The sequence below is a fragment of the Colletes gigas genome, unplaced genomic scaffold (genome assembly GCF_013123115.1).
Source record: "Colletes gigas isolate AHSC1104 unplaced genomic scaffold, ASM1312311v1 Colletes_gigas_Sc00007, whole genome shotgun sequence".
In the NCBI taxonomy this organism is placed as follows: Eukaryota; Metazoa; Arthropoda; class Insecta; order Hymenoptera; family Colletidae; genus Colletes; species Colletes gigas.
Genome location: NW_025106636.1, coordinates 5,119,104 through 5,184,717, shown reverse-complemented (window position 1 = coordinate 5,184,717; position 65,614 = coordinate 5,119,104). Strand labels below are relative to the sequence as shown.

Below are 65,614 nucleotides of genomic sequence, written 5' to 3'. Positions count from 1 at the left end.
ATGCAAGAATTCGTTGGGCATACTGACCGCTTTCGGAAAATATCTTTGGAGATTGAAAACATTATTCCGTCTTTGGAAACCGAACAAAAAATGTTTAATATATTTTGTATAAAGTTTTCAAGTGAATTTTCGCTCCCATTTAACGCAAATAAATCTAAAATAAAGTTCGTGAAATTTAGGACATAACCTTAGTGTCCAACACACGCGGAATATAAATTTAAAAATGGCCGCGCATCTAGGAAACATGAAAACAACTTCAGAATTGATTATTCGCCCCTGTGTGTATCGAGATTATTTTAGGTTTATTTGTACCGAACGCGATTGAAAATTTAGCCTAAAACGTTATACGAACCACGTTAAATAAAAGACTGAATAATGTTATTTATCTTTAAAGTTGGTTGTTTGTATATCGATAGAAAGATTTCTTCTGCGGAGGAGGCATGTCGATGCGTTGTATTCGTGGCGATAGAGAAATTAGGGACAAAAGAATTCTCGATTGTTAGTCGTGAAAAAAGAAAGGAAAAAAAAAAATTATTTGTTTTCGGAGGTAGCATAATTATAAGAGTTTATGGAGACCGTCTGGTCGATCGCACTCTTCGTCTGATCCGAGTGTGATAAGTACTTGGAAAACTCTGGTACAGACCATGTGATTTTTAAAGATAGTAAATAAGGACTGGAAAACATTCTGTAATCGTCTTTGAATCACTTGTTAACTTCGAGCTGTGTTAATTAGCGTAAACGCGAAATTACAACGACACATTTCTCTGGCCGGTGGGACAGGGGAGGCGGAGTATTGTGTTTTCTCTGTGGCCACTTCCGGTGCATTGATGTAACGATAACAATGGTACCGGTTAAAGCGTACTTTCTTTTCGCGCGATATGAGGAAACGAGTGAAGAAGCGAGACCAACATGGCGCGCCGAGTGGTTTGGATCGCGCAGGGATCTGCGGTCCTCGCGATCGCAGGAGTGCTAGAACTTTTATAAAAGAAACAAAAAAAAACAACGAAAAAAAAAGCGATGGTCGAGGGCGGAGAAACAAGTAGCACTGTTCAAGCACCAGAATTTACGCGTGGTATACACACTGTATTCGCGAACGGACAAAGATATGCAGTAACTGGCTCGGCCAAACGATAAACCCTAATCAAAAAAGTACAAAAAATCGTAAGAGGGGAAAAAAAAACCTGTTTGTTTACGAACGTGTTACATGGGTCGCTTAACATTTAGTCTTCGTTTTTACTAATTCTAATGTAGCTTCTAGTCCTTTTTAGCACCGTCGTTTTTTCTAATCACACGTGGCATGTGATTTAATTGCGTGATTACCGAAGGGCTCGATAATGTTCATATAGGGAAATATTCAAGTCAATTCCAAAATGTTTTAACAGTACTGGCGCCGTGTCGGGAGATTGAGAATCGATGATGTCGCTATTGTTGTACTTTCTTTTTTTTTTCCTTGTATTTTTCTTTTTCTCGTTTTATGTATAATTTTTCGTATGCACGACTCGCGGGGGGCCCGTGCGTTGCCTTTGTGATCGGCGATAGATCAACGTTCTCGGACACGGCGCGCGCAGAATTAAATTGTAAATGTGACGGACACGCTATGGTGGTGTATATTCTTTCCCCGTTAAATAAGTGTTTCTCGCTCGTGTTGCCAGAATTAACTCGGCAGGTGATAAAACAAAAAAAATTATAAAGATTTAAGAATTTAATTGAATCAGATAGAAGTCTATATTAATATAGAATATATAAAATAGATTATATTAAATAATATATCGATGTACAATAATTCTAAATGACGATTTATTATTATTATAATTACTATGATTATTATTATTATTATATTATATTATATTATTATCAGCAACATTATTAAACCTACAAATAAGAAGTATCGAGGTGGATGAATGAAATTTAAGTTACTTCACGCCCTTCGAAACACCGATCCTGATGGTCACAAGTGAAAATAGATTAAATCGACAGTACGTGTTTGAGATCTGTAATCGAACCATCCAGTTGATTCTTCGACGTAGACGTACATATAAGACTCGAACGATGTAACTTCGTTTAATAGTGAAATTCTTTGTTTCGTGGCTGAAGCCTATGAACACCTGCCAGATTGAGGGATCAATTCCAATGGTACCACCATGAATAATCCGTGTAACGGAATTTTGTATTTTAACGTTTCGTTCCTCTTTTTACAGAGTATACAACATTGTACCAAATCTTATATTGTATAAAGTATCATTATGGGTATCGTTTGTTTACACGTCCGTTGGTTAAACACAGCTTTTTCAATTATGTATGTTGCCTGGATCGGCCGAATCGTTTTCTGGGGGGAAAAAATTGCTCCCAAGCAGCATGACCCTTGGTTAACTGTAACGTCGAAAAAGAAAAGACAATCCACGACACACGCTCCGCGTCATCTAATCGATGTATATTACGTAAGGCAATCAAAGACTTACGTAAAGCAAGTATTAAGTCCAACGAAACGTTCTCAATCCGTCTTTTGTAATTTACGTTATTTCGCTACGACGAACTCTTATACTTTACTTGGAATTTAAGTTTTTCAAACGGAAATTTCGTTCTTGTATCGCGTAGCAGTCAGAAGAATGCAATTGCAAACAGTTAACGAGGCATTGAATGGTCGCAAATTGTAGTAGCTGGAACGCTTAACGACGAGAGATGCGTTAATACTATAAATCACGTTTCCGGATTGTTTTGACAGTATCTACTTAAATTGAATTATTTAAAAATGTCATCCGAATTATGTTTTATCGTCGATCGTCTCAGTTAAAGTTTCATTTCGATATTTAGTATCATTGCCAATATAATTAAAGAAACTAATTAGAAAGATGATTCTCAAGCTTTTCTTGTGCGGCTTCGTTAGAATGAAGTCCCAACGATTAATCGTATAAATACTAATTGCAAATTTTATAACAAATTGTATATAAATTACAAATAGTGAAAACAATGCCACCTTTATTTTAACATTTGGTGCTTTATCATACACATAATTGGCAACATATTGTATTACTATTATGTCTTGTAACAGAGTAAGCTTTTCGAGTATTATGCTCTTAATTACCCTTATCGAGTGTACTGAGAACGTATTTAAGAGAACACTTTACGCCATTTAAAATTTATAGTTGTCCGAGGAAATTTGCAATTTCAATTTCCTTGGAAAAAGCTGCTGTGATTCCTTTGTGTTATATTACCATATAAATATATATGTAAATAGAGTTTATCTTATGGAATTACTGGAATACAGGAGCACTTAATAAACTGCATAACAATAAATCTTAACACATAGAAACTTGTTACTTTTCAATTGTCCATTTAACATCAATTTACATTTGTATTCTAATATCTGCTAAATTATTTTATTAGTATAAACTATAATTGTAAGTACATCCTTCCAAACTCCTTGTGGTGTGAACAAGCCTCTAAGAACCTGTTAGCTACAAGCTTCCTTGATTCCTTGTAACATAGTGATTTTTATGTCAGCTTTGCGTTATGCAATCTTAAATGACTCAGAGAATGAGCTCGATCAAATGTATACATATTTTACAGAATTTTAATAAATTTCTAATATCAAGAGATGCTTTCATTGCATGCACACAAATTTTAGTGTCTATGATTTATAGCTTAATAAAATACCGTTGTTTGTGCCACACCATTGGCGATACCGGTATATCGTTATAGTAAGTATTATATTTATATTATTACGTTGTGCAAATCCATTATAGTGTGATTAATTTAGCAATAGAGATTATTAATGTTCTATGCCCTGCTTGAGCTTATTGAAAGTTTATTAATCAATTAATTTCCAGAAATCTACATCTTGATGATTCTTCATCGTGATCGATGGATTGGTAATTTTTACGATCCGTTCATCGATCGATCGGGAAAGTAATGAAGTAATCAAATCCTGGCCAAGTTCGTAACGAAGCAGTCGGTCTTTCTATGCTCGCCAATCAGGCACCCACTTCTCGAATGCTGTTTCCTAATTCAGAGTGGCTCTGGAGACTCTCGTAATTACTGTCGTTTTAATGATGGCCCATCGTTCACACCGGCGACCCAATTTCTGAGTGGTTTTCGGTTCGCTCCTCGGCCGTCCTTCTCTCTTCTTCCCAACTAATGGGACAATTCACTCTGTTTTTCACACGCCGGGAAATCCCGTTCGATTGGTATGCACGCCGAGTTTTCCGTGGGCGTTTTGTCGCTCGAGTATGCCCGAGACTGTTTAATTACCACGATAGTTAACACCTTGCCCTCGGCCCACTTTTCCCCCTCGTTGACAGTAAACTTGACTGTTGCGTATACGTCATACTTAATCTTGGCCCGACGATCGAAGACATTTCACGCGACGAGACTTCATTCACCAGCTTAGGGATGCTAGGTAGCAACAGTTGATTCGAAATTTTGCTAGAGAAAATTCTATCTGTCCCTCAAGTTGTCACACACCACTTTATTCATCTCGATTAAGATAACTGTTTTAGTTTAATTCTGTGGAAAGAGATATACGTTACTATTTTTTAGGTTTTTATGGTGGGTGTCTTTCAGGTTGTCACTCTCAGGTAACACTTTATTCGTCTCGATGAAAATAACTGTTTTGGATTAATTCTGTGGAAAGAGAAATACATTACTGTTTTTTAAGTTTTCAGGTTTTCATCGTGAATGTCTTTCAAGTTGTCACTCTCAGGTATCACTTTATTTATCCCCATGAAAATAACTGTTTTGGATTAATTCTGTGAAAAGAGACATGCATTACTATTTTTTAGGTTTTCATAGTGGATGTCTTTCAGGTTGTCACTCTCAGGTAGAACTTTATTTATCTCCATGAAAATAACTGTTTTGGATTAATTCTGTGGAAAGAGACATACATTACTATTTTTTAGATTTTCACCGTGGTTGTCCATCAGGTTGTCATTTTATTGTTTTTATTATTATTTCATAAAATTATTCCGTTATCCCTACGCCGTGGAAGTTGACTTTCGTTCAACTTTTGTCCAGGATCCGCGTTTCTTTTCATTGACAGGGGACCAAGAGGCGAACAAGTTTTTTTTTTGTAGTGCAAAGAGATTGGAGCTTCAAGTAGAAGGCCTAACAGCTCAGCGTCTATTCATCCGGCATTTTGAGTGAAAAGGGTTAAGGGTTTGGACTCTGCGTTCATTCTGAAAGTTGAACGAAATGTTCAATAGGCTCTTCTGGAACGCTTGAATCCTCCTTTTGAAGCGATGGCTGCCGGAAGATAAATCTTCGCTCGAAGTGTTCGACGCTGTTGTTAAAGCAATTTAAAATTAGCAATAGGATACGATCGAAATGAATTAAACAGAGACGAATAAAAAACGTTATAGAAATGCTAGATTTTCAGATATATCGGTTTTCAGATAAAACTTGCTTCCATCGAGAACACGTTATACTCGGTTGTAGATGTCTAAAAATTGAAGGAATTTTTTTATTAGTCCCCTGAATACCTTTATCAATTTCTCACAAATAAAAATAGCAAATTAGGAGGGTTGTAAATTGTATCGCCAAGCTTCATTTTTATCCTCGACGAGTCGATTGAAACGTCTAACTGATAGTCGAAGGAAATCGATGCTCAGGCTGCGATAAATTCGATCGACCCTGTTGAAACTCCGTAAGCTATTCGAATTGATAAATGACTCGTGATACGACTGTGTTCGCAGACATTCATTCTCCGTAGCACTTTCGACGAGTTTAACGAGGCTCCGTTCGATCTACCGAGCGGGAAATTGCAGTGGATTCGACGAATTAGGTATCAGATATCATTCATTTACCAAGATTTTGTCAAGCAACAAAAGAAAATTCCTCGCTTATTCGATCAAACGGTTCCGACGTGGTCTTTCTGTTCTTTAAAATTCAAAGCCACGAAACTTAATCGATAGTACTTTTTAGATAGTTCTTTTTAGATACTAGGAAAAAGATATTATCATTGTAATAGGTGAGTTACAAATATGATACAATGTTTTTATAGATAATAATAACAATTGCGATACAACTATTGATTTTATCTAATAGTTTTTATTTAATGTTTTAGGTGACAGTGAATAAAACAATTAAGGGTGTGTGGAGGAAGCTTCGTCTGTTTGTCTTTAACGAAGATCCTCGCGAAACTTGAAACGAGTTGGTCAAAGAACCGACTGAAGGTATTGTTGACCTTGCGTCACAACTTTATTTGGATGTTGACGAAGGGGATGTTCTCTATTTATTAAGTTCGCATAATCAAGAGCTTCCGTTTGACGATCCTACTGAAATTAGAAACGAGTCCACGTCTTTGAAGAAACATAAAAAATTGCAGGAAGAGCTGGAACTAATCGAAGACGGTTCAGCAATTTTAGAAAATACTCAAAGGTCAAAAATGGCGTAAGAAAATTGCTCGTCGCCTACTATGAAATTTTACATAATCAATAATTGTATACATGATATAAGGCAGGTCTGCATTATAGTATGTAGGGAGCATAAATATTTATAACCATCTATATATAAATGATACCGAAGAATAGTATACTAACAGTAACAGCACATAAATATTATTAAAATTTAAATAGACAGAATTCGTCTTGGCAGAAACTATAATAGCTGTAGCCATAACTTAAATGTCATCTAAGAAAATAAAGGTGGCCTTGGTTTATTGAAAGTTTCGAACTAGAATCACAGACGAGGTATACGAGTAAACCAAGAAATATTTCTGGCCACAGAGTATATTTTCGGTAAAGAATTTTTTTTTCGAAAATGCGTAGGATTTCGAGGATATGTGTATTCACCAAAAATGATTGTAATTGACCCCTGCAGCTAAAAATAATTTTTATTATAATGATATGAAATTTTTTAATTTGGCGAAAAATTTCAGCACCTATTCGAATTTTTTTTTCGAAAATGCGTTGGATTTCGAGGGTACATCTATTCACCAAAAATGATTGTAATTGACCCCTGCAACCGAAAATAATTTTTTCAAAGAGATTTGAAACTTTTCAATTTCGCCGAAAAATTTCAGGGAAACATATCAACGTATGGTCAGACATTCGGTAATGGATTTTTTTCTCGAAAGTGCGTAGGAATTCGAGGGTATGCCTATTGACCAAAAATGATTGTAATCGAGCCCTGCAACCGAAAATAATTTTTCCAGAAAGATTTGAAATTTTTTTTTTCGCCTAAAAATTTGAGCACCCCCTGTCAATTTTTCTTAACAATTTTGTTTTGATTTTGGCAGTGTTGCTGTCAGATTGGGCCACGAAAGTCCATAACGAGACGTATTTTATGTAGTTTATATATTATTTTTGTAACGAAACCAATTATGTTGTCCGAGCCGTATCAAGTACGAAAAAATACAAGATGCGTTGTCTTTTTGTCACGGGGTGTAATTCTCTGCGATCCTCAGGCCGTCTTCAGTAGCGTGAAGCGAATGGGAATCCAGCTCGTCGGTTAATGTTGCGGAAGGCGAAGCGAAACTGGCGAAATAAATGGCTCCAGTCGAGAATCAACCTGCATTGTGCCGCGCCGTCGATGAAATTGCAAGAAAGCGAGCGTACCGCCACTCCTCCCCACCTTCCCCCTCTCCACCACCCGCGAATCCAGGATCTATCTGAAAAGGAACACAACGGAAAGGCGAATAGAGGTCGAATTGGCATCAATGACGCTGCATCTCTGGAGGACGTCTCTATCAAGATCTTTAAGGCCGCGTTCCTTGCGCCGGAAACGAGCTCTGATAATTGGACGAATAAAACGGTTCGTGGGCCAGAGTTTCCGTTTTTTCTTAACGAAGGAAACTGATTTCTTTCGAGGGAGAATCCAGCTCTGGAACATCTCTTTTCTTCTTTCGCGAGAAACAGAGGAATCCCCGGGGAAACGAATTAAATTTCTTGCCAATTTTTGATTCACGATCGTTGCCACATATCTGTAGACTCTAACATAAATTACGAAAGTTTGTCCACGGGATTCGACCAAAGCAAACGTGCCTTTTAAAACAATTTTTTCAGCTCTGTCACGCGGGAAAATAAACGCGGGTATAAAATTTCAAAACGCATATCGGATGACTCATTACGCTTCGTGAAAGATTGGAATGGTATCGCGTTTGTACCAGCCGTGTGAATATAACGTTTTTTTGGGGGACAGAAATTGTGTAGAAAATTCCACGATCCGCGGCTTAGGATCCCGATAAGAAGCGTCGTGTATCGAAGTATTTCGAAAATTTATGGAAAGTCGCTCGGCAAACTTATTTCCCGCGTCGCGGCTTGTGTACACAGAGGCCGCGTAATATTCACTTTTATGAGAGGAAAGTCTCGTGAATTTCTTCTCTTCGTGGAAACTCAACGTCGTATGTGTAATAAAAGGACGCATCTTGAATGCATCGTAAATCGAACTACCTCGCCGTGACAAGATGTCTCTAAAGTCTGACGAAGTCAGATCTTAAGTTTAGATTCACCGAAGTATACGTAAAACGTAACTCGATACAACTAGAATATTGGTGCAATTCGCGTACAGCGAGTGATGAAAAATCTGAACGTTTCCAATGGGAAATAGAACTCATAAAAAAATACCAGACGCCTTCGTTGTTCCCTAAATTAACCATGTACACCTAAAATCATATATTATTAGCTTTGCTATTTCAAGCCGTACCACTGCGCGAAAGCTCATTAAAAAGTTATCGTTACACCTCGGGACTTCCTGCGAGGCGTGACTAGACGATTATCTAACACAAAAACGTTTATAACTCTTTAAAAAGCCACGGAACAAATATTATTTATGCCTTTATTTTGCAGAAACATTTTGGACAACGTAAAGGAACCTTGAAAAGTATTACATCACTATGAAAGTTACGACTTTAAGAGATTCTTGATGACACCGCTAGATGGTTATTTGCTGAGATCTGTTCCCACAAGTGCATTAAGCAAATGACTCGGTCGTTGCATGGAAGGTGTTACGGCCTAGTTAGGCAACGACTGCGAAGATTCTGACATTTCGGAAACTGTTTTATTGCCTGCTACATTATAAATTTGGGTTTTAGGACAGCCATACGTCTCGAGCATGGGCCATTCAAATAATTAACTACGCTCCTTCGAAGAGGAACAGAATATTAAGAAGATCATGCATCGAATTGTAAGGGGAATCCTGTAAGAAGGCTTTAAGATGGTTCGTGATGGTTATTCGATGGTCAACAATTGGTAGCTTACGGTAATCGATGGTCAACAGTGATTAATTTATGGTCATTGATGGCCAACAATGAGCTAACTCTTATTTCCATGAGAAACTTCTTCCAAACTCTTCTTAAAATAGCAATAGAGTAGAATTCCTGCATACTCTTTCTAGGGTCTGGAAGAAGCTAAACCTTCAAAGGAAATAATACATCACGGATTCCTACGGACGATAACCTTTCAAGAAAGCACTATCCCAGAAGTCCCACAAGGATCTCTACCCACGCAATTATTATAAAATCGTGAAAGTCGGTATCCTAGAGGCATCACAGTCCGAAAATCTAGCGGGAACGAGTAGCGTCTTCTGAGCCCATGGTGGGCGTCCGTGGGTGGCGTTCGCGCAGGGTTCGCAAGGTGCAGACGCCCCCGGTGCTGCCGCCAGGGCGGCCGAGGGTGGCGGAAAGCGGGAAACCAACCACCGTCCACAGTTCACTGCGGCCTCGCAAGCCGTTCGTAACGATAGGTTGTTGGCTCGCGTCGCGTAAACCGGTCCCAGCCGCGATGTAAACAAAAACGCCAGGGATCACTCGACTCTGCAGCTGTCCTCGGTTTCGGCTGACCAGTCTCCGAACCGTTTGTCACCTAATCGATCGAAACTAGTCAGCGTGGCGCCAGAATCATTCTCGACACGTGGGCGACAGGACAGTCTTGGATCACAGAGCTACCTGCGACCGTCATCGAGGAAGGATCAGATCGAGGCGACAAAGGCACAAGAGCGTTATACGATACGCGAGACACTCTGGTTGTTGCTTCAACGCTAGGAAGAGGATCAAAAGAGTGGGGGACTTGGAGCACCGGTGGCCACTTTGTAGGTGCGATGGACTTTAATTACAGCTTCGTTGCAGTGCAATGACACGGTCCCTAAATTCCGAGTAATTGGGTACTCCGCGAAGTAGGGCTCAGAAGAGGATACCGAGGCAAGACAATGCTGGCACGTCGAGGATGGTGATGCACTTTAGGAGGAGATCCAGGGTCTATGTACCACCTTGTAACTTGAACAAACTGTAGACGCTATTGGGTATCCTGATCGAATCTACCAGGTGGTGGTCAGATGTACCTTTTGAGAACTGTAGACGATGTTGGTCGACTGGTGAGCTTCAATTGTTGTTTGAGTCTTAATAAAGATAGCCCAACAAGACGCTGTAAATATTAATCATCCTCATCAATGAAGATACACTAAGGGGACTAATAATAACAGAAGCTGTAAAGTGAACCTTCATCACATCCTGTGCATCATCGAGTATCAGTAATCTTTATCAAGAGCTCTGCCAAGTGAGAAACTGTCAACCCTTACATCAAAAGAGTCCATCAAGTATCATAAACTCTCTCAACGACCATAATCCCTGAAAAAGCTCCACATTACCCACAATTGAGAATTTTTTATATGAACTATTTCTAACAAGTACGCTAAGCGAGATTCGCTGTCTTCTCTCGACGACAAAAGGAGCTTCCGGGGAGAAATTTCACAGTGGATGTCCCGAACGAATGAAACAGAGGTCTGTCAGTTAAGCGAGTAGTGTGGAAACTGTTTGATCGGAGAATATTGACAGTGGACCACGTGGTCAATTGTGTTAACAAATGTTTCCAAATGAGATGTTATTTCTGGCCGAGAGATTCGCCGACGTTTGCCAACGGTGAGCCAAGAGGAAGTTCGAAGGGTGTAGATGCGACACTTTAGGACGATGTGGACAATTATCGAGGTCGGTGTGGGAAGTTAATTGTAAACTGTGCACGGTCATGAGAATTTCGTTGCGAATATGACAATGCAACCGGTGTATATTGGGAACCAACGCACCTGTGGAACCTTGAGGTAAATTGTTCACCTTTATTGCACTTGAAATATCACTCTGGTTACGTTCAATATTGCATAGTCTTGGGTATAGATAGCTAGTTGGGTAGTTGCACGATTCTCGTAGACATTTCTCCACCGAAACTTAGTTCTTTTTCCTGAATACGCGAGTGTTCACTAGTTAGCACCAAGAGCACCTGTCAATTCGTTTATTAACCAATTATAAATTAAATTAATTGTTATCAGCGGCATTTTCTGCAGAAAAATTTTCTCTCGAGATTTTTGTTTTGGGGAAATAATTGTTATACCAGAACTTTTCTTTATTTTTATTAAGTCTTAAGTCGGAAAAGATTGATCAGAAAGCTCTGTTCTCTCAATCGTACCGTACTCGATAGAAGTTTTTAATCGTAAAGAAGTCTGCGTGACACGGTCCGTCGGACGGATATAACAATGGCGAAGAAACGTAGTTGCGGAGGCGAAGGAACCGTGGAGATACGAAGTTTAAAACGCAGGTGCGCGAAGATGCAAAAGAAAATAAAACGAGCATGATTTGAATGCTGACGAGCATCAGAGAAACTGAGTATATACGAACCAGAGAGATACGTTTGACACAAATATCTCGGCTGGGTACTGTTTTCTGAAGAAAGAAAACAGTATCGAGTACGTCAGTAATATAGCTAGACCGTATGTCAGACACAATGGTGTCTTCAACGATAATAGAATGAATTTCCATCTTGCAATGATTCCGTGTAAAGTAGAATATTTTATATTGAAATTTCTTAAAAAGAAACAAAAAAGGAATTTTTAACAAACACTTTGTATTTTTGAATTTTGTATTTCTTTGGAAAAAAAAAAATAAGAATATAGAAAAGGTATTATGAATTAAAAGTCTAACCAACATCTGGAACGAGGCTGTATCAATATTTAGTATGATAAACCCTTATACTCGTAATTTCATACCCTTTTTCGCCTCCGTGCTAGCTTTTCTTTTTTTGCAGGTACAGATCGTTATTTATTTTCGTTCTGCGAGCATTGGTAGCATTTATTCGCGTCCCTTCGTGTATTTAAAGCAACTCGAAGCCGTCCAAGCTCGTAGCCACCTTCCTGCATCTATCCACGAAGCGAGACAACGCGCATTCTGCTCCAGAAAATCCCCGCGACTCTCATTGCTACACGATTCTCCTAATTGCCGCGGCAGGTGCGGCATTCCTGCTCCAATATCCTCGGAAAATGCGCGCGGCCGCAATCTTAATAAAAATTTACCCACCGCGCAACATTTTTACCTTTAACGACCACGCGTCCCGTATTTAACGCTTTGCATCGGTTTTAATTGTCGACGAGCTCGAACACCGAGCCCAGGAATTTGTGTGCAATGATTTCGAATTTAATCCGCTGAAAAATTCACGGAGTAAATATTTGTGAACACCTGATTCAGCTTTATTGGTTCTAAAAATTTTCACTCGCTGTTCATTGATTGCAAGTGTTAATTGGTGCCACTCCCCGGGTCGCCACAGTATTTAATGACTTGGAAAAGCCCCTCGTAGACATTCGAATCGAAGTAATTTTAATTCGCATTTAATTCAAAATAATTTTTGTCGTCGAATGTCTCTGAAAGTAAGCGATATTTAACGCGTGACATTTGCATAAATGACGCGAAATCTCGTCCAAACGAGACAATGGTTTCACGCCGCGTTGCTCGTCCCTGGCGGGAATAAAAATGTTGGAAAACATGAAATACCACGCCGATGGCTGGGTTCATTCAGGGCTGATAGACTGCGATGATTTAATATTCCGTTGTAATTGGGTTCATTAACGGGATTCAAGACCAAAATAGAATTTGTGAATAAATTTTCAGCTCCGGTTATCTTGCTGGATCAGCATAATAACGTCACAAATGGCCTATACGTTTCGAAGCTTTCGTTCGATAATTGAGTCGTGTTCCGTGAATTTTGCAATTAAAAAATATATTCGTGACGTTTAATTCGACCGAAATCGATTTTTCAATATTCAAAATTGGTTACCGTAATTTTCCTCCCGAAGCATTTAGTTGGAAAAATATTCGAAATAAGTTATAAAGTTCACTTAATTATACGTATAAAATAATTATTAACGTTAATATTTATAACAGTGAAATATCAATGATATTGATATTTAAATGATTATCGATAAAGGTGTCTTCAAAATTGAGACCCGAATTTTTTTTTTCATCATTGTTTTCACAGGCAATATTCAATATTTATACGAACAATAAGAAAATTCAATTGTTCGGTTTGTTTGTGTAATTGCAATAACAAAAAAAAAATATAGTTACCGGATTTCTCTCACGCTGGATAAACAATTATTTTTGCAACAGATGCGCGGAGGTGTTTGTTTAACACTGCGATCCTATCAGAATCCGGGAACCGTCGGTCAACGATGCTTATTTATATTTTGTCGAAATATTGCGCCAGGTAATCAGCTTGTAACCCCATTTCGCAATTTAATTTTCTCTGCGATCGAGGATACAGTTATCTCCGCGATTGAAAATTCCCAGAATTCCATTTCACGTCCATACAACAGAGAACAATTAAGACCAAAATGTTGCCCAGTACACCAAAACTGTAGTTTCATTATTCAAGTGACAATTGCAATAACTATAATAAATTTCAAAATTGATACAGTGGAAATAGTTTACAAGCTCTCATAAAAATATGTCTAATAGAAAGAATTGATAATCTCAGAAATAAATGTCTAGTAGAAATAAACTCTAAAAAATACATGAAAGTGATATTCTCCAATTTTGATGAAAAGCACAATCGTAGAGTAGCCAAAGATATTCGAAACGTATTATTTTCATCAGCAATTATTCATGTTTGTTCATAATAATTAAAGCAACGATCAACGTATAATAAATACGATAAACATTAATTGATTGTTGTTAATCCTCTGTCTCTGTAAATTTCAGGCAGTCACGATGTTCAAACTCCAACCGAGGCTACGCTTCTCAATCCAGCAGCGTCCACTGGATCAAAATCGAATTGGACACCGTGCCGTCTGGAACCTAGCCAAAGAAAGTTCCCCCGAATAGCAATTTAGTTTCCGAAGTCGTAGCGGATCAACGTCCATCGACACGTTCCAGGATCCTACGCGAGTCGGTGAATCGTGCTCGTATTTTCCCGCGGAAATGTTCGCGCCATATCGTCGGCCAACGAAGCTCCCATCGATGGCTGAGTCACGTCTCCCTCGAGATCCTAGGAGCCTAGAGAGGCTGCAGGTCTAATCGTAGCGAGCTAAGTAAACGTCCACTTCCGTTCTTCGATGGCCTGGCAGGACTGTTTGATCAACCGCCTCGTCGACGATGATGAAGAAGAAGGGGAAGAGGGGGACGAGGAGCATCGTGGACCACGGTAACGGAATAAAACAATAGACATCCAGAGACACCTACGAGAGATGCAGTCGAACGGAACAATGGACGAAGATCTGGGCAACGCAACGGAGCTACCCAACTTATCCAACGTCCTCATAGACACTGGCCAGATGAATGGCTCAGACGTCTACGGCCACGAGACCAGCCACCAGCTGGAACACGTTCTTCTGTTGACGGTGAAGGCCACTGTGATGGGCTTCATCATCCTAAGCGCCCTGTTCGGTAACCTCCTGGTGATAGTGTCGGTGATGAGGCATCGCAAACTCCGCGTCATCACCAACTATTTCGTGGTCTCGCTAGCCCTGGCCGACATGCTGGTCGCCATCTTCGCCATGACTTTCAACGCATCCGTCGAGCTCTCCGGCCGATGGCTGTTCGGTTACTTCATGTGCGACGTCTGGAACTCGTTGGACGTGTTCTTCAGCACCGTTTCCATCCTTCATCTGTGCTGCATCAGCGTGGACCGTTACTACGCGATCGTCCAGCCGTTAGACTATCCACTGATAATGACCAACTTTCGGCTGAGCACCATGCTTAGCGTGGTGTGGTGCTCGCCGACGGTGATGAGCTTTCTGCCCATATTCGCCGGATGGTACACCACCGAGAAGCATCTCGAGTTTCGCAGAAACTACCCGGACGTTTGTGTGTTCCAAGTGAACAAACTGTACGCCGTGGTCAGCTCCAGTGTCAGTTTCTGGGTGCCCGGGATCATCATGATCGCGATGTACTACAAGATCTATCAGGAGGCTGATCGTCAGGAGCGCATGCTGTATCGGTGAGACACCGTTCGCTTTTTTAATTGTAGTTTTAGAATTCTTTGAGATTCGGTGATCTTTTGAGTGTCCTCGAAACGCGGACGCAGAAGATTTTGTCAGGTAGACTGTCGATCCTTCGAAACGAGGGTACATTTGGGAATTTTTAATGAAAAAACTAGCTAACCTATGGCTCTAAAATTAATTTCACATATGTGATTACTATCGCAGAGTGTCTACAAATTTTTACATTCTGATAGAATTAATAATTTGTGTAGAAAAAAATTGGTAAAGTCACGCTTAATCCTGAATTTTGAATTTTATGTTTTATTTATCATGAAAACTAGAGATTGCAGTTGAAGGTAAATCAATTGGCACCTGAAGGTCACCGAGGGCTTATCTCTGGTACAGCCACAGTACCATATACAGTACCATAACCTCTGAAGGGGTTATTCCCAAAGGAGACGAAAATACGAGAGACAGTATGGGGTCTCCCCACTTTTGCCTAACCGTTGGGTCGAGGACACATTCTCTTTGCTTATCTTCGCCCTAACTCTCCTCTTATCGAGCAAACCTGCGAGCACATACTCTCTGTCTCAGAGAGACAAACTAATATAACGCTAACGTGGGATCGTATTTGATGTGGTTCACAGTTGGACAAGTGGACTCGAGAATTCAATTGTGTTTGATTCGAGTATAACAAAGAGATTTTAGGGGGAAATTTTAATAAATGTCCGGCAAGTATAAGGGCTTCCTACAAAAATAAATACAGGGATTGTTATTTTTCCAATAGCATTGCACAACACTTTCACGATAAAATGGAAGCATCATTATAAAATGCTACTATTCACCTACAAGATAAACTCGGTTCGGTTCGCGGTATTATTACAGTTATCATAAATCAAATTGCATAGGGTTCGTAATTGATGTAACAATGATGCCCCCTAACTGTATCATGTTTCAACGTAAATCTATTACATTCGCAGATACGTATATACCAGTCAATTTACACTGAAATACGTACGGAATTCTCTAGAGAAATATCTCAGGTTTACATTTGACTGGAGTCTCGTTTCTACTTGTCAACAGCGTAGGAACATTCTCTTTTTGCATTAATTACGCAGGGATAAAGACGGAATCATCGAACCAGTAATTTTATTTATTTCCATAGAGTGATGATTCTTAAAATGAACACCAGACGTACTCGTGATTCGTAAGTTGAACATTTCTTGGAAAGATAAAGGCGATTTCGAGGCTCAACGACGCGTGTATATATATCAGCAGGTGTCGAGTTTCGTCTCCACTGTACCAAAGTTGAACACGCTCATTTTAAGAATCATTATTGTAGAAGTTGAGACAATAGTCTAGCAGCTTTCCGAATCGAGCATCGACGAAAACTCCGTCCCGATAAACGGAGTTCTGTGCCTCGAAGTCGTTACCAACTGCACGCTAGAGTTTTACCGAAGCAAAGCATTCGATCGTGCCGTGTAATTAGCTCCGTTACGTTTCACGAATAATCCACCGGTTGCCGTATCCACGGTTCGCTATCCCATCAATTATTTAAGCGACCAATTATGCGGAAGGCTCGACGGCGCATCGAGATTTCAAGAGCAATTCGAACCGTCTCTCGACGAGTCGGTATCGTGCTTCCGCTGGAGATCGAGCACAATGTCGCGACCATCTTTCCATCCCGGATCGTTTCGCGGCATCGACGACGGATAGAGAAATAAAATTCGTTCGGAGTTTCTTCCATTCGATGGGAAAGTATCTAACGCGAAGTGCACGATCGTTTCTAGACGCTTCCGGATGCTCCGAGCATCGGAAATATCGGGACGCAGATTCCTTTTTCTGGCCGACCGGGAACCGGCCGGAAATTGGATGTGTCAACGATGCACGGAAATTGTCGGCGCCGAAGACAGCTCCGCGAATACCCGTTGCTCACCATCGCGGAAGATTAATGCCTTTTGGTACGCGGCTGGGCGTTTATGCGCCTTCCGAGGGTTGTTCGATTCCGCGGAGTCGGAAAGGAGGGTGGGTGGAGCGTGGGAGATGAGCTAGTGGGAATAATGATGTCCCTTGAGTTTCACGCGGACGATGAATTATTTCCTTTCTGTCTCCAAAGAGTCGATATTGTTTATTTTTTCATAAAACTCGCACGCTTTTAGGAAATCTGATGGATTTACTTGAGATACCAGTTTCTAGAGATCATAGACTATACATAGAGAAGACTTATTCGGTAGATAAGTACAACAGTCGATAGCTGTTTCGCATAAAAGCGGGGTAGGTAGCGATTCTTATCTCCAACTTGTTCAGATTGTCCAACCTCCCGAAATTTGCTATTTTATGAACAGTGTTTCTTCCTTTATACGTAGGGGTAGTTTGGGATTATGAATAGTCTTCTCTGCTAATAGCACCACCAATGAAGAAGCGATGAAACGTAATTGCTCCGCTGGTATCTTTGCTGATGGGGTAGTGATAGGGAGGATAACTATTTTTTGGTCCATTATATGTATTATCGTTGTTCGCGCCGTGATTGCAGTATAATAACACTTTAGGTGGCCGAAGATATCTGGCAAGAATGTTTTCGGTGATTTACGTGTTGCTGTTGAACGTAATCGTTGGAGGAACGAAAACGCCATCATCTCCCAAGGAGATACCAGATGGCTAAGCTTGGGGTGGTAAATGGAAAGGCAAGGATGTCTTCCGTTAAGAGGGAGGGGTGGCTCGTGATTATGAATCGATCTTGGTATCCGGCGAACTGAAAGCAAATGCGTTTCTTATACCCTGTGACCGGGTTAGATGTACTCCCACAAACGTAGCATTCGTGATATTGAACCGTCGAGAACTATTGTTCTCTTCAAAACAAACTCGAAAAAATATTTTTTACTGGTACTACAATTTATCTTAATATTATATCATTTTATTAATAGTAATTTTTCACGTTTATATTTCAATTTTAATTTATTCCATTGCCTTGATATTTGTTCGAATTTAGTATTCCCTTGTATTTTCTGTATCTCTTAATATCGCGATGAAAAATAATATTACTGGACATTTGAATTCCACTCTGTATTATTCCAAGAAAACGTACTTATTGTCTTTCTTTCTATCTCCGAGATATCGTTGGTATTTCTTGTATGCTTTTCTTTACGTAGAAGTGGACGTAGAATATCTTAGTCAATGTACGAGGTCAGGTTTTAATAACAATAATTTCAGCTGTACCTCGTTTCATTTTTATCTGTATATTGCTATTGCACGGCCTGAAACAATACCTATTAAATATGCCCGCTTTCAAGTGACAAAATCGCCAATTCACTTCAAAGCGATCATCGCCATTTTTGTTTATTTGCACTTGACGATTCCTGTAAATATTCTTACGCGGACTAGCTTTCCCCAGTCGACTGCACATATTTGGCCCCATCGAGAATTTACTTCGCAATCATTATAGCATCCAACAATGCTCTATTAGCTCGATAAACGGCGGAACAAATGCGAGGCTCCCGGACGGAAAATCTTTCAATTTCTCGTTATTGAAGCTCTCAGAACGCTTTCATAAATCACTGGAGGCAGCTATAAAGTCCAATACCCGCGACGTCGACAAACTGGCAATTAACTGGCAATTTATCGAGCCAGCCCTCCTCCAACATTCTTCTTCCCGGCTTCCAGCTGCGCGACTAGATCTTCGATGCATGTATTTACTCGACGGTTCGTTTGCGAGCGCCCCCGCCGCGACAAATATTGGATTATGCCTTTTATTTTAATTCTTTTTCTATAAATAAGCTAGGGTAAACACGCGTAACATCGAATTTCCATTCAACAATATTTTTACGAAAGTAATCGTTCGTTTTATAACGAATCGAGTTATAGTTTAGGGTCGTGAAAAGTCTCAGCTTGCAGAGATCGTCGCTAGGTGGCCGTAAATGACTCGAAAACATCGCTAAATAAGATTCTACGGATTTATAGCTAAACAGTTCAAGTAAGATTTTTATATTTAAGTGGAAGTTAAGATCGAGGGTGTATAACGTTTGTACTGGACCAATATAAAATGGCGGGATAACGCGGAATTACCGAACGAAACGCGTTCGTAAAAATTTCTGTAGAAGACAACTTGGGTGGTTGTTTCTTGGAACTAGCGCTGGAACTTGGTATAATGGCGTGTTTCTGTGTTATCTTCCGTTTTAACAGTCTGCGAGCACTCTGACTCGACGAAGGGGTGGGGTGGTGTGTGTGTGTGGGAACATAACGCGGAAAGTAGCAAATTAGAGCGTCTTAAATTGAACTAATTGCGAGCGATTAAAGTGTCTGTCGAAGTTATATGCTCAGTGATAACAGTGGTTGGCTGGGAACTTAGGGAAATTTTGTTTCGCGCACTTTCCCAGCTAATTTCCCAACGTTCTCGTAACTACGGAGTACCCCTTGTCGCTTCGTTGCGTTGCTGCAACGTCGCGAAGTTACTCGTTGGCTAGTCAAAACTTCTGCAGCTGTTTAGTCTTACGGATGCAGAAGTCCCCGGTTAGGAGAAATTTCATTTAACCGGGCAAGGTGGCGTTTCTGTTCCACGAATTAATGGTTCGTTCGAACTAATAAAAATTCGTAGTTTTAGGTCTTGCTTGACAAATTTTTGTGTCCAATGGAAGGGCAGGGGGGGAGGGGGACAACTCTGTAGCTTTGTCTTTCGAGTTCGCGATTGGTTGCCAGTTTAGATTCTACAGAATGGCCGCTAGGGAGATTTCGAAGCCGATTTCTCGGATTACGGTAGCGACTGTCCAGCTTTTGTGGTTCCCAGAGGGTGGTACATCCGATTCTTCTATTTTTCCCACCCCGCGAAAGGGATGGGAATCCATACGGAAGCTGCTCGTTTCCCCGGATAAAGGGGGAACGAAAACATTCGGAATAAATTTCAGAGTTTCATTGCGACAAAAATGGACGAAAGATGCGACATCTTTTCGTCTCATTTGTGTTTCCAAGCTTGAACTTCGTGTCCCAGAAAACTGATCTGTATCTGTTTCAAGATAAATATTCCAGGTTAAAATATACATCATCATTTACGAAGATGCAACTTTGAAATATCCTTAAAGCCTCTGTGTAAATAACAATCTTTTCCACCGCTCGCGAAGCTGAATCTCTCGAAAGAACTCGAGACACGAGGACTGCATTGACGATATCAAGTTCCCACAAAAAACGAAGAGACCGACACTTTATTTTCGCCGTTTGCAAAGTTTTCGAGGACGTCTCGAAGGCAGCGGAAAGAAACTATCGAAAGAAAGAGACGCCAGCGTCGCGAGCAGTCGTTCCATCAGTCTTGTCAGCGAAATACAAAACAACGAGAAGTTTTTAAATACTCCGACATACTTGTATCAATTTAAAAAAATACTCGTAAATAACAATTCTGTTCCCTCGTCGTTCTCGAAGCCTGGGAAAAGAAGTAGTTCCATAAAAATTAGAGGCGGTCTTTGAATTCTTTCAGAGAAGCCACGCGTGAAATTCCAAGGGCGCGAAACGGTACCATTGTCGTCCCCTTTCCTCGATTTCCTCCCCCTTTCTAATTTACAGCCGCTTGTCTCCATTTATTTTCGCACTCGTCTTCTCGTTGGGTAATTTTTCTCCATTTCTCGGCTCCCTCGGCGTAGAAATGAGACGTCTGGCAAAAGTACATTAAATCCCAAAAGGCTGCAGACAGACCCACAAGGTTCGTGGTTTCAGTTAATAGCGTGTCGGGCCATAATTCCGTCAGGCTCGCGTCCTTTCTCACTCCGTTTCGAGTGCTTTATTCCGAAAAAGGTACACGAAAGAATCGTATCGGCTCCGTCGTGCCCGGAATAACGTCGCTAATAATAAACGATGGGTCGCGATGCTGTTCAAAGGCACCGTTGCTCAAACTCGAGATTAGATTTTCGTGTAAATATTATAGAATCGGAGGCTGATCATTTACAACCAAAAACAGATAAAAATTCACGGAGGCTGATCCCCGTGAGAGACAGAAAAGCTCTCCTCAAGCTGGGAATCTATTTTCTGGAGGCTGACTTCTGCGTGGTTCGAGGTCCGCAACAAATTTCGAGTTAAAATTCCTCGGATTAGAAGCTTCAAAAGTTCGGCTCGACAGAAATTTCAGACGTAAGCTTGCACGCTCAAAAGCTTTACTCGTCAGAAGTGCAGGGATTATGCACGGTAATTCGAAACCCCCATTGTCGCAGCTCGAAACGCTCCGGGTTAGCGAAACTTGGAGCTTTCTTGAGAAATCGGTGCCCCCGCGATTTGAATGCAAAGTCGAAAGTGTAAATCACGCAGCGAGAGAGGTTCACCGTAACCTGTTGCGTCTTTGAAACGATGCCATAATGGCGTTTGTACTCGTCGATTCTCGAATTACTTCGCGGACGAGCGGTTCGAAAAATCGCGGGGTTATTATCGTACGAAGCAAATTTCCTTTCTCGCCGTTGAGCGATTTATTTGTCCGTGGAATATTAAAATTCCTACTCCGGCGGGGCACGGATCGGCTTACGTTACCGAAGGAGCCGGAACCGACCCCATTTTTCTTTCCCCATCGACAACGAGGTCGCGGATGAGTCTCCTGATATTAGACTCCCGTCCCGGGAATAAATGAGGGCCAATCTCAATGACATCGACCAATGGGAAACTTAAATCCTTACCGCGACGTTTTTCACAGTTCTCGGATCTCGTTTCACCAAACCCGGCCACCTGTCGAATAATTTCACCGACGGTGGCCCGGGAACCGGACTATTTCAATATTTTATAGCCATTCGGATGATACGAATAACCTTTCAATATTTTAGTAACCGAAGTTTTGAGGCATTCGAATACACATATCGAATACACATCTATTTAACTATTTGAGATTACCAGGGTTCAAGTATTCGAATATATGAGCGTTCGACTACTCGAATACTTGAATTTTAGAGTATTTGGGTCGTCGTCGAGGGAGTAACGAAAGAAGTGGAATAAGACAGTGTTTGGTTAGGCCAGTAAAGTGGAGCACAGGTTCGTTTAATCAGTGAAATAGGACAGTGCTGGATGGGACAGCCAGTGCAAGATGATACCTGATCAGTGAAGTCGAAGCAGGAGTTTCGTGGTTTATTTCTCTTTTGAATATTCCCTGATGGGTGGAACATCACTGGCTGTGGCCAGCCTTGGAACTAGAACAGCACTTGATCGAGCAAGCAGAATAAAGATCCGCCTCGTTGGGCAGCTAGGACAAGATAGTTGTCCCGTCAGACAAACTGAATATGGTGAAATGTGCCCTGTTAGCAGAACTTTGAAGTATGATTTTTCGTCCGAATATCCCTTGCTACGTGGAACCATTCGATCGGTAGTGCCTGGCCAGACAAGTGGAATCGAATAGTGCTTTGTCGGCCAAACAGAGCCGGAGAGTGCTTGGCTAGACGAGCAGAATAGGATGAAATAAGGTCTTTGTTAGCAGTCGTTCGAACCACGAGCACCATCGAGACTAGATCGATTCAATTACGATATTACGTGTTGACCAATACTATCGAAATACCAGGATAGTCTTTGAAATATCGGTTTAATTAATGCACATGTTCGTTATTTTATAATCGAGTCATATTCACACATATTCTTTACGATATATCGCGAGAGGTCACGATCGAACCAAATCGGGGTCTACACGCACGGATTCTACGTCCGGGGTCCACACACAAGGACTCCACCACCTGGAACGTCTCAGAAACGTTTCGATGTGTTCTCTGACATTGATTTACAATGAAATTTTCACTTTTTATCTATCGTAAATAATTAATCTCAACCAGTCAAGCGTTGTACGTGATAAAATAGCTTCTTTTTCCTAAACGAAGTCTCGCTAGAAGCCACATATTTGATCTCACAAATAAGATAACATAAAATTCCTTTGTCGACCATTATAAAGTTATATAGTTTTATCGTTGTATAGCGAGGCTTGGTTATCCGTGTCTATGGGCCGTGTGATCAAAAGCTCCATTAGCTTCTGTTGGTCAGTTTGATTACCCAGTTTAACGTTGCTTTCCCCCGCCGTGAAGCGTGAATTTTCTTCCTTTGGCGCCACGAGCCAAGAAAATATTCACTGTGATCGTTAGTGCCGGGTATTTTTAATCGTTACGCGTGAAAATTTGACGCCGCCCGAGCGTGCTTCTTGCGATATATGGAACGATGCATCCTTAATGAAAACTACTTCCGAACCTTAGGCCGAGATCCTATTTAGGTTGACTGCGGAAACGGTGTCCCGAAATTTAATTTTCAGGCAAAGTTGGGAATTTATGTTGCTCGAGGAAGAGCATGCATTAACATTAATAAAAAAGTTCGAACCACTCCGGTCGGGCGAAAAGTTTCGATGGTCCTCAACGTGTTCCCGTTGGAAAATATTGTTCCGCAGCTTTTGTTCCGCAACCGGCGAAAAGTAATTAAAACAGGCTGCGAAGTGACAATTGATAGTAATTCTTGTTAGTTTTTCAATTAGAGAAAGTAACTTTCGTTCCATAAAACAATTTCGTTGTTGCATTCAACGTGTGCATCGAGGGTTTAACGTGAATTCTAAAAGCGCCTACTTCGGGGTCTCGTACGAGCACACTCCATTGCTTACGAATAAAATGGATCCTTGAGGGATTTGTAATGTCAGAGGTCTAAAAGGAAAGATCACATTTTAAGACGGCCATTTACGAGACGAGGACTCTCGCGGACTTAGCTTCATTACATGTTACGAACAGTTTGAGCCCTATAAAGAACCTTGAGCATTATATACTGGGTCTCTAAAAGGGCGATATTAAACTTATCTTGGGAAGTTTAATAAAGTGGGCACGAACTTTGCGTCGTAAATTTTTCTCAAAAGTACTTTGCAACGACAGATGACAAATTATAAGACACATATTTAACAAATAAGAGCAGTTCTGTAGCGGTTAGGCATTACAGCCACTCCGATCAGCTGTTTAGTGACTCTGCGCACCTACCTTGCGCCGCCACGCTAACGCCACCTAGCGTTCCCGCCGTTTATCTATTCGAAACTTAGAAGCGCAGAAATGGCTGACCAAATTGTGTTCGAAGCTGAATATCTCGGGAACTATTAGTTTGAGAATGACTTTTCCTAATACTTTTACATTCATAATTGATTACCCCAACGAATTATATCACAAAAAAACTAGACATTTGATTTTGTTATAGTTTTTAGGGTGTATCATTTGACGTTGAAACTATGCCAACGTTCCTAGTTAATTCTTGCAAGTGCCATCTAAACGTATGATACGAAGAACTGTCTTCAGCTTATGGATTATCCTCGAGGCTCTCGCGAAACCGCAACAAGGAGATTCGCGCGTCGTCGACCTAGAGTACGTGACTGGCGCGCTTCTAAATCCTGGCAAATCCCCGCAGAAACGTTGGAACGAGTTAACTGGTAGCTGGCGGTGGCTAGCGGGCAACGACGAATGCGAGTGGCGTCAGTATATTTACAGTTGTTCGTCGGTGGGGCGGATAGAGTGTGAGGTGACAAAGAAATCCTTCCAGGATCTTTTTGTCTCATCCCTCGGAATAAAACATCGGCTCTGGCACCGTCGGTTTCATATGGATGAGCGGTTCGATTTCGAGGCTCTCTTGGAAAATATTGGAATGCTTAGCCCAAGTGTCCAGACTCCGACGTCTGACCTCGGTATGGAGTAACACTATCGGGTGTCCACTTTGTCCCTATCGCTTGCAACATCTTTGTTACCGATACTGAAAATAAGAACGATTGGGGGAAAACACTATCCTTTTATTTATTAGCGTTACACAAGTAGTATACAATAGATTTATTCACCATTATTTAGAAAATATTTCCCGACAATGTTATCGATAGAGAGCTTCGCCATTTTCTTTTTACATCGCGGTCGGACTTTTGGCGGCCACGAATGTTTCCGTTTAGCGTCGAATATTTTCCACCTACAACGGGAACATACGGCGAGTTTTCTCTTGCGTCCATGCCCGGAAAAATTGCTGGAAAAACAATGGCGTCGCGCGAAGGCGCTAACACGGATCCACGAGGCGCGTTTTCGCTCGACGTCGAAAGAGCAATTTTCCGTGCCCGTTCCCGTATCCGGCGCTCGTTCGAATTTCCCTTTGAAGTCCCAAACCTCACGGAGTTTGCCGCTCGTGCGATAATCAGCGGTTTTCCACAGATTTTCGGGGAATTTGGTACGAATCGCATTACCGAAATTAAATGAACAGGCTCCCCGTGTTTATCAAGCGTCTATACCCGATCATTTCTCGTACTATTTTTGTTTTTCGTGTTTTCGAACCTCCCAAAATCGAGAGAATCATATTTCATTTCGTCGTATTCGTTCTCCCAAACCATTCGAACGAAGGGAAGGTTTCCCCATGTGAAAAACCATAAATAGTTCTCCTGTTCATTGAAGGAATATTCCATTTTTAACTTTACTTATATTTTTTTAGTTTTCTCTCATGGATTCAGCGATTGTGAATTTCGTTTGCCTTCTATAATCGAAAAAATTGGACCTCGTATGGTCAGATATCACATTTTCGGTAATGAATTTTTTTCTCGAAAGTGCGTAGGATTTCGTTGGTATGTCTATTCACCAAAAATGATTGCAATTGACCCCTGCAATTGAAAATAATTTTTTCGGAACGATTGGAAAAAATTTTTTTTTCGCTGAAAAATTCAGGGAAACATATGAACGTATGGTCAGACATTCGGTAAGGAATTTTTTTCTCGAAAGTGCGTAGGATTTCGAGGGTATGTCTATTGACCAAAACTGATTGTAATTGAACCCTACAACTGCAAATATTTTTTTTAGAACGATTTGAAATTTTTTAATTTCGTCGAAAAATTTCAGCACCTCGAATTTTTTTCTCGAAAGTGCGTAGGATTTCGGGGTTATGTCTATTAACCAAAAATAATTGTAATTGACCCCTGCAACCAGTAATAATTTTTTTAGAATGATTTGAAATTTTTTAATAACTTTTCAACGAAGCCTCAATCGACAAATTGATGTTCTTGATTTTCGTCTTATTTTGGCCTCTAGATATCCCATTAAAATTTTTTTCCGAACACTCTGTATACGGGGGCTGCGCCAAACGGCAAGGAATCGGTCGATGAAAACTTTTTCAACTCTCATTTCGAGCGAATTGAATGTGTCATACGATGCTAAAATAGGCCATAGGACTACAGTGGAATTCGATTTCTCCCGAGCGGTCCTTACGCTTCTCGCTTTAATAGATCCTGAGAACTTTCCTCGTGAACTGATTACCCACTTCCCTCCCTTTTTCCCCCTCTGAAATCGATGGTAAACTTTCTACGACCGCCCCGTCCCCGCTTACATAATGTATGCAATTTTCTGCCCTTTTCCGCGTCTTATCCGCGACTGAATACCAAACAGAGAGACCGTCGGTTGCCATTATTTCCAGCATTACATGAGAAATAATATCGGTTCGCGGTGGAAATTCAATTTTCCTCCAGCCACCGAATTAAGCATTCATCCATGAATTATGGAATGCAGAATCCGCGGGAAAAAAGAAAAAACGGGCTCTGCGGTTGGCAACCTGTCGCAATTTCAAAGCCAGGAATCGTGACAGCTGCCTAACCTGATTGAAAAGTTGCTACACAGGTGTAAAGTTAGTGCAATTGTACGTTTAGAATATATAAATTAGGAAACTGCTTATTGTGACCGGGGTTCACACGCAAGGACTCCGCGAGTCGACCAAAATCGGGGGCCACACGCACGGACTCAACTTGGAATTTACAATTGATCAAAATCGGGGTCCACGCGCAGGGATTCCACTGTCAAAATGACACGTTTCAGAAGTCCTCGATAGTAGCGATATTTGGATAAATATAAATCGAGTGCATTGTCTTGTGATAATAAATTGAACAAAAATACAGACAGTCGATCCGAAACAGACGAAGCGAACAGAATTGTGCAGTACGTATGTACGTGGACATGGAGTTGAGATAATTATACGATGTGAATGTGAGCCGTGCTGTGTAGGTCAGCCGTACTAGGAGATTGGATTAGTCATAAATATTAAAACAAGACAATACCATCAGTAAATTACAGGGTTTAACGAACTATCGTATCCCGTTCTAGGAGCAGGTTAATTAGGTTACGCGTCAGCGTGTAAGAATAATTTCATTATTTAGGTCAGTGACTCTGCCTCGTTGAGATTTAAATTTGATTGTTTGGTAATATCTATCGAGACTTTCTTTATTTCCATAAATACTTTCTCTCCGAAGATTCGTTATTTTCAACGATTTATATGAAACCGAATACGCAATTTCTGGGGGGAGCGTTTCACTTTTCCGTTTTAGTTTCCGTTTTAGAATTCGAACGAAGCCCGTTTCGTCGTTCCCCCCGCGAGTAACCAATATCGTCTAATATTTCCCGCGTACCTCCAATAAAAATCCATTATTTTTTAGCGTCACGCGTAGCCAGCGGGAATTTATGTAGAAATAGAAATGGAACATCGTGCGGATTCATATCTGGGGCGTGTGCGCTCAAAGACAATCGTGTTATTCGCTGCGATACAAAGACCCTTACCTGGGCATCTAGCTTTTCCTGGTTTTGTTGCACGGGCAGATTTACGGGGGCTGGCGCGGATGTGATCGATGTCCAAGCACAGGCGGGAGATTCGGGAAATGGAAAGAACATTTTTCCTTTTATTCCGCAATAATAAAAGCTGACATCCGACTACAATGCGATGCAAAGCTTCTTGTTTCTCCGCACGCTGTCATCGAAAATCTCCCTTCGAAAATTGGATATCTTTTTCAGACTTTCCAAACATGTTGTTCCGCAGCTAATAAATGAAATAATGCGTTGGTAGTTGTTTTTCATTCTGAGCGAAGGTGTACGCCAAACGTTCTGACTGTTCGATGCCACTCTTTGCTTCGCTCGTATCCCCGCGCGTTTTGGCTAACGGTGGAAATTCTAGTTTGAATTTTAACTAATAGCACACTTCGTTAGACGTACATGTTAATTATTATTAACGAACAGTACGAAGTTATACGCGCAACGATTATAATAAACACGGTACAGTGAAGCGAAGCTTGTTTAATAACTGGGCGGAGTAATTATATTGGCAGCGTGTAGAGTGCTATTATTGTAGGTGAATTACCGATCTACGCACAGACGAGGTATATACATATATAAATAAAAAGTATGGACAAAATAAAATAAATTACAATGCAATCTTTATAGAATAAAAAATCGATACAAAACGCGATACAACATCCAGGTTTGAAATGCACTATAGCTCTAGCCACCGAACGAACAGTATCATTAACCTCTTGATTTTTCAAGATCCACCGACGTTGATTCGCGCTCGTCTCGGGGACATTATTGGTGACACGCGACACGATCTACGTCTCAGCGTCTAAAAGCCTCGCAAATAGATCCGACAGCAGGAATGTGCCAGCATGGATACCACGGTAAAGGTATAAATCCAGTGTTAAGCTCGCGGATGCACCGCGATATCTAAAAGCATTCCGGTATACGAAACGCCAAGGGAACTGTGTCCTTAAATATGGATAGGATCCTGGATCCAGTTTGAGAAATGAAAGAAATTGTCGTGTATCGGTCCTTGGTTTCACTCACGATAAGTGCTTTTCCATTGTGTTCCATCGATCCCTCATCCCCGATGCGCATATATTTCTCTTTACCGTTTTCGCGTACCCTATGTGGCCCACTACGCCATTTTAACGATGGTCATTCCTATCTGTTCTGCGAATACGTCGAATTATTAATCACAGAATCAGTCACCAACGTCTATCATTGGAGACGCCATCTTAGAATGAATTTTTACACTATTTTTTTCGTAATCAACTAACTATCTACGGCTATAATTGCGGTTATGGTTGTTGCATACATGTATCTACAAGCCTGTAAAATACCATTAAAATCGGTAACGATCGGTAGGTGTTTATAACTAGCGATTTTTTCAAATTTATTTTTCTCGTAACTGACCATTATAGAAAAATATTTTCTATCTTGTATTTTCAAAATATATAAACTTTTAATTTCTATTGTTTTCATTTTTTTTTATGTGATTTAATTTAAAATCGAATACAATGAAATTCTTATAAAATAGTCTTGTGGTATAGAAAAAAATTATTGAATAATAAGAAAAAATCAATTTAAAAATTAAAATTACATCTAATTTTTAATTTGATAGTAAAAATTAACTATAACGATCCCATCGATCCGATCCAATCGAATCGCGTGTTTACAGTTTCTAAAACACGTCGCGAAAAAAGGAAAGTTTTCGAACGAGCAACGTCGTCTCGTCAGCCGTGAAAATTTCATTAACGAAGGGTTCAGCGACGGCACTGAAATTTCAACGAAACTGCCTCGTGTCAACTTTTTTTCCCCGTGACACCCTCTCCCCTCCCCTCTCGTTCGATGGACGCGCGTCGTAAGTTTTACGCGACAGTGGATGATAACCGTGGCTGCTCCACGAATAGTATCGCGCTTAGCATCGAACGGTACGCGTCCTGGCATGCGACAAAGACGGCGTGTAATCGAATCAGCCGGGAACGTCGAAGTCAGTCACGTCAAGCTGACTGTGATACTGCAGTTCTAACGAGGCGACGTCGAATAATGGATTCACGGCGAGGCGTTCTGTCCGCGTTTATTATTCAGCAGCCACGTCGCTCGATAAATTTCGCGCTGACCCGAAAATGGCGCCGAACAACGGCCACCGAACGGAATTTAAAGCGTGGCCGTTCGCGGCGGACCGTGATCCCGTTACTTACAACATTGTTAGGGTTCTCGTGTTCCGCGCCGATAGCGATCGATACCGGGGCTCTGAGGTTACCGAGTTCTCACGGTACAGTCGCGGGGACACTTTCGAAAATTGTGGACGACGTTCTCCCGGTCGGGCAGGGACTCTTAATAATTGAGGACGAAAGTTCGGAAAATCTCTGGAGATTCGGTCTGAAGGTGAAACGGTATTCCAGAGGTGGGTGATCAGTTTGACAAGTATAGATCCTTTGTTCGGTGGAGAGATATTGGGCCAGCGAGTTTGGAAATTCAGGGTGGAGGTAGGAAGAGGTGACCAAGGGATGATGTTAGGTTGGTCAAGATGTTCGTATGGTTTTCATTTTATATCGAATGTAACTTATTTAGGGACTACTGTACATCATTTGATCTTCTGGATTACCGTCGAACTTTGAGCTGCGATCGTTAACTATGCACTTGCAGGTTAACAAAGATGAACAGCGAACGAATACCCCCAAAAATGGTTAATCTTCATTTGTAAAAAGGACCTGACTCCTCGGAAGTTGATGATGAAATTGCGAGGGTAGTTCTGAACAGTGACTAAACGCGAATGCTGGAGTTGAAGGTGAAACGGCACCCTGAAGGTGGCCGAGCAGTGGACGTGGGGTTCTTTATTGGATCAGTATAGTAGGGAGGAAAGGACATTCTCGGATTAAGGGGAATGTGGTACTACGAGTAAGTAAAATGCGGACAGCGTCGTGTAATTTTACCCTACGTAGGCTGACTGTAACGTCGGATACGTTACGCGCGACATTGCTTTTTTTTCTGCGTGGAATAAAGAAGCGTGGGTGATCGAGTTCGGAAATTAAATCACGTAGGCGTAGGCATAGTACAGCGTCGACGGTTCCTGGAAACGTGGATTTTTGATTTCTGGGAATTGGGTGTGAAACTGAAACGGTGTTTCGAAGGCGGGTGATTAGTAGGCGCAGGGTCTTTTGTTAGACCATCAACGAACACGGGTGACCGAGTTTGAAAATTAGGGGTGAAGATAACAAAGGCTAATGAACGGGTAGTATAATAATGTTGGGAATTCCTGGAAATTTCGGGTGAACGTAGCGGTGCATTTGTAGAACACCGGCAATTCGTAATTACGAAGTTGGCCACGCCATTTTTGGTAAATTGAAAACGATATTTTGAAGACAGATTTTTAATCGGTTAAACAATTAAAGGGAAACGATTTAAATATTAGGGGTGTGTGTAGTCGCGTGCAAAATAAATACCGGAACTCTGACGTCGCCTGAATGTTTCTGGAAAGTGAAACGAGACCGTCCTACGCACGCCAGCGCGAAACCTTGCAGGGGATTAAACGAAGGCGATCAACGTGTCCGCTTTTATTTTTTCCATTATACGACAGCGATATTATATGCTCCGAAATTTCCTCTCGTCTCCGCCTGTTACATCAAAGCAGCGTGATCGAACTGCTAGCAGCTTTGAAGCTCGATTCCTTTATTAAAACCTCGATGAAAGTTGTTACCGTTAAATATTATTTTGCGACAGTCGACAAGGTTGCCTTCAGGTTCTTTGGAAGCAAGAATTCCTGTGCCTTTTGAACGTTGTATGCAACTCGTGACCCGGGATACAGTTTGATTGCCGATAATAATATTTATTTTCACTGCCAAGTATAATAATTTCCAAACACTGTTTTGTTAAAATAATATGTAGTTTATGAAATACTGTCGTTTGATATCAAATAATAGAAACACTATTGCCCATTGAAGCATGCAAGATACTATCATTTGAACATAAAACTTTCCACGTTAATTACAATGCACGATAAAAATCTACATTGAAACATATAGTAAGCATAAACTAGAGTATTAAACGAACGCCTTTGAATTGCAGGGATTTCAATTAAATTGAGGCGACAATTAACGAAATTACATTCACATTATCGAACGATCAAATTGAACTAGAAATATGTGAGGAACGATAATGATTACCATTGAATTACTGTCTATTTTAATAGCGGCGTGTTTGGTTAAAAATAATTCATTCGTACCGCAGCGAAGCCACGCAAATGACCAACTATAGTAAAGATGTACCGGTAGAAAAATGCTCAACGGGGCTTAACGTACGCCACGATTGCGAACGAAACCTTAGAAAATGTTCAACTCCACCTCGAGAGCTAAACTCCATTCTCTTAGTATACTTTCTCCCATTAGCAATGACCTCGAGAATAAAACGACCGGGGTATCGTAATAGGAGATAGAAAAATAAAAATAGGCATCCAGTGACTCTGAATTATTCATAGTTTAGTGTCGTTCGTTTCTATCGATATTTCGAAGCACGTACAGTCAGTATTTAATTGGAAAAAATCGATGTCTGGCTCAGCATTGTACTTTTCTACTTTATTTGGGCCGCAATTATTTTCTTCGTTGCCGGAGAGAGGGTATTTCACATTTTCCTTTATTCCACCGAGATATTCATATTTTAATTGTAGAATCGATGTCAATACGCAGAACGTACGACGAGAGAGATATAAAAGTTAAGTGTTCAGGATTGAAATAAATATAATAATTATAAAAGAAAATCGAAGCATGAAAACCTGCGTACAATATACAAGAAATATTCATATTTTACCTCGTTTTGTTAGAGGAACGCGTGTTAATGGACTGGTCGAAATTCGGAGCTTAGGTCTGACCCATTGTTGACCTCTTCTACTCGAACTTAATTTATTTTCTTCACCGTTAAGAAGTGGATAGTTTTACTTTTCCTCGGTCAGTCGAGTCATTCGTGTTCGAATCAATCTGAAATTAAATATCAATAATAAAAAATTAAAAAAAATAAAACTAAGTATACAGTACACCATATTCGTACAGTAATGCAATTTCGTTGTACTAATATCACTTTGAGGTGCATTTTGTCGGAGAAAAATCGATGCCTGGCCCCGTCACTGTCTTCTTCTACTTCGTACGCGATTTATTTTCTTCGTCGCCGCGGCCGGAAGTAGTTTTATTTTCTGTTACTCGAAATTCCCTCGGGTTAAAACCGACTGAGCTGCACACCCATCACGTACCAGAGCTTTTGAATCCGATGGAAACGATTTCCCTGGCCACTCGATAAAGCTCGGGTGGAAAAAGATTCAGCCCACGGAACGGTTCGTTCGAACGGTACGTTGTCCGTGGGTATCTTTTCGGCGGTGCCGTGCAACAGTTTGCTATCGATTTGCATAATGGCGGCGGAACACACTGACTGGCCCTTTGCCAAAAGTTCGTACGACATTCGCGAACAGAGCAGTACGCTGCACACCGAGGGGAAGATTACGAGATTGCTGTGGGGCGGTTTCATCGTTTGCAGAGCGAAATCTGTTCGCCCGCTGACGGCGATTGATTTGCTCATTGTTGGTAGACTGTCGAGCGCCACGGGACTGTTTACCGAACGTTTGTTCTATGCACACGGAGGCCAGACCGAGCAGTCCGTCAGTCGAACGCGTAGAAAATTGAATTATTAGATGGTAAATACCAGCCATTTCGGTAAACTTGTTAGCATGTTCTCTTCCTCGATACAATTGAAGATTTGACAAATATTTTTTAAAGTTTAAATTGAAAAATATAAAAATATTAATAAATACGAATGCAATGTTAGAGAGGTTCATAAACTGAGTTACTTTTACTGGAAACAATTTTAGAAATATCGATCCTGTCAGAAGTTATGGAGGAACATAGATGGGACGAATGTCTGACCATGCTTGACCAGTTTCACTAGCAAAAGGGTAATTGTATCTAATAACTTCTTATTTACAGATTATTTTTAAAATTTTTCCCTACAATAGTTGTTCCAATTTATAATACACTATTTTTTAGTATAAATATACCGCGTGGTTTGATTTTTTGGTTTTCATTCAATTCGAAAATTGGTGGTTTTTAAAACTTTTCATCTATGAAATATCACCCCCCTCGAGCTTTCGGATAAATATGGTTTTATTGTACTTTACAAAGGGCGTTTTTACCACGAATCCGGAAATTGCCTCGATTTTCGTTCCATCGAGCGTCGAAAACTTAAATTAACTACGCTGAAAGAACGCGGCCATTTGTTTCTTCGACCGGCAAACTGGATTTAGTTTGCGCGTTCGATCGCGTAAAATAATTGAAACAATTTCGATACGTGCTGTCCAATACGCTGACACGATCTCGAACAAGCAAACAAATTCGTTATTTATTTTATAATAATATAATTTCTTTAAAATAACGCTAAACAATCCGCAAGAATAATACTTACGACGCTAGAGTTACGAGCATAGGACATTACGGTAATGAAATATTAGGATTAAAAGCTCCGCGGGGACGCAGCTTCGAAATTTGTTTCTATTTTTTTTTTTTTTTTTTTTTTCATTTAACGACTTTATTTGCCAAATAAAAACAGAGAAGCGAAATGTACACGCGAAAACTGCACCGTATCAAACGGGGTGAAAGGTCGGGGTTCAGTACACAATACTGTTTTACAACCTATCCGAGATTAAATTGTCCCTGCTAGTAAAATTAATGACATTGATTTCCCGATGTCCCGCAAATTTTCCACAAGAATTCACGCCGCCCGGCGAGACCCTCGATTGATCTACCTCGTACGTTGTCGGGGTAATTAGCATAGAGTACAATTTCTCCCATCGTTACTATTTTTGTTATCATTATTATTATTATTCTTATTTTTGTTGCTGTTATTTTTGTTGTTGTTACTGTCTCTGTTATTTTTATTTTTGTTCTCGTCGTTACTGTCTTTCTTGCCTTTGTCGTTGTTATTTTTGTTATTGTTATTCCCATCACAACGCTATAGATTACTTTCGAGTAATCTTCGAAAAATTAAAAACGTCAATTAATGTATCTCATTCGTTGCCAGGTGATAGGTAATTGCTTATCTAGTTTGCCTGGCTTCTACGAGCTTCTACCTCTATTTGTTTATTGATTATAGCTTAACGCGACGTTACAGCACACTCTCCATTAGCTCTACTTTCTTGTCATGTGATTGCACATAATGGCGCATTTACATAGTACAGGTACACAGTTATCTTCCGCTGGGATCACCGTGGCCCCAGGTCCCGGGCTTAATTCTACCAATTAAGCGAGAAATTTACGCCCCGAACGGGAATAAAGTTTCGCCCATTAAACGGTAAGATTGAAAAATGGCCGGGTGCCGCGATTTTTTAAAACTTGAAACACGGTTTCCCACCCCCGAACGAGTCTCTAAACATTACTTTTCAACGTAATCCCTTTGGACTCCTAACTAGCTTCATATTGAACATAATAATAGCAACTATAGCTAATATTTCCACAATTTAAGCATCTCATACGTTTCGTTTCGATATAAGGACCAACCAAACGAGATTTTATCCGCGTTGGATGAAAACGGTAGAGGTTACAGAGAAATCACAAACACACAGATTTTCAATTTTGTGTTAACGATCTAGCCCGTACTCCGCGGTATAACGATCAATAAACCGAGATTCCCGAGCGCTCCATTAATTTTTTAATACGATCAATTTGTGAAGAAGATGGCGGGCCGGCATCGTTCGCCGTATACCGCGTATTTTATTATTTCGTGACCGATTATTGACAAGCCACGCATACTATATGCTTGACCTTTGAAACGTTCCGTGGCCCGAATAAACGGGCAGCCAGCAGGCTCGCGTTTATAGCCACGGTCCATTTATAGTCGTCCGCAAATCACTGGCCGTATATTTTTCCTTTCCACCCTTCTTTTCCCGATGTCTCGAACGTGTCAACGCTCCGGCCGACTGGCTTCGATGTCTCTGACCTTTGTAGAAGGCTCGCCGGATGCAAACAATGGGCACACGGGGGGATCCGGCCGATGTTGATCGAGTACTCATTACGCGCAACACGGCTGGCCATGCACAAAGGGTGCTCGCGTTTCGAACAGCCTGTCGCGCGCCATTGCGTGAACGCGGACATACCGTCGTACAACCAAACGACACGCGTGCCCCGTTAAATAAATACTTGGGTACCGATTCGATTTCCAATCGTCCCGCCAAACGTCGCTGGCACGCCTCGAAATTCAACCCCTTGAGAGACTTCCCTTTGATCGTCCACCAGCCACTCGAACGCATTTTCTTACGAAATAGCTGGTAAACATTCCAGAGCAATTAATTTTCCAAAGCGCTCGTCTCTTTGTGCCAAGATTAAGTGAAGATTTCTTTAGACTTTCTTCGGGAATTTTTTGTGAACAAATTATAGCATCTTTTGCTATAAAATTTACAGGGAATATTTTCTACGAGCGTCAGTGATATTTTAGAATTTTTTCATCACATTCAAACGTGGTCCAAAATAACCAAACATAGTCGAACATAGTATCATTCATATATTGCGTGAAGATTTGTTTAGACTTTCTTAGGGAATTTTTTGTGAACAAACTATAACATATTTTGCTATAAAATTTACAGGGATTATTTCTACGAGCTTCAGTGATATTTTAGAATTTTTTGATCACATTCAAACATGGTCAAACATAGCCAAACATAGTATCATCCATATATTGCTTGAAGATTTGTTTAGACTTTCATGGGGAATTTTTTGTGAACAAACTATAACATCTTTTGCTATAAAATTTACAGGGATTATTTCTACGAGTGTCAGTGATATTTTAGAATTTTTTTATCACATTCTAACACAGTCAAACATAGCCAAACATAGTCGAGCTAGTATCCATGATTTCGGCCATTTTGTTTGTTCGAAATGAAAAAAACGTGAAAGATTGTCAATTAGCACGAGTTTGGCTATAACAGGATGCAAAACAGAAGAAAAAATTAACCAGGTGTGCGTTCGAACAATAAATCATACGTGCCAGCGAATTTGCAAATAATGGAAATGCTAGTTTTTAGAAAACAAAGTAGAAACTTTTGACAGCTAGTTGATTAGTTTGTTTCCAGATGGATCTGCTCCGGAGTTGTTCTTTGACGCGTGAAAGTCGCAACTTTTGTTGCCCGTATTTAATAAATGGGACGTCGAATATCGAGAAGCGAAACCATCAAGGGAAAGAGCATCGTGTATGGTCAGACACGTTCTCTGATCAATACGATAGGGGCATGGTATCTCTGCAATTTCATTTATTTCTTATTTTACTAAATAAAATCTCATAGTACATTTCGATTGAATATTCAAATTTGTAAATTTCTTATCATTCGAATTCGATCTTTTTCCCAGTATAAAGCGGGTTTGGTCGCTCTGGTAATGAATTTTGGAATTTCCCGGACGTAAATCCGGCTTTTTCGTCTCCGCAACGAGCAATTAGGCGACGAACAGATCCCCTGATTAATTTTCCGTATTTCTAATCCGGGACCGTTTATAACAAGGTTCCCGGTACATGTTTTCGGGTAACTTTGTTTTTGCGCTAGTTTCCCGTTTCCGTTCGCGTAAATGTAATTGCGTGACGCGGAACACGAGCAACAGGAAACGGTGATGGGCTCGCACCATCGGCCGTAGGATACCCGCGGGCGGTTATTGCGTTTCGATAAAGAGAATTTTTGCTCCGCGAACGGCGCCGTCAGGGACCGAACATAATCAGTGACCCGAAACTGTCAATTAAAACAACGTTTCGGGTCGTTCGTTAAAAAAGAAAAACGACTATAGGTATCGAACGGGGGTCTCCATTTATAGAACACAACGAGCGGCAAAAGTTTCTAGCCCGTGCGTCGGATAGTTCACGAGCGAAGCGTTCATTCTTCGCTTCGGTACGTGACTGTGCAATCTTTGCTACGTGTCGTTACTTGCCTTGCGGCTGACAGTGTGACGTCGCCATTTTCGCGTCTGCCTGTATACGATCTGCATCTACTTTACTATCTATTGTCTAATACCATGTGCCTGGGAGCCATCCATGCACGCGTGTCTAACAATGAACTTTCTGTATCCACGGTGTCTGACAATTAACTGTCTACACTACTTGCCTGACAACAAACCGACTAAACTACGTGTTTGGCAGCGAACTGCTCGGATCTGCAAATCTGATTGGCCATATTCACGGGTCTGATAACGAATTGTTCGTGTCTACAAGCCTGACAATGGTAGAATTCGACAATTTACAGTACGTCACGAGGGATCGTTGTATATCGAGATTTTTTATACAATTTTACATTGTCCCTGCACTTTTCACGTTCTTCTATGTTTGCAAGTGATCGTATAGAAGAAAGTTCGTATTTATATACCCGAAGAAGACAATCGAAGTTAGAAAACGATCGTCAATGAATAAGAGAAACGATTTGTCAGGTGTTTCAAGTTGGGAAAGTTGTGGCAATGCTTTTAAGTCGAGTAACTCGGCAGCACACTTCGCGGGCATCCATTGGCCATTCTTAGTCTACCAGTTTGATCCTCTTACAGAGTTTACAACACGAACAATCCACCCTTGGAAACAGGGATATAAGTGGATCAGGGAATTAATCGTTGAAACAAGACACTAATGTCCCTCTCTTAGTTTCGTTCCCGTCAACGCCTGCGAAAGGAAAGACGAAATCCTCTTAAGAGGATTTTCTTCTCATTTATCGAGCACAGACGCCATGGCATCAATATCAATTTATATATTTAACTCGAACAAATTTAATAGACTCTAATCAATTTTGCTTCAAACCACCGTCAGGTGATCCATTATAATAATTGCACGATTAAAGTTACCGTCAAAGCTAAATCTCAAAACGGAAAATCTGTAATTATTCTTGCGATTTAATTACTATTATCCACAATGGGGAATATTGTAATTTATTTTGTGGTTCTTGAAATTTATTTAAACTCTATCTTTTGCAAACTACTTAGTAATTTAAGAGCTCAAATATTATTCTCATCACTATAATAAATCACTGGAACGTGTGCGTGACATAATTAAATTTACCTGAACAAATGGAACATTTTAAGAATTTTAGTATTTGTTCCAATATTTTTGTTCTACTCGCGAGACGTTCGTTCCCATCGCTGCTGGCGATAAAACAACTGGAACGAAACACGTTACAGTTCAAAGCGTTCAAACGCGAAGTTGAATAAGGCAGGAAAAAATGTTGTGCATCGTGTAACAATTCAAACCGCATTTTCCAAGCGTTATACGATCGATGATCGATGCACGACGATATCCGGCTCGAACGAGGGAACATCGCGTCTACTTTCGGGACGTTATCCATAATGAACTTGTTACGCAATCTCCCGGCTGACAAGCCTCCATTAATCGTCGAACTGCAGCGGCGGTCGCAGATTTCAGGCGCAGACACCGGCTCGACCCATTCCTCACCGTGATTCATGAGCCCTCGAATGAAAATTCGAATTCGTCGTATCCTCGACTTTGTAAACGAGCCTCTGTCACCGGGGTCGTGCGACCTTAATTCTCAAAATTGGCTATCTTTTCCCTCGAAATCCTTAACAGGGTATTCTACTCCAGAATGAAATTTTTGGTGGTTCTTTCAAATTTTTTGGAGAAGACGGTGAAATATTTTTGTATCAAGTTTGAACGCGTACATTTAGATCTATATTTAAACAGTATCCACAATTTTTTTCATAGAAAAATATCTAGTATTTTAGAAGTTATCGTAGTTGCAGTAAAGGTCCTTCAAAAAATGGTTGCCACGATTCTGTTGTGGTTCAGTGGTTCTTTGGAATTTTTTGGGGAAGACGGTGAAATATTTTTGTATCAAGTTTGAACAGATATATTTAGATCTATATTTAAACAGTATCCACAATTTTTTTCATAGAAAAATATTTAGTACTTTAGAAGTTATCGTAGTTTTAGTAAAGGTCCTCCAAAAAATGGTATCCTCATAATTGCCACGATTCCGTTGTGGTTCTTTGGAATTTTTTGAGGAAGACGGTGAAATATTTTTGTATCAAGTTTGAACACGTACATTTAGATCTATATTTAAACAGTATCCACAATTTTTTTCATAGAAAAATATCTAGTATTTTAGAAGTTATCGTAGTTGCAGTAAAGGTCCTTCAAAAAATGGTTGCCACGATTCTGTTGTGGTTCAGTGGTTCTTTGGAATTTTTTGGGGAAGACGGTGAAATATTTTTGTATCAAGTTTGAACACATATATTTAGATCTATATTTGAACAGTATCTACAATTTTTTTCATAGAGAAATAAACAGTATTTTAGAAGTTATGGCAATTTTAGTAAAGGTCCTTCAAAAAGAAAAGTGTCTTCCTCGTTGCAACGTTTCTGGGCCATTCTGCTTATTAAAAATGGAGAAACACGAGTTCAGTGAGAAATTTGGAGGACATTTTGCAGCGAGGTCCGCGTCTCCTTGGAATCCGTTGCAAGTTCTATTTTATGTGTCACGCTTGTTACTTTCGTCTGTGATAATTTTCGAAGATAAAGCTTTTCCGAGTACGATGTTGCATGCTTTGAAAGGGTAATAAGGTGGATATGAAAATTACGTAGCGGTGATTTATTCTTTGAAATCTCAAGGTCATCGAAATTTGTTTTTAAGTGGGTTATTTATTTCCATGGAATTGGAACGACCGTGTTTTTATTTTGTTACGTGTCGTTTTGCGCGTTATAGAAATTGCAGAATAGTTTTCTGCATTCGCTGTTTCGTGTTTTCGAAAATACAGCGCGTTTTCCTCAAAGTATTGATCGCCCACATCCAATTTCGCAATGATTACGTCAATGTCCAAATCGTTCGAACCGAGAATCAGTTTTGAGTTTTGAGATTTAATGCCGTCTCGTATCGACAGGCTGAGAACCATGATTTAGAGGAAATTATGGCTCTGATCGATCATTTGTAATGGTCCATCGGACTGGATTGAATTTTTCTCGCTTCGTAAAATGCAGTTTAACGCAATAACGATATTTCTGACGTTCGAATTATCGTTATTCATTTAGACTATTTTGATTTATTACGCGGTTTTGTCATAAGCATTTCACGCGTTAGTAATACCGTTCCTCCCACGTCGATGGTGTTCATAAACAATGGGGCATCAAACAGCGACTGGATTCACGCTATATGGTTCATTTAGTAACCGCATTGCAATCAGTGATCCGTGAGAATATGAATGTTAATTGTGTTTGCTGTGTATAATGAAATGATTGAGTCTTTGACCACCGATCTACACATAGATGTGAATTTAATTATTACTGAATCACCGATTGTCGCTATGAGATCGAGCATGAATTGTATTTTGTTTTTTTTTATTAAAATTAAATCTTTTATTAAATTTCACACTCCTCAATAACGAAAATGCAAATCGTCATCCCCCGTGAAAGCTGCAACCACACCCTTTGAATCGTATTTCGCGGTGCTGGGAGTCGTGGTTTCATTGAAATTATCAACATTATCGTCCTCGTGTTTCACCGCGTGACCGTTCAAGTTTCAGTAACCCAAACTTGTTCGTTATTACACAAACAATATTATCAGAGATGATTAACGTTACCCTTGAAAGGGTCCATTTTCGTTCTATACGAGTGGGTAACAGCGGACGTTTGTCGTAACCGACACTAGTTCTAAACGAGCGAAACTATTCTCATAAGGAAACCGGCTCGTTACGAACTTTTAGTTCCAGGTTTGTTTCGGCCAAACGAGGGAACGATTTTGAAATACGCGTTTCTCGCGATGAAGAATCGTTTCGATTTAGTTTCAGAAATTCGACCATCTTTTCTCGATCACATCGCGTATTTTTACCCACCCCAAGCTTAGGCTGTAATAAATATATTTGAATAGAAAAAACATTGAAATTATTCACGTACGACTGACTGAAAACGGGGTTCACACGCCAGGGACTTGCGCGTAGGTCGGAACAGACCCAAAACGGGGTTCACGCGCACGGACTTCATTACTGGTATCCCAGAAATCGTTAGAATCATTGTAAGGAACGTTTTCCGAGTGTTTTTGTCGTGCTTTTTCCCCGTTTCTCTTTCCCAGCAGCATTATTAGTCACCGTGACACGTTTTTCTCCTCGATGTCACTGATATTATTCTCTCCATTCTCTGTACTATCGGTGTTATTCATCATTATGACATCGCTGTATAAATTCCCTTCTTTCTATATGTTTTACAACGTTATAATTAGATTTGGTTCCTTTATTCTCGGTCCTGACCGCTGCATTTATATTGCTTTTTACTTTAAAAAGTTTCATCCCCGCGAATTCGTTTCGCACGATCAATAGGTCCTTCGGGGCGTCTAAGGATCGATTCGTGGAATGTTAATATTCCTGTTTATAGTTTCCATGTACATCGTCCCGCAAAAGGCGTGGAATCACATGTCGCCGCGAGGGATATTAATCAATTTTTCACTCGCAATGCGAGATCGGGTCATCTAGGCCGTGCACACTTTGCATAACGCATTTGCATATTATTTATTATGAATGGAAATCTTTCGCGATACTGTCGTGTTGCTTTGCAATTTTCATGACATTTCGCGAATACTAATACCGTGTCAACACTTTCGCTACTACGAGATTGTTAACTAAAAAAGCTGACCGAGTTCGGTACGTGCCGCGAATGAAAATAATATCGCTAATGTTAACTTTTAGGCGATTCTCTCTCTTCGTTTCTTTAATATTTCACCGTGGTGATTCTCGTTTAATTTTAATTCGACTAAAAATAAAAATTCAATCGACATCTTGATTTTGACCAAGACATAGTATTTTTCCAGTATTATAAATCCTGATTGACAGGGATCTCCATTGTTCGTCGAACGTGGCGTAAAATATTGTATTAAAAACACAAGAGAAACACGCTTCACGGGAACGGAACGCGTTGCACCGATGTCACAGACCGTCGGTTCATCGATTGCGCAGCCCGTAATCGTCGGGACCATCGAGAATGCAATTACTCGCGTGTAACGCCGCTGATAGCAAGGACACCGGATTGACGCAATAGTCTGTCGATATATTTATCCGCCGCGGCGGTATTTTTAAACACTTCATTCACCGTCGCCGGCTATAGTGATCCGATTGCTCCAAGGTTTCAGCAAAGGTTCAAAGACGCAGTAAACTCAAAAAAGCGTGATGTCTCCTTTTGCTTTCACAATACGTGCCGCCCAATTAGGACTGAGTTTATATTTGTACATCTTAGCTCGTATGTAATACCATCGTCGAACCAATTAGCCGCGTTCCTAGTACCAAACTGTTCGCTGGTTACGAGTTAATCCTCAAAGCAGTAATTTGCTTTATAGAAACCAAACAATCCACTTAGATCTTGCAGTATAATACGCCGGAATACCATGGACTTAGATTACGTTATGTATCCAGCATTTGTACCGCACCTCGGGGTTTCCGTGAACTTTCTGGGTGCGCGGTTTTGGAATGTGCCGGCGGAATCCGTGCGCGTAGACCCCGGGTTTCGGTTAGTTGTTGCTCCCGGTCGGAATCCCTGCGCGTAGACCCCGATTTCCTTTCGATCTGTTGCTATGCATCGCGGCACGTGTGCGTGCCCGTGGTCGACTCGCGTTTTGCGAACCTTTCGTCGGATACTGGGAAAGACTATTCGTAGAATCCACGGAGCGGAATGCAACGAATACGCTCGCAGCTGAAACTATTCGATTCGGAATCGCGATAGAAGCCGTGGGAACGGTTCGACGTCGATGGCTCGGGCTGGTAAAAAGCTCGAGGTTTTTTTCAAGCACAAGAATAATGAGTGGCTGAAGTCCACGCAATGGTGCACGTCGATATGTAGGTTAATTAGCCCGAGCCATTGCGAGGCCCGATTCCGCGAGCAGAGGCCGCCGGGAACAAAGAGGTACGCCTGTCAAATACTTCCAAGGAGCACCTTAATTTCTCTCGTGTCTTTAATATTCCCCTTATCGTCATTTGTAACGCTGTTGCTCGGCTGTTGTCGAGTCAACGCCTGTATTCACCGTCTAGCTGGCTGGCTTTCATAACGCCCAGCTACGTACCGACGTGTCATATTGAAATGGAAATACGAGGAATGCCTCGAATAGAAACTGGATACCTATATCGCGCATAAGCATCTGCCAGTAATATATATACGGCGCATATTCAGTGAAATATTTCAGCGGGAGGCTTTTTTTGTGTCGATATCGCGCGAGAGTTCCAGTCTACTTAAAATTTTTAAATCATCACCGTCCTGTACAGAGTCTACACGGTTTTTAAAGTTACAATTAGAATTTTAATAATTACTATAACGTTAATAATCGACAGACATTTCAATTATTCACAAAATAAGTGTGTAACGCGCCATCTATGATACACGGGGTCTACATGCAAGGACTCCGCTCGGGAACCGTCTCGAACAGGGGTTCACACGCAAGGATTTTACTCCAAGTAGTAAAATTGTACACGTAAAACAATACACGTGCCTCGTTCAGGAAACTTTCTGCTAAAAAAAAGAGAACACTCGAGTTCTTTTCGCGCCGCGAATTACGCTCTACCCGGTGTATCGATGGAATTAAATTGTACCCTCCGGTAGTTCGAGCTGAAAGCGTTTCCCTGTTCCGCGCTGGAGATCGCGGACACGCTCGTGAATTGTCAATCACCGACTTACCAGAAATATTGCGATAAAAGCCGCGCAACCGAGTTACTGCCTCTTGACAAAAGGTGAGATCCGACGCATTAAATGCAACATTTCGTAACTTTCGATGCATATACCTGGCACTAGTGGCAAAGAATACTAAACAAAATTAGAGATAAACAAAATGAGATAAATAAATAAATTTTTACATAAAAAGCAGACGGTTTGCAGCCCCAGGTTCTTAGGAACGTTCTCCTCAGCTCCTAGGTTCGGAGCACGCCCAGGTTTGGCGTCATCGCTTTTTAACCACCGCATCCTCGACGTTCCTTTCCCGTCGGTTCTCCCGGGCTCTTCAGAGTTTAGAGGACAGCCAGGTGTTCGGGGCAATTAGCAGCGTGGGTTATCTACTTCATAAATTTCATTCCGCGTGCCGCCTCCGTAAAACCGGCGAGAGAGTCCCGGCTCCTCAGCGGTTCAGACGGTCCTTTCAGCGGCTGGGAATTGAACTCGTGTTATCCAGCCCCGGCCTTAATCTAAAGGATTATTACTTGCTTCTTTAAGAAATAATCTTTTTCTTACTTCTTCCCTTAATCTGAAGGATTATTGCCCGCCCCGTTTCGCGCGCGATGACGACAAACCAGCCCGAGCGTGTTGGATGAACTGATTGCAGATACGAGAAGCGGATCGATAATTAGATCGTCGATGGTCGTGTCAGCTTCCGCGAACGAGTTGGACGACTGCAGGTTGCCTGAACTGCGTCTCGGCGTTGCTCGAATACCAACTAACGCCTTGTTTTGGCTTCAATTAACGGTCCCGTCTTTGATATACCTCCCATCCCACGAGCTTCTGTAGCCGAAGGGCTAATGGAGTTTCCGTTAAGTGCTTACGATTCCCAATCGGGGTGGCTGACTTTGATGGGCTCACCGGAAGTATAGATTAAATTTACTTTCGAAGTACGTTGCTTCCAATGCAATCACCCCCCCGCGGAGTTGATGGTCATGTTGCGCGAAAGATCGAGTGACGCGCGCTGTCGCTGGCTCCGACTGGAGATGACATCCGATTATGCGCCTTGAAATCAGGAACTAACGTACACTATTGCTAGGATAACTTTAATCCATCATACATGGATTTTTCTTTCTCATTGTATTTGTCTACAGTAATCCCCGCTTATTTGACTCAACCGTTACCCCGGATTCAAGCAACGAAACAATTCCTATCGCTGTTTCTAATATTATTTAACAGGGTATTATAGAAAGTAACTTTTAACAATGACAATTTGGGCTTCCTAAGGTCTAATGCATTCTTTATTATTCAAAATGTTTATTTCAATCAGATGGATTCTTAGAGGTCCCGTTTGAGCTGTTAATTGGGCCCACTTTAAAAGTTCGGGAGCACCAGTAGCGCCGAATAAGTTTCTCTGAAAAGTTCACCCCTCGACCTGTTAACTAATTTGACTTTTGAAGTCAGGGGTTCTAGAAACTCGAAAGTTCTTGTAACGTCAATTGAATTCATTTTGAAAGTTCACGGTCTTGCACCTGAGACGTTGGAGTTTCAGCAAGTGTAAGGGCTCTAACCGAAGTTCGTCAAAAATTCAGCCACTTACGTGACTTTGAAAGTCTGAAGACCCTTTCCTTCGTGGTGGTCTCCAACTCTCGTATTCAAATTTCTATTCGCACGTAATAGAAATTCCAATAGAGTTCTAAGTGTTGCCGAGTGATAATCTCTGATGTCTGACTATCGGTTGACTGTTTCTACTTACTCACCATGCATGGTACTTGGCAACTGGTGTGAGTAATGATAACTGGTTGCTGTTAACTGAATTTTAAGTCTGGTTAAGTAGTAATCTCTGATGTCTGACTATCTGTTGACTGTTTCTACTTACTCACCATGCATGGTATTTGACAACTGGTATAAGTAATGATAACTGGTTGCTGTTAACTGAATTCCAAGTGTTGTTAAGTGGTAATTTAGGATGCCAGACTATTGGTTGATTGTTTCTACTTACTCACCCTGCATGGTATTTAGCAATTGATGCCTCTAACGATAACTTGTTGCTGTTAACTGAATTCCAAGTGTTGTCAAATGGTAATCTAAGACGTCTGACTATCTATTGACTATTTCTACTCACTGACTACATATGGTATTTAGCAAATGATGTCTATAAATGTCTTCTATCTCACCAGTACTCTCTTCACTGATGATTACTCTTCCCTGCTGTTGATGTTTAATATCTAATCGCTGGTCTGTCTTAGTTTAACGTTAACGTCCGACACCCGATCGCTGCTTTCTATTGTGAATAATTTCGACGTCCGAGATGACTGTGTGCTCGATACCATCGTCAGGAATTACTGTTGTTCCGCAGCCAAGGTTGAACTATGTAAAGAACCGCGGCGTCCATTTATAGGATAATCGGTAATACTTCGGGAAAATGTATTGCGTTGGCACTGCGGTCGATATGCACCACTATACCAGGGCGGAGGGGATGCTCGTTGCTGGAAATTCATCGTATTCGGTAAATTTTCAATAGGATCGGTGAGCTGGGAAATCTTCGGCTATCCAGAAATTTTATTTATACATTCTTGCGCCAATATAACTTCGACGATCGGAAATACGTATACGTTGGAAACACGTTCGCGTTTAAAATTGATCGTTACCGTTATTTTCTTTCGTATAAACCCGTTTATTACACGTTCCAGCCACGCTCGGTTATCAGTTCTTTATCGGCGTGTTTTTGCACGGTGTTCGAAAAATGTTATAAAAATATTTCAGACGAGCGAAAACGTTGACTCGACTCGAGGATGAAGTAATTCACTTAGTTTTGTAATTTTTATTTCTCGAGAGGTTCGTTGCGAAGTGGTATGTTTTCAGTTTCGGTGCTGGAATATAATTATTTTCCAATCAGTTCCTTCGGTTATTGATGCGAGAGTATGGCAAAAGCAGCGCATTAGGGGTCGATCGATACGCGAGAGGCAAGAAGCAGGGACACGTCCGCGGTCGGGCAAAATTACGCTGGCGAATGATCGAAGATGCATCATTGATTTATGCGTTGGTGTATCGCGAAGAGATTATTGTTTTTACCATCCACGGGGTCTTGTGTTCAACGGAAACAGTTCGATAATTCTTAGAACGATGAAGAGAATATCAATTACCCGCGGATAGAGTTTCCATTATAGGAGGAAGCAATCGGTGGAAAATGAAATTTATATTCCACTTTTAATGGAGGTCCTTTGGAAAATACTGCGTTTATAAAACAATACGTTATTTCAATCGTATCTCTGTTTTTCGAATAAAAGTAAATTTCTTGTTTGAGAAAAAACTTTCTTTCACGCACTTTGAATGTTCGACTGCGACGAAAGGACGAAATATAATTTTTCGAAAACTCAATCGCCGCGAAACACTTTGCGTTCCTGATGCGGAAACCTGATTATGTTCGCTGCATCGGAGGTGCCTCCGTTCTGAAGGAAAACGGAGATAACAAAATTACGAATAGAACTATCCCCGCGTTAAACCAATGAGAGTATAGACATTATGGTTGTAACTCGATTCTCGAAATCTACAGAGAAATGAAAAGATTTATGTTTCATTTAGGAAACAATGGAAAAATTGTCTTCGAACTTTTATTAAATTTTATTAAGATCGGTGGCGATTGCTTTCGAAGTTTCCTTTGTTAGATTACTGAAAAGGTATAAAAAACTATTCATGGGGCCTGCTGCTGGAGATTCCCCACGAAATGGGATCAGAAAATGTGTTATCGACTTTGTCTGAGCCGAGGCACACTAGACACAGAGGGGTTCTTCAAAGATTCCGATCTTGATTTACACACACCTTTGGCAGGCCAGGCTCGAGCGCTGTTTTATCCCCGAAAGCGCGAGTGAAACGGTATCTGTCTTCCAAGACGTGTACGCCCTCGCCTCTGCTGTCCTCCTCAAAGGAAAAATTAAATCTGTGGTCGCTTCTCGACGGCTCGGCTTTCAATTTCGCGTCAAAGGGAATCCCCGCTGCCTCCGATCCGATACTCCCGGCGAACGAGAATCGGGAATCTAGCCACGAGTACGGCTTTCACTGTCAAAGCAAGGATTGTTTTATCACGTTCCTCCGATCTGATCCCTCGGCTCGGCGATTTCAAGCGCCTCGTTGATTTGCAAGATGCTCGAAATTCGTAGCAAAGACGAAACTTTCCGGCATTACGCGGAAAAACGAAGGGTATCGCAGCTTTCATCGCGCTATTCACGACTCCATCTTGGACCAACATCTCAGAACTGATATCCAATTCCTTTATAGACTGTGTACTCGATTTAGTTAATTTTGCAAATGTATTTAGGAACGTAATCTTCTCGATAATTTTATCCTTTGTTTTTGCTTTGTTTTTTCAAATCCAGTTTTCTCAAAATTGGTCGACCATCTGCAGCTAACATTTTGGTTATGCTTATTTTAGATGCTGATCCACCAGCGTGCGGAATTTCATTGAAATCGATCGCGGTCACTTCTGGAGCTTCCTTTGTGACTTGTGGAATTATAGGGACAAAGAGCCTTTGGTTAAGGGGAATAGGTTCTGGTGATTTTTGCTTAGATGCTCACAATACAAATCCATTTTTCCATCTGTGTTAAGCTTCGAGTATTTTCGAAATACATTGTTGAAGCAGACTCTGTTCAGAAAAAGAATCTCTATTTAAAATGTAAATTAAGTCCAGCAAAATGGCGGAGAAATTGTTCCCTTAGTCATCCATTAACCAGCAGGAATTGTATCAGATTTTCACTGAAAAATGACACGTTTCCCTGAAATTTTTCGGTGAAAAAAAAAATTGTAAATCGTTCTGAAAAAATTATTTTCGAATGCAGGGGTTAATTATAATCATTTTTGGTCAATGGCCATATACTCGAAATCCTAACCATTTTTGAGAAAAAAATTCTTCACCGAAAATGCAATGTCTGACCATACCTTGATATGTTTCCCTGAAATTTTTCGGCGAAAAAAAATTCTAAATCGTTCGGAAAAAATTATTGTCGGTTGCAGGGGTTAATTCCAATCATTTTTGGTGAATAAACATACTCTCGAAATCTTAACCATTTTCGAGAAAAAAATTCTTTACCGAAAATGTAATGTCTGACCATTCCTTGACATCTTTCCCTGAAATTTTTCAGCGAAAAAAAAAAATTCTAAATCGTTCTAAAAAAATTATTTTCGGTTGCAGGGGTTAGTTGCAATTATTTTTGGTGAATCAACATACCCTCGAAATCCTAACCATTTTCGAGAAAAAAATTCAGGAAGGTTGACAAATTATTTAACTTTTTAACGAAGCCTCAATCAACAAATGAGTATCCTTGACTTTCGTCTTATTTTGGCCTCTAGAATCTCCCATTAAAATTTTTCCCAGCGGTGGTCGAACACTTTGTATATTTACATTTGTCCAGGCGGTACAGTGTCTCGTATGTTCCGAATCTTTTCGAATTCACAGTCAGAAATATTTACATACATTCGAGAGAGCCTCGGTTTCTCTGTCCGTCGTTCCATGGATCAGGATGCAAGTAATTTGATATTTACGAGAACAAAGACCGTCACATATATCCGGGCGGCCGTGGCTGCGACCGTTTTCCGGAGCTCCTCCACTTGCGTGTCGCAAGAAAAATTGGAACGAAAATGTGTGCCATCGACCGCACGCCAACTTCCACTTTCCCGCGTCCCAATTCGAATATACGAAATCGGCCCCCGTGTGTCGACGTCGATCCCGAGGATCGGAGAACCTGTTTCCGGTACGTCTGAATAACCAACCGCGGCAATTTGGTACGCGCACGGCGACAGGGGTGCAAAGGCAAACCGTGGAAAAATTGGAATTGAAATAGGAGAACGTAAACGCGAAACGTCAGAGGGATAAAGGAAACTGAGACGGGGGGAAATACGCGGTGGCGCCATTACGATCCTCCACGGTGTTTTGATTACTTATTTTCACCGCCCAGCCACGATATTTTCACTATTTTACCCGATGCAGCCACTTTTCGAACTGGGTCGTTAGATCAAGCTTCGAATTATACGAGTCTCAACTGACCCCTAAATTTTCACAATGTTACTTTTTGTAGGGGTCTTCTCTTATGTTTAGAGACGTACAGAATAGGTATCGATATAATTTTAATTATTTTAATTAACGAATTTTCTATGAGAATATTTCCAAAATATCTGAACGAATTCCTTATAAATTTGTCTCTTTTCACGTTTTGATTGCACTTTGAAGCCTCCAAAGTGACCTTGATATGTCCTTGAAGATCCAAGAAAAACACTTAATTCTCACTTAATGGTGACCTTAATTAGAGCTTGATGGTGGCGGACACTCGTTAACCATTTACCATGGATATTTATGCCCTGAATTAAATCGAACGAAATGCTCGTGCGTCGCGATGGGGGGGTGAATAAAACGTGCAGAACGGAAACGTTGCACGCGAAACGATTACGAGGGAACGAGTAACTACAGGCGTAAAAGCAGCCGCGATAATATTTTACATTTGCATTCTAATAAACTAAACGACTGGTCCGTCAGATTGGAAATTTAAGTCACGTAAAGGAACGAAGGAATCGTTTCAAACGGAGCTTTCCGCCTCGCGTTTTAATTAAATTTCGCGGCAATCGTATTCAATTTATAGCAAATCGTTAAATCTCCGCGGCAAAAAGGCAATGGAACAAAGACTGGCGGTTGTTGTTGTCGACGAGGTTGTTAGGAATTTTTACAATACTTTATTATCGAAGGGTAAAATTCAATCTGCGTCAGCGTTAATTCCGAGAAATGAAGCGTAACAGCTTGACATGGTTAGCTGAAGGTTTTGCATTATATTCAGAATACATAATAAAAAAGAGAAATTATTTATGATAATTTCCGAATTAATGTACACTTTGAAAGATATACTAAGATATCGGTAGTAGTGTGATTTTATGTGAAAGAAAGGCTCAAGTAGTAATTGTAGAATTTGTTAATAATAATTTTTGTCAAGTTCTACATTTTTTTAAATTGTTTCCTGTAAAAGTTATGCATGGAGAAATGCTTTGAAAAATATTTACACGCGGAGAAGGTTAAAAAATGTGAGGGAAAAGTAGAATCAGAATTAAGTAGTAGTAGAACATATATATAGTCGGACATGCGAAATTTGAATGCGTCGACGATGCTTTCGAGTGAAAACCATCCGAACTAACAATAATTTAATATATTATTAGTTATATCTAAGCTAAATATCAGTACAAAACTAAAAGAGTAACAGAAACAAACTCCATAAGTGATAGTGGTACGCTTATGGTCAGGCATATGTAGTTTTCAACACAAAAGACGCTATACCTGTCTCTAATTATTATAAATACAAACTAAAACTTAACAAAATCAATGCAAATTTATTAATTTGAATTAATATAACATTATTTAACGTAAATACCAGTTCTATCAAATTTACTTAACTTTTCTCGAGAATTTGTAGAGGAGTAAAATCCACCGAAAATTTTGATTCCCCAAAGTGAAAAAATACGCTTTCACGTTATTGGATTCCCAGTCGCAGGCCGTAATTACAACTTTCGCATAAATTTCTTGCTCCGAGACTGTCGACAAGCGTTAAACTCACTGGAGTAAATAGCTCATGATTGCTGTTCTCTTTTACTTCCTTCCTTTTTTCTGATCAACTTGCAAGTTTCTTCTGGCAAAAAGAGATAAAAGTGCGGCTCTGTTCGTTGCGTGGCATCAATCGCGAGGAAACGCGATTTAACGCCACGGGCCACCGTGAAAGCAATCGCAGCAACTTTTATTAGCTCCTTGGAAAATTACTTCTACATCCCGGTCTCGAACTTTCGACTTTGATCTGAATCTTTTCTCGATTCTCCGCCCGATGAAGGCCGCTTCATCTCGCGACGCGAGCTCCAGCGCCTTTCGCGTGACACTGAAAGGACTCTCCAGCGGGGGCGTAGTATCGAATTAACATGCAATTTCTGATCCATCGAACGACGCCCGTGCAGCCTCGAAGAAATTCTCTGACGTCTGTCCGCGAGAAACATCAACCTGTTCCACTTTTTAAACCAATTTGACCGTCGATCGGCCATGAATTTAAGAATTTACGCGCTCCTCCGCGAGATTCATGGAAGTCATTTAGTTAATAAGAGAGTTCCGTTTAACTCTATTACCCGGAAATATTCCCGGTATTCCCAGCATTCTTAAAAGCAGCGAAAACAGAATTATAAGAAATGAGTTTGCTGTTGTAAATCGATAACGTTCGCCGTCGTTCGTTGTTTATTCGTTCGAAATAAATTGATCTGCACAAACAGACAGCAATGTTAACGAAATATATTTGATTAAAATATATAAATATTTCATTAAATTAATGATGTATTGAAATTATTTTCATTCATCTCGAATGCCATTGATTTACCTTAAACGACATTGAGTGATATTTAATTTTTTTTTCCTTTTTTACAACCCTTATTGAAACTGAACTGTTTTCGATAAATTTTCGACTGACAAGCTGGGGTCGTTCTGTTGCAGAAGCAAAGTGGCAGCGGCGCTTTTGAACAAACATCTGCAGATCAACGGAATTTCTGCTGGTTTAACATCGCTACCCACGGTAGATCAGTCGTCGCCAGATCCACAGCCTGAGGATCCACCGATCACCAGCAGCAGCAAAATGAGGAGGGAACGAAAGGCTGCCAGGACACTGGGAATTATCATGTCAGCGTTTCTAGCGTGTTGGCTTCCTTTCTTCCTCTGGTAAGCATCGTTTCGCTAGAATCTATTTGTAATAGAACGAGTTCACGTAAAAACAAATGTCGATCGTTCGCTATTTTTCACAGTAATTTCTGTACGGCGTGAGATGTGATTTATCGTTCTGTCAAGATGGCCGTAACAAAAAAATATAAGTAGAAGATAAAAAATGAATCGTGTTCTTACGAGAATTCGTTTCCGAGGAAATCGAATTTAACAATTCATGGTACATGAATTTCTAAACCGAGTTTCTTTATAAACGAACTACTTCAGTCAAAATTTAATTTCTTCTCTTGAGCTTTTCAAGGGGAATCGTCTTATTCAACATTTCCTAAAAAGTTATTAAAAAATTAAATTAAAAAATTTTAAATCATTCAAGGAAAAATTATTTTCGGTTGCGAGGGTCAATTAGAATCATTTTTTGCCATTGGGCATACCCCCGAAATCCTACGCACTTTCGAGAAAAAAATTCGAGTAGGTGTTGAAATTTTTCGACGAAATTAAAAAATTTCAAATCGTTCTAAAAAAATTATTATAGGTTGCAGGGGTCGATTACAATCATTTTTGGTCAATAGACATACCACCGAATTCCTACGCACTTTCGAGAAAAAAATTCCGAAAGTGTAATGTCTGACCATACATTGATATGTTTCCCTGAAATTTTTCGGCGAAAAAAAATTTTTCCAAATCGTTCAGAAAAAATTATTTTCAGTTGCAGGGGTCAATTGCAATCATTTTTTGTGAATAGACATACCCCCGAAATCCTAACCATTTTCGAGAAAAAAATTCCTTACAAATTAGTATCCATGATTTATTATCATCGTGCTACTGTTTCTTTTTTGGTTTCCTAAGGTTATGCAATTTTGCTCGAAACGTTGAAAACAGTTGAAAAACTTTTAAACAATCGTTATACAACACGCTCCCTTTTTGGTTTCCTTATTAATTTAAATCGTGCCAAGTTCACTTTAACGCCACCCGAGAGAATGATATTCGAGTTAGGCTAACTTCCAGACGTTTTGAGGAAACTCGTTGGAATATATTATAGTAAACGAAGGAAATGAGCATCTAAAGTCTACATAGATTGAAAGTACTTCGAAACTAGTTTCATCAAATTAGCGGGAATGCAATCGCTCGGTATACCGTGGAAAGGCATCCAAAGATATCTGCTGCTCCAAATTTCTTAGTTTTCCTTCGAGATTGCATTGCAGCTTGTTAAATAGATATTAACTGCAATTTTAATCATAATAATAACAAATAATTTGTTCGTATAAACAAAAAGCAATTACCGAGGAAAAAATTAACCTCTCTGTTGTTCCCATTTCGAAACTTCCGTAATTACAGATACCAGGAGACCGTTTTCCTATCATTTCCTCGCTTCTTGTGCTTCAACAGTGTTAAACGTTCATTACATTTGAAATTGATACTCTCGTATCAAATTCTTTCTAAGAGAAACATATGATTATCATATACACACATATAGGTGTCCTACTCGAGTAACGTATTAAGATTGTCACTTGAAAGCGACGCTTTCTATACATTGTTGTCTCATTGGGGTCTTAATAATGTTTGTTGTACGCATTGTACCATAAGAAATGCAGAGAAGTGCGTTACACTCGCTAATATCAACTTCTACACTAGTGCCCGTTTTCAAGTGACGCAATTGGGTCTGCTAATTTGCTTGAAAGCGGGGTTGGTAGCGATTATCAACTCGACCTGCAATATATGCGTTACACTCACTAGTACTGACTTCTATCAACAGTGATACCCGCTTTCAAGTGACAAAATTGGGTCTTCTAATTTGCTTGAAAGCGGGGTTGGTAGCGATAATCAACTCGACCTGCAATACATGCGTTACACTCACTAGTTCCAACTTCTACAAACTCCCCGCTTTCAAGTGACAAAATTGGGTCAGTGAATTTGCTTGAAAGCGGGGTCAGTAACGATTTTCGACCCGATCTGCAATACTTCTGTCCCACCTAAGAGTGAGGATGAAATTCACTTCAAAGCGACACTTCTCGCGTATCTTTGGTGCTCGAACCATATAGAAGCACACCTTCAAACAGTGTTTACAAACGGATACACGTTGGTATCAACGAGTCATTCCACCCCATCGCTGCTCCAAGTTTTACTTGCACTGACTTCCAGGAAGACGCGTGGATGTTTTTGCACTTTCCTGAGAAAGTTAAGAGTGGAAAGTAGGTTCTCTCGCGATGGAATTTCGATGGGCCGGAGCCCCCCACCCCCCGGTACTCGATATTGCGTGGTGCATCCCGAAATTTCTAAGGGTTCGCCAAGACGTCCAAGGGGATGGGGGCTGCCCAGGGCCCGATCGATACCGTCTCGCGGAAAAAGAAGTTGCCGCCGCGATCTCAAGTGGTTTGCACAGGACTCGACGTGTACGGATAAACTTGCGCCACGGTCGTGGCCTGTTTCGAAATATTGCACGACACCGTGTTCCCCTGCACGTTTGGGAATAATGTTTCTTAATTCCAGACATTAATTTCGTATCCACGGCAGGTCGAACCACAGTGGATCAACGTTTTCCAATCATCGAGGGAACGTTGCCTCCATAGACGTCTTCATCCGTGGGGGGAAATGGATTGCTTTCATAACCTTCGTCTTCCCTTCGACTCGAATTCCTGAATTTTATTTTCGAACGCACGAAGTTTCCTCACGAATCGTTCCCGGGGCGTGATATATCGCCGCCATATTTCCCCCAAACGTATTAAGTCGCTTCGAGACTTGGTGCTGTTCTTATGCGTACAATTGCGCCTTATATCTCCTCTCGGAACGAAACGTAGCCACCTTAATAAGTTTCTCCCATTTATCGGGCAACTTCGTCCCGCCCTTACGTTACGAAATTCTTCCCACGTGTTGCTCGATGTCACTCGATAAATTTTCTCTCCTGTCGACAAACGTTACCCACCCGGTAAATAAATTGTTTACCCCGGGGATTATAAACACACCACCGATTCTTTCTCGTTCGTTTCCGCCGTTCCGGGGACAAAATGGCCGCGCCCGGTGAGAATTTCAACGCCCCCCGAGGAACTGAAATTTAAACGAGCATTATCGTAGATCATACGCGATCCAGAATTGGTCGTTCCTGTCGCTGTCAATCGGTCGTTCGAGGATCAAGGGTCTAATCGCAATTTAGCTCAGCCAGCACGGGGCTGGCAATCCGCCGGAAACGTCCCGCCAATTCTGACAAATGTATTCTGCCCTCCTATCGCGGTACCAGAGATCTGGCGATCCCTTTGTTTATCAAATTTTCATTTGAAAGGGCCATTGTTCCCACGTTCCAGCGTTCGAACTTCCGTTTTTCTGGCGACGATATAGTTTTTAAAGAGCGGGGACGGTTATACCGGGCGCACTAGCCGCGAACGACTCGATATTTGAATCGAACGACCGTTTAAAGCTTGATTTATCATTACTCGTACCGGCGGGAATGGATATTGGACCGATAAAACGATTCGCGGTTCGATTTTAACGAACCCCTCGATGCTTCCCGACGGACGAAACGGCGTTCTTAATCTCCCCTCTTCCCCTCCCATTGGGGGCGGTGGGTCTTTTCACTCGGAGCAACAGCGATTGGTCGTTCACGGAGGGGAAAAACTGCCGGTCATTTTCGACTTTGGAATAACGGGCTATTTAGAACTTTCGGATGGGAACGGCGCGCCATTTTCGGCGATGGTGAGCCATTTCTGAAGTTCATTTCGTTCTCGACGTCGGGCATGTTTCTCAATTTACCATGAAACGTTTACTTATTTAATTTAATTAATTCTCGAGTAACGGTTTATTTCCGTGGAACGTCAGTTTCCCTGAAACTGGACTTTGAAACGCGTCGCGTCTCGCTGCTCCGTTAATTCTGAAAAGTTTTCGTTCCGCGTTTCGCGGGAATGCGCCTCGCAAGTAATCGTGCCCGAACAGTTTCTGTTAATTATTGTCCCCGGGAAATCGTACCGACGATCGCGAAGTTTCGGGGCGAATCTCCCACGCGAGGAACGGGGGGACTCGTCCGGCCACTAGTATCGATTTCGATTGGCTTAGAACCCCGCGGAACGCAGTCATTGGTGGATTTGTAACAGGTCGTCTTAGTATCCAGAAGCTAGCCGGGTCACGAGGTTAATCCTATCGATAACCAACGTCGAGGTAATGGGCCGTGTAACTGGTACGGACGAACTCTAACTTCGTGACATCATGGGAGTTTGATGATTGCTCCCGGATCTAATATCGCGGCTCTTTGCGGACTCCTGGTATACAGCAATAAAATAAATCTTTCGTTAAATAAGTAGCAAATAAAGCGGTTCGTTCGTCTGGTTGGTCGAGCATTACGTAAAGAACAGATATTTAACGATAAATGTGTACTTCTACTGCTCCGTCAACTAAAACCAATAACCTCGTAAACGTTAAATATATGCATTTTATGTAGTTACTGTTATACTCGTTCTAACGATTATCTGAGTCGATAAATCGTGATCATCTGTTATTATCTTTCACACGCTTTCCTCCTGTTCCGGCGCCCCCTGACAGTATGCAACACGGTGCTCGCGCGAGCTTAATTTCACGCCCGTTCAGGCGTAAATTCTGATAGTTTTGTAATAACAATATCGCGAAAACTAGCGCGAAACGACGCCTGTTTGGAGTGTTAAAATATTCAGGAAAGTGGATAGTAAAATATATGGCTGAATCATTGAGTTCGGTGGGGAAGCCCTTAAGGGAGTATTTGGAAGTTATAACTTCTACAATTTTTAATATTTTTTGGTGAAAAAAATACTGCACATACTCATAAGAAGAATAAGTATAGAGAATCACTGAAAAGGCCGAATAAATGCCAGTTTAGGGAGCAATGACCCCTTAAGGTAAACATTTATCAAAATCTACTATTAGCCTGTAATTCGTGCCATTTTCTTCGACGCCGTACGAGAATTTATGTTGTTTATAATGGTTACTTAAATCACACAAGAGCGGAAGAAAGCTCCGTCGATTTCTGGGATCGCGAACGATGTTGTCCACGCGATTCGCGACTTCCATGGAAAACATCCATTTCCCCGGCGTTTTCAGCCGTCTCATCGAATCGTCGGAGGTCATCGCGATGGTTTCTCGTTTACTTCCTTCCATTCATCCTCCTCGATCCATCTAACTTGTCTCCCCGGTGGGAGATTTTCCGTGACTTTGTTTCGAGTTCCAGTCCACGTACCACCGGCGCTTATGGTTGAGGAAAATCGGAGGAAATGTCACGGGAGCCTATATCCTTTTGTGAACAACCCAAAGGTAGAGGGAAAATGAACTGGTCGCTCAAGGATGAATGGTATTCGAATCATTTAATGTTTGACTGGTATTCAATAAGGATTCGAATCATTTGCTTGTTCAATACTGGTATTTGAATGGTATTCGAATCACTTAATATTTGACTGGTATTCGAATAGTATTCGAATCGTCTAATATTTGACTGGTATTTAAATAGTATTCGAATTATCCAATATTCGACTGGTATTCGAATCATTTAATATTTGACTGGTATTCGAATACTATTTGAATTATCCAATATTCGACTGGTATTCGAATCGTTTAATATTTCCCTGGTATTCAAATAGTATTCAGACAGTATTCAAATTATGAATTATTCAAATACTCCTCAAACTGATCAGTATTCCTAATGAGATTAGCTACCACTACTAATATAAAATTGAGGAAGAAACGAGCGATAAATGTAAAATTTAAATTTAAATTTAAGGTAGTCTCGGAGGATTCAACCTTTGAAACGACTTTATTAGAAATATTTATCTTGAAATCAGTACCAAAAAAGTTCCCAACCGTCCTAACTAACCAAACTTTTTCAAATAGCTTCTCTCCTTCAGGGAGTAGCTATTTTCCAATCTTGCAGTAATTCTCCTCAAACAGTGATCGAGTTAAGGAACCGTCCTATCCAACCACACTCAGCAAGTTTTAAATAGTTGAGGTCAATAATGCAGGTGTCCAAGTTTCCCTTGCAAAAGTTTCCTCCCTTAATCAATGTCATCTTCGGAGCTTTTCGAACCGTGGCCAAATCAAAAAACGTTTCACTGTTTCGACGAACACGCCTGTGCAATGAAGACGTTATCACCATTTCTGCGAAAGGTTCGAAGAATTTTCTCTCATTTTCCTAGCTAACCAACCTTCGGAACAGCGAAGATCAATAACTAAGAAGTACCAGCCAAGTTCCTCTCCAAATAATTTCTTTATTTCGCGGGGTATCTTCCTCTCTAAAATCAAGAAACTTTCCACCGCGCTAATCCGGCTCTCCAACTTCCTCGCAGTTAAGATCCCCGAGATTTTAACAAGTATCATCCCCCTTGTAAATGTCTTCCTCCCAATCCAGAAAATAATTTCCTCGAAACAGCGGCTGACCAAAGGAACTTTTCATTGTCCTAACCCGACCAAGCTTTCCCAACTTCCAGACGGTTAAGATCAGTAATTAAGATCCCGAAGTTCTTCTTGAAATAAAGAAAAAGAAATGTTCGTGCTTTGCGAGTGTGCGCTGTAGGTGAAAATGTTCACGGCGAGCGAGCAAACGAGGCGTTCCAGTCGACGAATTCGTCCGCCTTTTTCGAGCTTCGGAAACAAAAGCTATGGACAGAATTATTTCTTCCAGCGAGGGGGTTGGGGGGCGGACGTGGACGAAGAAAGACGCGGAGAAAGGATGAGAACGCTCAAAGAACGTTCCTGTGGAACGAGGTCGACAGGAAAATGCCGCGATTCCGCACTCACTGAGGTGTCAGACCGTGTACGTTTCGCTTTATTAACTCGTCCGTTTCTCACTTTCCCCGTTTTTCCTGCCACTTTCCGCCGGGGCATCGAGACGGGGTTGGATAACCGAAGCGGAGGCTTTAATTTTTTAGACGGGGATCGAGTTAGCTCCCGTTATAGCACTTTCTGCCAGAGCGAAATGAAATTCACCTGTTTCACCCTCTTTCGTCTACAGAGGCCGTGAAACGACGAACAGATATTTTTTCACCCCTTGAAAAAACATATTTTACTGATCGTTGACGAGCATTCCTCGATTTAACGCTCTACCATAATATTTCACATTATATTATACTTCGATACCAGAACCAATATAATGGTGTTCTCGAACACTCGAATTTTTTTCTCGAAAATGGTTAGAATTTTCGGGGTATGTCTATTCACCAAAAATGATTGTAATTGACCCCTGCAATTGAAAATAATTTTTTCGGAAAGATTTGAAAAAATTTTTTTTCGTTGAAAAATTTCAGGGAAACATATCAATGTATGGTCAGACATTACACTTTCGGAATTTTTTGCTTGAAAGTGCGTAGGATTTCGACGGTATGTCTATTGACAAAAAATGATTGTAATTGAGCCCTGCAACTAATAATATTTTTTTTAGGACGATCTGAAATTTTTTAATTTTGTCGAAAAATTTGTCCTTCCTGAATTTTTTTCTCGAAAGTGGGTAGGATTTTGAGGGTATGTCTATTCACCAAAAATGATTATAATTGACCCCCTCAACCGAAAATAATTTTTCCAGAGTGATTTGAAACTTTTCAATTTCGCTGAAAAATTTCAGGGAAACATGTGAATATATGGTCAGACATTGGATTTTCGGTAAGGAATTTTTTTCTCGAAAGTGAGTAGGATTTCGGTGGTATGTCTATTGACAAAAAATGATTGTAATTGACCCCTACATCCAATAATAATTTTTTTAGAACGATTTGAAACTTTTTAATTTAATTTATTAATAACTTTTTAGGAATCTAGATCTTCCCATTAAAATTTTTCCCAGCGGTGACCGAGCACCCTGTGTAAGGTGCTCGAGTTAAGTGGGACACTCTTGTGTAATGCCTTCTCCTGTCCCATTTCATCGAAATATATTATACCTCTGTCCTAAGAGTCTTATCAATATTGATGAGATTTTGTCACATAAAAGGTATTTAATCCACGAGATCCATTACACAGGGCGATCAGACTGAATTTCATTTCCAGTGAGCTTAAATTTTTCGCGCCACCATTAAAATCAGGTCCAACGAAAGGAGTGGACGCGAAACGACGTAAAATTTCGACGTCTCTATTCTGCAAAAATTGTAAATCTCAAATTTCAATTAATTATCATGAATTCTAATGCCGCTACCAGTCGAAGGAGTTAACTTCAAATCGATACTGTATCGTGGATATACGAGCCAGCAAGATTTTCGAAAATTTGTCCTATTATCTGCGAGTAGAGCTCTTCGAGACAGAATCGATAGAAAGAGGATGAAAATCCGACGATTCAGTGGGATTGGAAAAGTTCTTGAAAGCACTTTCGCCGAGGCTCGTTGGGTGTCACGGAGAAGAAGTCGTTTAATGAGCAAACCTTCTTTTTCGCGGGTTAAAAAGGGGACCCAAGGCGTCTGTCGAATGTGCATTGAATTCGCGACGTAAATCTCACTTTGAAATCGAGTAACGAACGATATCAATCACTCTCGACAATTACGCTCCTTTCTTCCACGGACCTTCCACAATAAAATCCGACTTTGCTTATAAGACCTTTCTGATTCCAGAATTTATTCCAACACTTTGCATTCACCGTGAAATCATTAAATATTTTTATTATAATTTTCCTTTTACACCTATACGCTTTCATTCTCCAAGATGGAAAATTATCATTATTAACATCGTTGATAAAAATTTGTTTTCAATAGTTACCATTTGTTGTGGTTGAATTTTAAAAATAAATACGCAAAATCGAGCACGCGAGATATTGTCACAAAACATTCCTTGTTTCCACGTTTATTGGCTGGCAATCGATACATTAATCGTGTGCATGACCTTAGCTATAGTTTCAGCTAAAATTGGACGAATAAGGGTGAAGGTCGATACTCGTTCCGAGCAAGTGGTCAGACTTTTCCCTACAAGGAAATCGAACGGTTTGCCCGTGCATGCTAATACTCCAGTCGTCTGGAAACTTTTCCTTTCATTACACTTTCCCATTATCGTTATTAACTTTTCCAGCGTGACGTAACCTGTGACACAATATTACGAGGGGAAAGGTTGCTTATCTTATATTTATGCATTCTGCTATTCCCAACCCATCGCGAATTTATACTCTCTCTGTTTTATTTATATTATTCTGAATGTATTGATCCAATATTTATTTATTTATTATTTATATATTTATTTTGAAATGAAACGATAACTGTTTCAGTTTATTTTTATATTATGGCACAGTTATTGATTAATAATATACCTTTTCATTATTTCGTAATTCGCAAAATATCGTTAGAAAACAAGTTAAAAAATAAGAATATGTCACAATGTACTCACAGAATGAGAGAAATGGACGTTTCTTAAATTCACGAGAATCCTGAAACAATAAAATGAGCGTCACAAGGAGCTGGCGGTTTTAAATTGCGCTCGCCCGAAGAGTCCTTTGGCTTTGTCTCGCGGCCCCCTTTTATTCGAATCACGTGGTCAGAATCCCCCGATGGTGGGGGGAACGAGGAGAAGAGCACTTGGCGTCATCTCGAAAAAAGTGCGATGCGAGGAAAATTTCGACAGCCTGGTCCGGAAAAAAAGTTTAAAGACGAGCTAGTGATAATATCAAATCGATACCAGTGCATAAGATATCATTCGAACGGTATTCAAACACTATACTAGTAGTCGATCACTCCAATAGTATACAAGTACTCAAGATTCGAATACTATTCAAATTGTTTGGTATTCGAGTGGTATTCGAATAGTATTTCGACAGTATTCGAATACTACTCGAATTGATCAGTATTCGAATACTACTCGAATTGTTTGATATTTGACTAGTACTCGAATAGTATTCGAATTGTATTCGAATTGACCAATATTCGAATATGATTTGAATAGTCAAGTATTGGAATATGATTCAAATAGTCAAGTATTCGAATATGATTCAAATAATCAAGTATTCGAATATAATTCGAACAGTCAAGTATTCGAGTAGTATCCAACCAATGTTCGAATAGTCGTGTATTCGAATTGTATTTGGCAAGTATTCGAATCGCTGCAGCGTTGAGCTATTCGAACAGAGAAACATTCGACCAGTTCGAGGCTTACGACGATGCCTGATCGTCGCTCGCGCGGAAGAAGCTCCGACAAATCCATTCTCCCCGCGACAATGGAAACAATTTTCGAGGTTATGTGGGTCAACCACGGTCGACTGTTTCGCTTCGAGCTCAACCGCCGTGCGCTCCATGAGTGCAGATTAATAGTACAACAGAGGAAGTCGTTCCAACTTGCCCCGCGATACACCACGTAGGTTGGATCACTTAGTATTTTGGCAGCAGCCTGCCAGCCGTTACATCGATTTTAAATCGAGGCAATGCGTGAGGTTCAAAGGCTGTTGGCTGGTATTCAGAGCACGCTGTTGGGGAATTTAGCGCCAGTGGCCTGGATCCCCCAGGCTGTTGTGTCTCGGGGTGAATGGAAGAAACGAGGGTGGAAAGGTTTCCAGGAAATGAGTTTGGTATTCATCGATTTTTTCCTTTTTACTGGAACTTTGTCTCCTTAATGTCAAGAATGTATCAGTACGCAGTGAATAGAGGATGAAAAAAAGAATTTAGGCACGCAAAGGCCGGGTATAAACTTTTCAAAAAATTTTCCAACGCGAACGTCGCCGGATTATCCTAAACTTGAATGTTCATGAATCACGTCAAAGAGAGACATATTCTCTTCGTTTCGCAGAAATTTATCTTTCTACGAAGTCCCAACGAAAGAACCTCCTACTGTAAATATCTGTAAATTTCTCAAATCTTTTTCCGCCCTCTACAAACTCGTGCATCATCGCGGGACTACCCGGCTACCAGGGAATTCATGAATCACGGCACTTGCTTCCGGTAGGAAAATTTCCTACTGCAAATATCTATCAATTTTTCATATCTTTTCTCGCGCTCTTCAAACTGATACATCATCTCTGACCTATCGAGAATGCGAGGCAACTCGCGAATCACAGCAATCGTTCATATCGATGACAGGGACATATTCTTCTCTTTGGCTGGCTTTGCCTTCCAAGTATTCCTTCCACAGGAAAATATCTACGGTCTTCTGACATCAGTTTTTTCAAACTTAAACGTCCAAATACTATTCGACAACTTCAGTTTTGAAATAGGCAATCGACAGTAGTATTCAAATAGTATACGAATAATCGAGTACTATTTGAATTGTCCAATATTCGACTGGTGTCCGAATGGTATTCGAGTAGTATTCAAATGATGAATTCTTCAAATACTACTCAAACTATTCAGAATTCCTAATGAGATTATCTTCCACTACTAATATACTTTATTATCTTTTTCTAACGATTGTTTCTCCGTTTTGTTGCACCAGGTACATCATCACATCCCTATGCGACACCTGCGAGAGCAGCGACGCGGTCGTGGCTGTGGTGTTCTGGGTTGGCTACTTCAACAGCGCGCTGAACCCGTTGATCTACGCCTATTTCAATCGCGACTTTCGTGCAGCCTTCAAGAAGACGCTGGAGAGCTGTTGCGTGGCGATCGGACCTGTCCGTGACCTGCACCAGGTGCACAGGAAACAGGACCTGGTGCACAGTAACGCGTCCTCGGAGCTACACGTCAACAACCAGCTGAGGACCAGCGAGATGACCAACGTGCACATCGAGGCGTGCATCTGAACCCTCTCAAACGGTTCCCGTCCGGGTTCCACTCTCAGAACAAAGACGCTGGGCGTCTCGTATCGCTCCGGAGACTAGGGACAATCGTTGGAATTAACAGTGTTAACTTTTGATCCGTGTATAGTAGTATCCTGGTGCGTGCCGGCTTAACGGAGCCTTTCGATCGAAAGTGAAGAGTCAGCGAAGACTGTGCAACGCCGGCTAACGAGTCAGAGCACGAGAGTCACGATGATAAATTAATGGCCACTGCGCAACAGTTAGCGGCAAGCTCTTTCATCGCCAATTAGAGTTTATCCTGATTTGCTAATTAGCACTGAACGCGTGTGTGTGTCTGAAGGATTTAGTTCTCTCACCGTTGGGTTCACGTCTAAACAATCTGACGCTGATATTCTAGAACTGATTTCAACTGTTGGTACTCCGAAACGAGGGTACTAGGTTCGGTCGAATTTCACGTATTTGCTTTAAAGATTGCTCCGTTCCATGTGTTTTCCTGTATTTTACTTCGCGTGAACAGGGTGTCGTGGACACGAAGTATTGCCCCGGTATTTGCATCGATCTTGGGTCCGTATAGTTGCAAATCACCTCCCTACTGTTTATGCTAGCTCCAGTAGTCTGTATAATCAACAATTTCACTTGAAAGGTCCATCTTCTAACTTCTCTAACGAAATCTGGTCGCATCAATTCGAGAGACATCACCGCTATAATTTCGACGGTTTCGAATTATTTTCCCCGCGTCAGCTAAGCGATGTACAAGCATTTTTCCCCCACCCCGTTATAGTTTGCCTTTGAGAACGACGAGATATGGCCGGTTTCAATCAACGGACTCGATAGAGGCAAGTGGAAAATTCACGTTAAGGAGCCACTCGGACGACACACGTGTCGAGAGGAGCTTATCGGCCAAAAGACGAACATCACACGCGCCTGTACCATCGACGTCTACTTGGCCAG

At 40.8% G+C, this 65,614-nt stretch overlaps 1 protein-coding gene across 1 annotated transcript; it reads left to right on the top strand.

Moving 5' to 3' along the window:
• The first annotated feature begins 10,847 nt into the window (after window positions 1–10,847).
• LOC122396071 (octopamine receptor beta-1R-like) lies at window positions 10,848–64,666 on the top strand. Its single transcript, XM_043394185.1, has 4 exons — window positions 10,848–11,022; window positions 13,946–15,182; window positions 52,813–53,034; window positions 64,360–64,666. The coding sequence occupies exons 2-4, from the start codon at window positions 14,431–14,433 to the stop codon at window positions 64,664–64,666; spliced, it is 1,281 nt and encodes a 426-aa protein (XP_043250120.1). The 5' UTR covers window positions 10,848–11,022; window positions 13,946–14,430.
• Window positions 64,667–65,614: the final 948 nt, after the last annotated feature.

Excerpts from the sequence above, each read along its gene's own strand:
- LOC122396071 (XM_043394185.1), top strand. The coding sequence starts at position 14,431 with ATGCAGTCGAACGGAACAATGGACGAAGATCTGGGCAACGCAACGGAG. Across the intron at positions 15,183-52,812 it reads CAGGAGCGCATGCTGTATCG|AAGCAAAGTGGCAGCGGCGC; the intron begins GTGAGACACCGT and ends GTTCTGTTGCAG. Across the intron at positions 53,035-64,359 it reads TGGCTTCCTTTCTTCCTCTG|GTACATCATCACATCCCTAT; the intron begins GTAAGCATCGTT and ends TTGTTGCACCAG.